Source organism: Pinus tabuliformis, chromosome 4_1 (assembly GCF_031772625.1).
Source record: "Pinus tabuliformis cultivar Carrire ecotype Pingquan chromosome 4_1, CPIR1, whole genome shotgun sequence".
Classification (NCBI taxonomy): Eukaryota; Viridiplantae; Streptophyta; class Pinopsida; order Pinales; family Pinaceae; genus Pinus; species Pinus tabuliformis.
The window spans coordinates 456,231,685-456,303,773 of record NC_142303.1 but is presented as its reverse complement, the minus strand read 5'-3'; the positions used below and the strand labels follow the sequence as shown (position 1 = coordinate 456,303,773).

Sequence of the window (72,089 nt, the reverse complement as noted above, 5' to 3'; positions counted from 1 at the left end):
GATCATTTATTTACTTCTCAGTAATTGAGTTGCAGTGCAATGTTGGGCAGCACGATGCAACATGATGAGAGGAGGTGTAGTGCGGGTGCGGCGCTGGGAGATAGGACCAGCAATAGGAGGAATCAGTGTGGTTGATGCAATCAGAGATCAAAGTGACAAAGGCTAGAGTAGTCAGATACTGAAGGGCACAAAGGTGCAAAGTTTTCAGTCGACGGAGGCAATAGCAGTCAGAGACTTTGATGACAGAGGCATCATTCTGATTCAGGTTGGATATTTTTTGTTTATGAGTTGCTAGAGCAACAACACTTGAGAGAAGTGTTGCATGCAGAACATTCCAAAGGTTTAGGTTCAGGTTCGAGTTGAATGTCTTTCTTCTTGAGAGGGAGTGTTGAAAATAAAAACAAGAAATGCTAAAAATAGCATTTCTATGAATAGCATTTTAGGATATACTCCAACTCTAATGGAAATATCTAAAAATAGAAATGCTATAAATAGCAATTCAGGATAGATTCCAATTTTAATTTGTCCTTGAATTAAAATGGAGAATTAAAATTCGAATTTAATCTCACCGGCTGTTTGAAAAATAATTAATTAATTCATCCTGAGTTAATTAGTTGGAGAAAATCAAACATGAAGTCTTTGTGAAGACATGCAATAGTTATCCATTTGATTGAGGAAGTTATCCCTTAACTAAGGAGATAAGGATGAGTTGTAATTAGTTAGCTCAGTTAACTGAGTTATGTCCAGTTAAATTAGTTCCAAAAAATTGGAGGAACTAATTGTGAGTTCAGTCAGTTAATGCATGCATGCATGCAACTAGTGTTCTCCAAATAACTGAATATTCTCTCATAAATAACTCATGCATGTCAGTTTAGAGAAAGACCCAGTTGAAATTAAAGACAGGGACATTGTATTATCAGTTGGAGGATTTTTCCTATAAAGGAAACTCATCCATGCAGAAGGAATTATCTCCTTCAGGATTGCGCAGTTAGTTCAGAGGTCAGTGTTGTGTGTGAGGTGAGAATCACATAGGTTGCAGCTGGAGGACCCAGGAGAAACTGCGCAAGGAAATAGGAGGCTTGGAGGACTGAAGGAATGCATATGTGTTGTCTATTCTATCTATGAGCAGCAGTGAGGGATTGTACTGAGAGTTGGATAGCTTGTGAGCTAAAGCTTTGTGTAATCCTGAGATATTTCCACTTGTATGATATTACAGAGATCATGGTTTTTCATTGAGGCTTTCCCCAAAGTATTCTTCTGTGTTCATGTGTGATTGCTTTCTCATTCTTAGTTATATATGTTCCATTTGATCATGCTCAAAATCGATTAAGCTTCCGCAAGTTTGTTGTAGAAGTAGATCTAGTATTTTTATTTAGTATATTGCATAATTTGTTGATCTATAGTGAGAAATTCTACACACATGACCGACGATAAAATTTTATTTAGTTCCTTGGAGGAGAAAGACCTCAAGATGCACATAGAGATGGGTGACGACGAAAGGTATAGTGTTTTAGGAGTGGGCACTGTTTCTTTTCAGAGGAAGCATGGAGCTCCTATCACCTTGACAGATGTGAAGTATGTGCCTGGACTAAAGAAGAAATTGGTATCGGTCACGATGTTGGAGAACAAAGGCTACGATGTTTTCTTCAGTAAAGGAAAGGTGTTCCTTAGACACGTCACCACGAGACAGGTGAAACAAATCGGTTCACGAGTTAAGAACCTGTATTCTCTTGAGGTTCAAGATGCAAGCAAAGCCTTGAGGAGCAAGGGCAAATGTTAGAGACTTGGTGGTTGAGAGGGAGAGTAAATTACCTCTCAACATGCAGTCCTAGAAGAAGTCTTAGACAATTGTGGAGGAGCCACAGATGGAAAAGTGGGCAGAGGGATCACATGCAGCCATACCTCCAGGTGTGAGGTGGGGCGATGTGGAGTGATAGTCCCAAGAAGGTTGAAATTGAGTAGGGCCCATTGAGAGGTCTTATCTCATGGATCGTACCTTGCTACTTGAGCCCAAAGTACATAAAATCGGGAGGAATTAGTGGGATTGATGCAATCAGAGATCAAAGTGACATAGGCTAGAGCAGTCAGATACTAAAGAGCTTAGAAAAGGATAGATACCAATGCAGAAAGGCAAAATCAGCAGAAGCGCAAAATTTTTAGTTGACAGAGGCAATAGCAGTTAGAGACTTAGATGATAGATGCATCATATTGATTCAAGTTGGATGTTTTTTGTTTTTGTTTTTGGAGTTGTTGGAGCAACAACACTAGAGAGAAGTGTTGCATGCATAACATTCCAAAGGTTCATGATGAGGATCGAGTTGAATTCCTTTCTTGTTGAGAGGGAGTATTGAAAATAGCAACAAGAAATGATAGAAATAGAATCCAAAATATTCCAATTTTAATTTGTCCTTGCATTAAAATTATGAATTAAAATCGAATTTATCCTCACCAGCTACTTGGAATTAATTAATTAATTCATTATGGATTAATTAGTTGGAGAAATTCAAGTTATAAGTCTTTCCGAAGTCATGCAAGAGTTATCCCTTAAATTAAGGAGATAAGATTGAGTTATATTTGAGTTGTAATTAGTTGACTCAGTTTACTGAGTTAAGTCTAGTTAAATTAGTTCCAAACTGTTTGAGGAACTAATAGAGATTTGACAGTCAGTTGATGCATGCATGCACTCAACAAGTGTACTCTAGTTAACTGAAGATTCCCTCATCAGAAACTCATGCATGTTTATTCTGAGAAAGACCCAGTTGAGATTAAAGACAAGGACAATGTACTATCATTTGCATGTGTTTTCCTATAAAGGAAACTAATGCATGCAGTCAAGGTAAGGTTCCTTGAGGATTGTGCAGTTCATACAAGGTGTGAGATTAGTGTGTGAGATCAGTTTTCCACTTGGTTGGAGAAGATCATCCCAGAGGAACAATGCAAGAAAATAGGAGCTTGGAGGGCAGAGGAGAATGCTTGTGAGAAGCTTTGATTACCTGTGAGCATCCAAGAGGATTACTCTGAGAGCTGGCTAGCTGTGAGAGCTAAGGCTTTGTATAATTCTGATGTATTTCCACCTTGTATGATAATACGGATAGCGGGGTTTTTAGTTGAGGCTTTCCCGTGAGTATTTTCTGTGTTTCATGTGCATTAATTCTTCTTCTTCTGGTTATATGTGTTTAGCTTAAATCTTGCTCAATCTTTAAGCTTCTGCAAAGAAAATTGATAGTAGAAGTAGGTTATAGTATTTTGCTTTGGTATATTGCATTATCGAGTTAATCTACAGTCATATTTTCTACATGGTATCAGAGCGAGATTTGTAGAGAATTTGCAGAATTTCTACATGGTATCAAAGCTAGTTGATCTATAGAGAAATTTCTACAGCCTTTCCCCGAGTGACCTCATCATCCTCGTGGATGGCCTCGCTAGCGTAACATTATGGTAGTGTTGACGCCCCATCTCAAATCCCTAATTAACACTTCCCAAACCGACCAGCTATGCAGTCTCCGACCCCTCACCCCGCGTCCCTCCACCCGACTTACAAATAAGGGAGGGCATACCAGTTCTAGAAACATACACCCCCCTCCAACGAGCAAGAGTTGCAATAGGCTAACACTACCACTGATTCAACATCAAGAAGGATAGGAGTGCAGGTCTCCTCTACCTCCAACAAGTTTCCCTCACCCCTCACCCCGCGTCCCTCCACCCGACTTACAAATAAGGGAGGGCATACCAGTTCTAGAAACATACACCCCCCTCCAATTAGCAGGAGTTGCAATAAGCTAACACTACCATCGATTCAACATCAAGAAGGATAGGAGTGCAGGTCTCCTCTACCTCCAACAAGTTGATAGACGAAAAAGTCATAACGACTAAAAATCGGTGACACAACAAATAAGCGGTATGACTAAAAAAGCTTCCAGGATGTGCACTGCTTAGATAGGTGCTCTTCAACATGACCTAAAGGAAAATTAGACGAAATATAGGAAGCACATATTGGAACAATGGTGTTGCAAGAGCACTCTTACGATCTATAGTACACCCACTCCTCCTCTACGCATTAGACCCAAAAGAGAAGCTCACAGCCCACAGACTTTTCCATTCTTATCGATGCCTCACTTGCTGAACACCAGAATCCCAAATGGAGGTCGCACTTCGAATTCTAAATGAGAATGAAACACTTAATGGAGTTGTAATTAAGGCCAGAGCCTCCCCTTCTAGAGATAGCCTAGAACTGAAGCTAAGGAGACACCCCTCAACCTACGGAAAATAAATTGTGTCTCCAACTTTCATCTTTGATCTCACCACCCTCACCATCTCCATATCTCGTGTTCCTTATACCAATTTCGGCGTCGAGAATGTTTATCAGACCTATTCCCAAGGCCCATTTACTAATTGTCTTGTACATTCCTCTTGCTGTGTGTGTGGGGAGTAATGCCCCTTGTCTTATCATCTACCTCGAAACTCACCCCCAGCGAGGAAGCCTGCTCTTTTTTAATACGAGTTTCTGAATGGCTCAGTAAGGATGGCTCCAATGGCGGCGGCCAGCCTGATACAAGATCATGGGATTCATCCACCGCCCCGGGTTTTCTAACCAATTCGTGATTTTATTTCCTTCCCACTTGGTGTGAGGAGGGATCACATAAAAAAATGAGAGTAGAAGGTCCTTAATGTAGGAGCCTTGAACTTATAGTCGTCAGCTTCTAATAATTTTTTCTATGTGAACACCATGAAGGATCTTTTGAGTCATTTTGATCACCATTTTTTGGTCTCCAGTAATCTGAAATTTTGGGATGTTTTTCATTTTAGCCATCATCAATCTTTTTTCAAGGGTAATCAGTTATGTAACATTGTTCATTGTGTTCCCACATAGCCCTAGGAAAATTCCCATAGGTTGGCCCATCTAGTCCCTTAGCATTGCACCATACCCAGCTGGACCCGAATTTCGTTTCAAGGCCCCGTAAAAATTGATGATTATGAATCCTTCAAGGGGAGGATGAACTTGAATGGGGGAGAGATGTGATCCAGGGGGTGATGAGGACTCTTGGGGGCAGACATGTTCGGGGAAAGATTGATATTTTCCAGGATCAAAGCCTCCTCTTGAATAACTTTCCAATCTTCTTCCGTCCAAGGCTTTAATAAAATGGTCTTCCTTATATTGTCTTTAGTAATCTTCCAGATATGTTGCAGAGGGGTGTCTTAGTCTTTGAAAATTTTTATGTTGTGACTTTTCCATATGTTCCACTGTAGGAAGCCTAGGGAAAGGATCTAGGCCTGATTAATGATAGGGTTCTTAAACAGAGAAATATGCCATTGCTCAATAGTTTCATGTCTAGGATGTTGATCATGTGATTGATTGTTCTAATCAGATGCGGCCTTTGTATCCTTCCTTATTTGTTGGTTGAGCATATGTGTATGTGTGTGTTTCTGGATTGTAAATACTGCAATAAGTTGTGTTATAAAGCTCCATAAGTAGTATGTTTTGTTGGTCATAAATTTCATTAAACACCGAGGATGGTGTTCCCTCAAGGGGGAGGGGTTTGTAACAACCACTGGTTTAGTTTCCATGTAAATAAAATAAAACTAAGGTCATGGGACACGTATTCTAAGTTGAATGGTGTGGAAAACAACACATTGGGGTTACTTGTATTTTATTAAACTACTGAAATTGGCAAAGGTAAAGAGGCAATAAATGACATTTAATTATAATAAATAAAGGAAAATAGCATAAAATGAAGGTGAAGAGACACAAATAAGAATGCAAGTGAAATTAGAGAGAAAATGAAGGAAAATAAAAGAAAAATGAGACATCAATGATAAAAAGGCATTAGAGAAACAATTGATGGTTTTTTGACATTTTTGGCTCAACATTTTTTTGTTCTAGCTCTGCTACACTGTTGCACACCATTCTTGGAGCATTCTAGAATTCACTTCGATTTCGAGAGAAGTAAGGAAAGGATAAGCAAGGAAATAGTGGGCATTGGAAAAGAAGGTTGGATTAGCAACAATAGCAGGACTCCTTTGCAAGTAACAAGTTGCATGTGTGTATTTCTTATTGAGATTTGGATGCATGATACATGCATGTGGTTATTTAGTATATGTTTTCATTGGTATGGAGATTTTCCTAGATTGACAATGGTTTTGGACTTGTCTTTACATTTATTGGATAGCCTTGATGTTGTGGGTTCCCCATTTGGATGTTTTATTGGTTCTCGGGTTCCTTGAGCTTTGTGGGTTGGGATAGAATCTATGGAGCCCTATAACATCTTAAGTTCCTTAGAGGTTGTGGGTTGAGATGAGAGATATTTGGAGCCCTATAATAGCTTGGGTTCCTTGGATGCTGTGGGTTGATATAGAATCCCTGGAGCCCTAGAGAGCTTGGGAAGAGATCAATCTAGTTTGGTATTAGCAATTTCTGGACGGTTAGGTGAAATCATTGCAGTTGAGGGTTGAGGTGGTTTGGCATATGGAATCCTTGGTTGGTTCTATTTTGGTTTAACCCATATGATCCCACATTGATGCTTGGAATATGGCACTGGGGTGATTGATTGAAAGAGAGATTTGGTTTAGCCTAATCTATGGTCGGGTGATATGTGGAAGTCCCTGACTTGGTTGGCTTCTGCATATGTTAATATGAGTTATTTCTTATTGTGATCAATGAGAACATGTACTAGTTATTATATTGATCTTATGGCTATTTTTTATGGATTCCATTATCATGGTTATATGTTGGTTATATGCATGGTTATATGATGTGCTCTTGCTATGGGTCTTGTACATGATTCATAATTTAGTTAATGATTGATGAATGTATGGGCTAACAAGTGTTGTCACAGCTAGCTTGAGAGGGAATAAATCCTTTTTTGATGATTCTTTAATGAAGTTAAGAAGATCATGATAAAATATGCATTCATGACATGTAGCTATTATGTTTACCATATGGTTGACGAAATTTTTATCATGTGTTTGGCATATCATGGTTAAGATCTAGCCCTATAATTGATTGTTTAGACTTTTCATCATCTTAGATTGCATTCTGGAAAATTATAATAAGTTTTGGGTAATGGCCTGTAGGTTGGCCCTGAAAAAGTGGCATAGATCTCGCCGCCACATGTAGGAAGGCTTCTAGGTGTGGTTGAAGCCTTCCAACTGCATGCATAATGTTTTAAGGGTGTGGTTGGGAGGCAAAACTTGTAAAAATAAGTTCCACCTCAGGATCTAATCATAAGAGGTTGTTGGTTAAATTTAGGGTGATTTGGTGTTCCTAAGCGGTATCAATAAGTATCCAATTGTAGGCCCCACTTCCACAATTGGAACTTGGAGGTCGGGTCATTTCATATAACACTCAGCTCATGTTTACCTTCGAGAACTTTTAAAAGCGGGTAAATGTGGTAGGAGTTGTTACAAGGTGTTGGGTGTGGAGCCTGATTATCTTCTTCATTAGGCGGAGATCTGATGGTAGAAATTATGTTTAATTTAGCTTTTTTTGCCCTAGAAGGCAATCCCTCACTATATATGAGGGAATTGTATTAAATCTATGTAGATCTGTAATCTGAGTGAGGAAGAGAGAGGAGATTGAGAGTGAAGAGGGTGTTACAGTGGATCTGTTGTAGGTTGTATCTCTTCAGTTTGCTGCATAATATAATAAAAGAAGGATTGCCTGTTTCTTCGTCGACATAGCCCAAACTGGGTGAACCACATATATCTGTATCTCTATTGTTTTATGCGTTTTCTGTGTTTATATTTTTGCAATATTTTATGTGTTCCATTGATCTGTAAGATATAATTTTCTAACAACTGGTATCAGAGCCGAAGGTCTATTTGGCTGATAAACTCGCAGGAGAGAAGGGTTCCTGGTTCGAGTGGGAGCAATGGCAGAAGATGGTAGGTTTAGGGTCGAAAAATTCAACGGCCAAAACTACCAGCTGTGGAAGATGCAGATGGAAGATTATTTGTATCAGAGAGATCTGTACCTACCATTGAGTGGAAAGACAAAGAAGCCGACGAGTATGACAGACATAGAATGGGATATTCTCGACAGAAAGGCACTTGGAACAATACAGTTGTTCCTAGCGGCGTTGGTAGCGTTTAATATTTCAAAGGAAACGACAACAGAGGATTTAATGTCGGCACTAGCGAAACTATATGAAAAACCCTCGGCCTCAAATAAGGTATTTTTATGAAGCGTTTATTTAATATGAAGATGTCAAAAGGTGGATCTGTTGCTGATCATTTAAATGATTTTAATACAGTTACAAGTCAGTTAAGTTCTGTAGGGGTAAATTTTGATGATGAAGTTAGGGATTTGTTATTTCTGTGCTTATTGCCAGAAACTTGGAATGGTTTAGTTATGGCCATTAGCAACTCTGTCTCTGAATCTAGTACTTTAAAGTTTGATGATGTTGTCGGTGCAATCCTTAGCAAGGAAATGCAACAAAAAAGCTCCAGTGAGACATCAGGTAATGCTTTGACTGCAGAGACTAGGGAAAGAAAAATGGAAAGAGGAAAGAGACCAGGATATCACAGTAAGTCAAGAAAAGGCAGATCCAAGTCCAGATCAGGGATAGTGCGCTGGAAATGCGGGAAGAAAGGACACTTGAAGAAAGATTGCAAGTCTCGGAAGGGAAACGAAGGAGACGCGCAACAAGAAACTAATCATGAAGTGAATGTAACAGGTGATGTGTTGCAAGATGCTTTGATTCTTTCTTTAGAAAATATTATTGATGCCTGGGTGGTAGATTCAGGTGCCTCATTCCATGCCACACCTGATAGGGAACACTTTCATGATTATGTTCAAGGAGATTTTGGACAGGTTTGATTGGGTGATGATAAACCCTGTAAAATCGTCGGAATGGGTACAGTTTTCATAAAACAACAAAATGGAAATCAGTGGCTATTGAAGGAGGTAAGGCATGTTCCAGATCTGAAGAAAAATCTGATTTCAATAGGGCAATTGGGAGGTGAAGGTTGCATAACTACTTTCACAGATAAAACCTGAAAGGTCACTAAAGGATCCCTGGTAATAGGGAAAGGAGGAAAGGTTGGTACATTGTATTTATGAAATGGTATTTCTAATTCTGTTAATGCTTTAACCTATACAGGAGAAGATACGACATTGTGGCATCATAGGCTCGGGCACATGAGTGAGAAGGGGATGTAGATTCTTCACTCAAGAAATTTGTTGCCAGGTTTGAAGCATGTTGATTTAAAATTTTGTGAGAATTGTGTTTATGGAAAACAGAAGACAGTCAGATTCCTTAGAGTTAGGAAATAAAAGAAGAGCGAAAAATTAGAGCTTGTGCATACATATGTATGGGGACCTGCTCAAGTATCATCTCTTGGTGGCTTTCTTTATTATGTTACTTTTATTGATGATGCAACCAGAAAAACCTGGATTTATTGTATTCGAAATAAATCTAATGTATTTGATACTTTCAAGAAATGGAAAGCTTTGGTTGAAAATGAGACAGGAAAAAGGTTAAAGTATCTCAGATCAGACAATGGAGGTGAATATTGTAGCAAAGAGTTTGATAGGTATTGTTCTGAGAATGGAATTCATAGAGATAAGATAGTTCCAGGAACACCACAAGAAAATGGTGTGTCAGAAAGGATGAATAGGACAATCATGGAGCATGCAAGGTGCATGAGATTGCATGCAAGATTGCCTTTACAATTTTGGGCAGATGCTGTAGATACTATTGTTTATCTAATAAACAGAGGCCCTTCAAGTTCCTTGGATGGTGGTATTCTAGAGGAGGCATGGACAGGTAAAAAAGTAAACTACTTTTTTTTAAAGCCTTTTGGTCGTAAAGACTTTGTCCACATTAACAAAGAAAATAGAACAAAGCTTGAGGAAAAATCAAAGAAATGTACCTTTATTGGATATGGTGTTAATGATTTTGGTTATCGCTTATATGATTATGAAAATCACAAAATCATTAGGAGCAGGGATGTAATATTCAATGAAAAAGTTTTGTATAAGGATCAACTGCAGGAAAAGAAACAAGAAAAAGAAAACTGAGAATACACAGTGCATGACGATATCACAGGAAAAGTGATGGTGCCTGAAAATCATAATGATCAACAGCTAGAACAACAACCACAACAGCAACAAGCACTTCAAACACCTAAAAGTGGTGTTAGAATATCTACCAAGATAAGTAGACCCCTGAACGATACTCTTCTTCATTATATTATGTATTGTTGACTGATTCTGGTGAACTAGAATGTTATGAACAAGCAGTGCAGGTAGAAACCAAGAAGAAGTGGGAGCAAGCCATGAAAGAAGAGATGGACTCCTTAGCACATAACCAGACTTGAGACTTAGTCTGGTTGCCTGCAGGTAAAACAACATTGCAGAATAAATGGGTTTACAAGATGAAGGAAGAAGATGGAGGCGGAAAAAGGTATAAAGCTAGACTTGTGGTGAAAGGGTTTGCACAGAAGAAGGGCATAGATTTTGATGAGATATTTTCTCCTGTTGTGAAAATGACTTCAATAAGAACTATTCTAAGTCTAGTAGCAGCTGGAGATTTGCATCTTGAGCAGTTAGATGTAAAGACAACCTTTCTCCATGGGGATTTGGAGGAAGAGATATATATGCAGGAGCCACAAGGACATGAGGTAAAATGGAAGGAGAAACTAGTGTGTAGGTTGAAGAAGAGCTTGTATGGCTTGAAACAGGCTCCAAGGTAGTGGTATCTAAATTTGACAGGTTTATGTCTGAACAAGGTTATACTAGGTGTCACTCTGATCATTGTGTTTATCACAAAAGGAAAAATGATGGCAGCTATATTATATTGTTATTGTATGTAGATGACATGCTTGTTGCATGTTCTAACATGCAGGAAATAAATGTGCTCAAAAATAAATTGGCAAACTCATTTGCAATGACAGATTTGGGTGCTACAAAACAAATCCTTGGTATGAGAATAACTAGAGACAGGAAGAATCACAAATTAACATTGTCTCAAAGTGAGTACATAGAAAAGGTGTTGAAAAGGTTTAATATTCAGAATGCAAAGCCAGTTAGTATACCTTTGGCTAGCCATTTCAAATTAAGTAAGGAGGCGTGTCCCAAGACTCAAGAAGAAATGGGTCATATGTATAAAGTTCCATATGCGTCAGCAGTTGGAAGCTTAATGTATGCAATGGTCTGCACAAGGCCTGATATTGCACATGCAGTGGGAGTTGTAAGCAGGTACATGAACAATCTAGGAAAAGAACATTGGATGGCGGTGAAGTGGATTCTCAAGTATTTGAGAGGTACCACAAATCAAGCATTATGTTTTGGTGGTTCAAACATTGCTCTACAAGGATATGTTCATGCAGATATGGCAGGTGACAGAGATAACAGGAGGAGCACTACAGGATATGTATTTACTGTAGGTGGAACAACTACCAGTTGGGTTTTAAAAATCCAAAGTGTTGTTGCACTTTCAACAACAGAAGTAGAGTATGTTGCTGCTACAGAGGCTAGTAAAGAAATGATTTGGTTACAAAGGTTTCTGGATGAATTGGGTAAGAAGCAGGAGTTGAGCAAGTTCTATAGTGACAGCCAGAGTTCCATACATCTTGCAAAGAACTCTGCATTTCATACGGTCAGCATTGGAAGATGGACAGTTGAAGCTGGAAAAGATACACACTAGCCAGAATCCTGCAGATATGCTAACAAAAGTTGTAACCAGGGAGAAACTGAGAATTTGCTCAGTTTGAATTGGTCTTCAAGTATGATGAAGAAGATGAGAAACAACGAGGTCGAAAGAGGAGTCATTTTCCAGCAAATGAACCAACGGTGGAGTTGCTATAATTAGTCTCCAAGTGGGAGATTGTTGGGTGTGGAGCCTGATTATCTTTTGTATTCAAAGGTATCGCCGCATTGGACCCCAGTTCGAAACCATAAAATATTCGCTACAGGGGGGGTGACTACGACCTTTAAGGAGCCCCCCCTTGGCAGGGGGGTTTTGGGGGCAACGCCCCCGAAGCTAAGAATAGATGCAAAATTGCCTTGTAAAAGTATAGTAATTTCTAGTCAATCTGGGTTGTGCATTAGGCGGAGATCTGATGGTAAAATTCATGTTTAATTTAGGGGTTTTTGCCCTAGAACGCAACCCCTCACTATATATGAGGGAATTGTATTACGTCTATGTATATCTGTATTTTGAGTGAGGAAGAGAGAGGAGATTGAGAGCGAAGAGTGTGTTACAGCGGATCTGTTGTAGGTTGTATCTCTTCAGTTTGTTGTATAATATAATAAAAGAAGGACTGGCCATTTCTCCGTGGACGTAGCCCAAACTGGGTGAACCACGTATATCTGTGTCTCTCTTGTTTTATGTGTTTTCTGTGTTTATATTTCTGCAATATTTTATGTGTTCCGTTGCTCCGTAATATATAATTTTATAACACAAGGTGTATCCTTTTGGTTTGTGCTTGTAAATTGAATGTAATAGTAGGTTGGTTACTACAATAATATTTAGACATAAGTTTTGTTGTCTTCTCTCTTATGGACATCCACGTAAATTTCTGTATATCCTTATCTATGTGTGTATTATTTGATTCATGGTGTTGTTGTGTGGTTTGTTAGGTAATAAAATAAAGATCCTAAAGACTGTTAAAAATTGTTTGTTAGTGGTCCAATTGGTAGCATCATTTTTTCTCTATTTCATCATCATGGGAGTAATATGTTCCACTCTTCTAGGATGTTGGTTTGGTCCATTCCCTTCCAGAAATTCTAGAATCCCATGCAAGGATGTCAGTTAAAGCAACCCATCTCAATATTTTGGGAATCCAATAAATGGAGGTTTCCCTTATTTCAGTCAAGGTAATCAAATTTTTAATATGAACACTCGTTTTTCTCAAAATAATCCATGGAATCCTACTACCAGTCAAAATCCAAGCTTTTCCTTTTCAATTTCTATCCAATTAAGAAATTGGGTTGGAATGTATCCTTCCTTAATGTGAACTTTTAAATTCTAGTCATCCATCACTTATATCAACACCATTTCCACCAGATTTGCCTTGCCGATAAATTTGATAATGGTTACTGGAATACGTTATTTTCAAACATCCCATTTCAAGGATCCTTGGGTGTTTCAGCAAAGCAGTAGGAACGAAATACATCTTGGGAGAACCAATGGAGTCATACAACTTCGTTGGAACATCTTTGTTTTTCTCCAAAAGTCACAATATTTTCTTTTATGCATTCACAAAGGTCAACATTGATGTCAAAAGTTATACAATAAAGTATAAAGTGGGTAATTAAGAGTCACATCTAGCAATTGAAACACAAGAATGTGGGATTTCATGGATCAAACCTTGTAAGGGGTGGGAAAATGGTTCTTTATGCTTGCTTCTTCTCCATGTTAGTTAACCCAATCAAAATTTTGGGCACAAGAATGCTAGCATTTAAATTAATCAATGGCTTCCCATAGAGATAAAAAATCCAACAATGGGACTAACCACACATGCCTAAGAAGCAGCAAAAAATATCAATGGATTTATATCACAGAAGCTTAGAGATGCTTTAGTCCACAAAGATGATGCAAAGGAGGGAATTGAAATTACTATATGTTGTACAAATTTCCTAGCGAGGTTGTTATGCCTACCAAAAGTGACCACAAAAATATGATAGAAGAATCCATAATACCTACTCAACAACACTTTTGTCAACCTCAACACATATTACATAACTAAAACTAAAGGCATTTCAAGTGCTCGATTTATAAAGTTTAACAAATATTGTTGTAAATGGTATATTCAATATGTACCATGTTATTTTGAGCATTGTTGAAACATGAGTTTTATTTGAAACCGTGGGAGATGTTGCAATGGTGCATTAGACAAGATGTTATAATGAAGCATTATATCAAAAAAAAAAAAAAAAAAACATAATTTGGACACAGTTAAAACAATAATAATAATAATAAGTTGATTCAAGTCAATTTTTTATATTGTAATTTTGCTTTTATTAATAGAATTTACAAATAATTTCTCTAGCAAAAAATTCATGATATGCATATTTCATTCAAAAAAAATTAAATAATCATTCATATTTGTAACTATGATACTTTAAAACTTCATTTTTAAATTTATGTAATAAACATATAATTACAAATAATGATATTTCTATATAGATATATGTGAAATATATATGAAATATAAATAATAACTATAAATTAAAATTTATTTTACTATATAAATTAAAAAAATATAAAACTATATTAATAATCATAAGATTTCATAGCATCACATCACAATTTAATTAATATATACAAAAATTTAATAATTACAATAATCTCTTTATACACTATACATCTTATATTAGAAAAAAAATAAACTATAAAAAATATTATAAAACGTGTTAAAAGAATCTCTTTATATACTATGCATATCATATTAAAAAAAAAAAAAATTATAAAAAATATGATATATATTATTATTAGTATTATAATAAAATAAAAATAAAAATAAGAAAAATATGAAGCAATATATAACTATATGTATTATTATTAGTTCCATAACAAAATAAAAATAAAAACGCTAAAATTTAATTTAAAAATAAAATGAACTTTCACAAGATAATTGAAGCTCAAAGCTCCTACTTCGGTTCATGAAATGAATATTATAATATTTTTACAGGGTCATTGAAGTTGTAGCTTTAACCTTTTTTACAGAATCAGAAGTTGTAGTTTTAACTTTTTTTACAAAATCATGTGTTTGTTAAAAATATAGATAGATTGGTCTATCAAGGTTATAATTTGAGTGGTTCGAATTAACAGGCCAAACTTTCACATTCAGATATACTTTAATCTTTTTTAGATTGATATAAAAGGTTGCACTGATAACAATGTGATGTAATCTCTAACGTGTCAAAATGAGATGCTTGAATTAATAAATAAAAACTCACTGGTCAACTCTACGAAATAGAGTATGAACCAGGAGAGTTCAGCTTTGCAGAATGCTCTATATTCTCAATATACTTCAAACATTACATAGTATACATAGCAATAGGGAAGTTAGAACCATACCCTAAGAAATAGAAACTAATTCCTATCCTAAGATCTCGTGAACCAACTCACACTATTTTAGGATTCTCCATTATCTTCAACACTCCCCCTTAATGGAGAAGGGGTTCACAAATATGCCTAACATCTCCCTAAACATTTCAAACTTAATTTTTCCAAGAGGTTTAGTGAAAATTTATGCAACATTATCACACGTTTTACAATATACAAGATGGATTTCTTTTGATTGAACTTTCTCCCTGACAAAGTGGAATTCTGTATCAATGTGTTTATTGTTCTTGTGAAACACCGGATTATTAGCAAGTTTGATTGAACTCTGGTTGTCACATCTGATTGTTGTTGCATCTTTCTTTTCTTCCTCGACATCCTGGAGAAGTCTCCACACCCAAACTGCCTCACATGTTGCTGCACACATAACTTGATACTCTACTTTTGCCGAAGACAAGGAAACTATGCTATGTTTCTTACTACATGTAATCACCCTGGATCCAATGCTGAATGCATGGCCTATTATGGATCTGTGGTCATCTACATTTCCAGCCCAGTAGGAATATGTAAATCTTGTCAATCTAACATTTGAAGAATTAGTATAAATAATACCATAGTCTATAGTTCCTTGTAGGTACCTTAAGACACCTTTTGTTGCATCTAATGACTCTCAGGTGTTTTGGACATGTATTGACTTAGCACACTGACTGCATAAGCCAAATATGGTCTAGTTGTGGTTAGGTAGCTTAAGCTCCCAACCAGCGGTTTATCAAGTGTCGCATCTACCTCTTTAGAGCCATCCTCACTTTGAAGTTTAATGTTCTACCGTAGTGGTACTGCTACAGCGTTACATTGACCCACCCTGAATCTTTCTAGTAGACCTCTCACATAATTACCTTAGGACAAAAAATTTTGTCTCGAATCTATGATACCATGATAAAATCTGATAGTATAAACTATCTTCTCCAAATCTCAAGACCCAAACAGTATCTTAATTCACCAAGGTCTTCCATTTCGTACACCTGTGACATTTTTTGCTTGATTTCTTTTATTAGAGCAATAACATCACCTATAAGATTAGAGCAATAACATCACCTATAATAATTAAATCATCTACATACAAAGAAATCAACACTATGTGCCCCTTTTCATCTTTCATGGTATACAGATTAGGGTCGTTTTTACTTCTGTTGTAACCAAGTTGCAGAAAAAATGAATCAATCTTTTCATACCAGGACCTGGGTGCTTGTTTTAGTCCATATAGAGCTTTCTTTAATCTACAGACTAAATGTTCTTTCCCTTTCTAGACAAACCCCTCAGGTTTCTCTAGATAAACCTCCTCTTTCAATTCCCCATTTAAAAATGCAGATTTTACATCTAGTTGGTGAATCATCCAATGTTTCTTAGTAGCTAAAGCAATCAACATTCTGATAGTATTTAGTTTAGCTACGGGGGCAAAGGTTTCTTCATAGTCAATGCCTTCTTTTTGTGAATACCCCTTTGCTACCAATCTAGCTTTTAATTTATCTATGGTTCCATCTGCATTCATCTTGGGTTTATACAACCATTTACAGCCTATGGTTTATTTCCCTTCAGGAAGTTCAACCAATTCCAAAGTGTTGTTTCTGATTATAGATTCATATTCTTGTTCCATAGTTGTTTTCCATTCACTACATTCATTTGCTTCCTTATAACTAGAAGGTTCGACAACATTCATCATACTAGTTATAAAATCATTTTCCCTATATGTTGTTGGCAACTGAGCTTTCCTACCTTATCTCCTGAGTGGTGGGGTAGCTTCAAACCTTGTCTGATCATCAGTTTCTGGACTTGGCTTGACAACTACATCATCTTTTTTCCCTTCATGTTGTTGTTGTTGCTGCTGAATCTGCTCTTGCTCATTGCTGTGACTTGATTCATCACCTCCTTCTTCCACCAACAAGGGCACGTGCCATTCTTCCTTAGCACTTTCATGGCTTCCATCATTAACCTGCTCATGAAACACTACATCTCTGCTCGCAAACACTTTATGAGTAGAGGGATTAAACAGTTTGTAAGCCTTAAATTCTGTACAATAGCCAACAAAAATACATTTGATGGCCTTTGAGTCAAGTTTCTTTCTATCTTCCTTTGGGATATGAGCAAAGGCTTTGCTGCCAAAAACTCTCAAATGCTTAACTGCAGGCTTATAACCAAATAAAGCTTCAAAAGGAGTTTTAAAATCTAAACTTCTTGTTGGACTCATATTCTTTAGATATACTGCAGTATTAATCGCTTTAGCCCAAAAGTCGTTAGAAAGATTCTTACCTTTCAATATACCACGAGCACACTCCACAAGGGTTCTGTTCTTCCTCTCTGCAACCTCGTTCTATTGAGGTGTGTGGGGTGCTGTAAATTACTATTGTATCCCATTATCTTTGCAGTATTTGAGTACATAAGCTTCTTTGTACTCTCCCCCTTGATTTGAGTAGAGAATCCTAATGCATTTGTCTGCTTATCGACCATACTTCTGAACTCCTTGAAGTATTCAAAAGGATTTCTCTTCTTCTCGAGGAAATACACCCAAGTAAATCTAGTATAGTCATCAATAAACAATAAAAAATAGTATGCACCACCTAAAGATCTTGTCTACATAGGCCGCATAGATCTGTGTGTACTAGCTCGAGTATATCTCTCTTCTTTCTATCAGGATTCACAGGAAATTCATCTCTGTGCAACTTTCCTAGTGCACATGCATCACAATCAATATAAGTAGATTTTAAAACAGGAAGACCTTCGACCATACCTCTTTTCTGGAAAAGCAGAAAAACATTGAAGTTAATATGGCTGAACCTATGGTGCCATAAGTCCATAGTAGTCATGGCAGATGATGTCAATGCCTGATGTGGTGCGCTTTTGATATTTAACTTGTACAATCCTCCAACACAAATACCTGATGCAATAGGATTCATAGAATCCAACAAGTTTTTAATGACACAATATGATTTATAAAATTCTACCTTGAGATTCTGATTAGTCATAGTAGAAACATATATCAGATTCTTTTTTATCCCAGGTACATACATAACATTATGGATATGTCTAATATTTCCATCAGGAAAAACAATAGGAATATTACCATAACCTTTGATTTGGTACCCTCTATCATCGCCAAGATAGATGTTTGCTCCATTGCTGGTCTCTTTGAAGTCTTCAAACCACTGTCTGTTCCCTGTCATGTGGATGGATGCACCTGAGTTGACAAACCAAGTATCTGTTTCATCCTCCTTAACCAAGAGTGTTGAGTTAGGTATGAACAGCCTGATGTTCTGACTGTGTTCCTCATCAACAAAATGACCTGCATGTTGCTTATGTCACTTCCGACCTTCATCAAACTTCTTTTTCATACAATATCTAGCTATATGGTCGATTCTACCACAATAAAAACATTTGGTCGCAGAGTCATTTCTATTGAAAGATGTACCTTGAGGTGAGGGCATCTTTCTCTGTGGGGTTGCGTTGCTCTTCTGTGCTGGATTTGGCTTTCCTCTGAAGGGCTTCTTCTTCGCCATTAAGGCCAGATTTGAACTCTGGGGTTTATGAGTGAGTCGCCTTTCCTCCTCTTGCATGAGGATCCCTATCAATTCTTCAAACACGGGGGCTTTTTCTCTTGCATTCAAGCCAATGATGAACATCTGATACTCATCAGTCATACCATTCATGGTAATCGTGACCAAATCTGTATCTGACATAGCTTCACCGATATCTCCCAGTGTGTTCTTGAGCTCCTTGATCTGCGAAATGGATGCTACAACTGTCTCATTTTCCTCCATCTTGATGGAGAGAATCTTGCTGTTCAAGGACAACAGTCTATGGTTGTTCTTGACCTCATAGAGATCCTTAAGCATCTTCCAGATCTCTGGTGCAGTCTTGCAATCATGGATATGGGGGATAATGCAATCTTTGACTGACAATTTCAGGAGCATTCTCGCCTTAGTCTCTCGCTTGTCCTAGTCTTGGATTGTTATTGATGTTCCTCCTACAACGAGGTTTGGCTTCACCTCATCATTGTTCACAATCGTCCATGCATTGTGGCCCTCAAGCAAGGTTTACATTCTAAATTTCCAACCAAAGTAATTGGATCCATCCAATTTGTTGTTTTCATTGAGATAAGTTTCTACTTGATTATTCATCTTGAATGAATAAAAACTTCAACCTCAATAATTAAAAAACAACCCTAATCTTCTAAAAAAAAATGTTAAATGCCGTATCCACAAAAAAAAACAAGACCAGATCTCCTTTTTTCAATCGCCCCCAAAATGATACAAAGCCCCTCCTTTTCTTTTTAATTAAAGAATAAACCCCTTTCAATTCTTTAATAAAACACTTAAATAAAATAAAATCTTAAATAAAAAAAGCCCTTCCTTTATGAAATAAACAAAACCCCTCTTTTTCTTTAATGGGCAAACTTGAATTCTTTAATTAAAGAATTAAAAAAAAAAAACTTTAAATAAAAAACCCATATTCCTTTTTTAATTAAAAAATAATCGCCCCTTTTAATAGGAGCCCCTTCTTAAAAAAAATCCAATGGAAGGAGCCCCTCGGCTTCCCAGCGCATGCGGATGAGCTTCGATCAACCAGCTCCCACGTGCACCTCTACTAGCGAACCCAGGCACTGATTTAGCGAGACATCGCCTTTAACTGAGATTTCAACTTCAACAGGGAAATCCACACTCATTCATGAACTCCACGCAACGTCTGCACTCTCAGTTGTATCCAAACTCTTCACATCTGCACCGTTAGCCTTTTCGAAAGCAACTCCCTCGTCAAGCACGCACGTGTTGAAACGGTGTCACAGAGCCACGCACCTGTTTCCACTGGGCCACCAACAGCATGACTCTTTTCTCCTCCACACTTCCGCTGCGCAGGTCTCCTCCACCGCAGCAGATGATATCGATCTACAGTTTCATTTGCTTCCTGCGTAGTGTGTGGATTGCCCCTCAACCAAGAGATCTTAGCTCCCTCCATGGATGCTTCATGCAATGTTGGCCTCACACCTGCCAACACGTTGCCTCCTCCACGCAACCATTTACTCTGTCGTTGCAATCATGCCTTCTCAGATGGCAACCCAAAGAAAAAAAAAACAATACACGCATCATGAAAAAAAAAAAAAGCAACCTTTTTTCCCTCACAAGGTTGGCGCGATTTTCCTCCAAGCCCTCGCGCCCGATCTAAAAATAAAAAATCGCATAAGTTTAACAGTGAAATCTGCGCGATTTTCTCACCAAAATTTGCCTTGATTTCGCCTCAGTCGTGTCGGCCTCTCTCCACTCAGGTATAGGCTTCCTCAGCGCTGAAGCTCTAATACCATGTTAAAATGAGATGCTTGAATTAATAAATAAAAATTCAAGCTCTAATATCATGTCAAAATGAGATGCTTGAATTAATAAATAAAATTTACTGGTCAGCTTTATGAAAGAGAGTCTGAACCAGAGAGTCTGGCTCTACAGAACGCTCTACATTCTCAATATACTTCAAACATTATATAGCATACATAGTAATAGGGAAGTTAGAACCATACCCTAAGAAATAGAAACTAATTCCTATTCTAAGGTCTTGTAAACCAACTCACACTATTTTAGGATTCTCCATTATCTCCAACAAAACAATAACAATGTGATGCAATTTTTAGTGATATAAATTATAGTATGTTTTAATTATTAGTGTTTTTTTAATGAATAAAAACTAAAAAGTTAAAGCTAATAATGATGTAATCTCTAATGATGATAATGTGATGCAATTTTTAGTGATATAGATCATAGTGTAGTTCTTTTTAATGAATGGAAGGTAAAAAAATTAAAGCTAATAATGATGTAATCTCTAATGATAACAATGCGATGCAATTTTTAGTGATATAGATCATAGTGTGTTTTAATTACAAGTTTTTTTTTAAAATGAATTTAAGTTAAAAGGAAAAAAATTAAAGCTAATAATTATATTAGCTAAAAAAGTGATTAGTTAAAAATTACTTGTATATTTATGAACTTTCAATGATATGTATAATTTGTCTAAATTTATTATGTGATTTTTTTTTTAAGAAAGGAAAATAGTAAGTTAAGTTGAAATTGTGTGTATATAGATTTTCTTTTCAAATGAATTTTTTTTCTATATTTTAATTTTATAAATTTTGTTAAAAACATTAATATATTTTTATTTTTACAACAACTTGAAAATATATATATATATATATATTGGAATGAGTATATTCCACTTAATGGAATTAGTAATTTATATATATAGCTGTGATTATTTCAAATAAGAGTCATTTTATACTATTTCTCTTAAGATCTGAACCCATTCACCTAGAGACATACAACTAGAGCTAAATTTCTTATTAAATGTAAAATATATTATTGAAAATAAATATTCTTATTAATTTATAGATTATTAATATTAGCTAAAAACACTTTAAAACAAGTTTTATATATTATATTATTTTGAGTAATTTCATTTATATCTTAATTTAATCATTTTAAAAAGAAAGGAGAAAAGAAGAAATGGATTATCAAGATGATTAGCAAAGATAGTTCTTTTGTTATGGCGCGTAGAGTATTTCTTTGAAATTCATCTCTATCATGTTGAAGTAACCATTTTGTTGGAAAAATGTACAATATAATATCTATTTGGGAAGTAACCAATTGTTGCTTAGGTTTGGTTTGTTTATTTATTTATTTTAAGAAAATTGGAGTTAGATATATTATCTCTATCCATAGTCTATCACTTATATGTTTTGAGGGTTTTATGATGTATTATTTGGTTTAGTTTTTTGGTATTTCACTGTGTATTTTTTGGTGCAAAATCTGGTAGAGATTTTAGAATCACAAATTTGAGTTGTGAATTCTTCACTGTTCTAATGTCCTGATGATATTTCAAAGTGTTAAATTCATATATTAAATCAAAAACTGATTTTAAACAACAACATTGGCAAAAAAATATTTAGCCAAATTACAACAAAAATTAATGTTCAAATATACCTAGAAACGAAAACAAAATTTATTTTTTATTATAATTGATAAAAGTAATTTGTTAACCTACAACTCGCAAGTATTCACCATCAGTTGCTGGAATTGCCCTACTTGTGTGTAGATACTTGCTTTTACGTGACAATTGTTGGAACTAGAGATAAGATTGAGCTTTCAAACCACTGTCTCTTGTTTCTATCCCTGTCGCTGGAAAGCTTTACGATTTTGAAACTAGTAGAACACATTCTTCCCTTCAATGTTGTCCTACACCCGTAGTGGACCGGGAAACTGCAAATTTGGTCGGTGTTGGGAGTGTGGATCCTTTCATTGTAAATGGTTTCCAATAAAGCTATTTGTTCTCTACTCGAAATCCATCTAGCATTCGTTGTGGATTGACATTCTTCCATTTCTCTGCTATTCTAGTTGATATGCAAAGGTTCTACTGCAAATTTGTTTACCAGTTTATCATTGTGGATTGACATTCTGCCATTTATTTTCTTTTCTGGTTGACATGCAAAGTTACTACTGCAAATTTGTTTATCATTGTATTTAAACAAGTTATGTGGACTTCTCCATACATGGTCTATCATACAGATTGAAAGCCCTGAAAGAGTCTGCTCTGATACCATGTCAGAGAGAGCAGGGACGCAAACACAGAACAGAAAACATATTCAAACAACTCATAACACAACTTGCATACATTCATTGATCATACAGGCATTTATACAGGATGAAGAAGGTTCTGGATATCAAGTAGGGCGGTGGCTTCCTAAAGAAGCTTGCCCCTTTGTTAACATGTCTAGAAACTGCATTAAAAACTTCTATTGAATTCTAACTGCTCTACGCCGACTAACTCTGATGACTACGCCGACTATCCCTGTCATACAGTCGTTGTGATTAATGGTCTAACACCCCCCCTTAATCACGACGACCTAAAATTTAACTTGCCTACTGGTCTAAGTCTCAGTTAGGCTTACAACAAAACATTTCATTTTTGCCTTCTTATTAAAGGGTCCATGCTTGTGCCTTTTCCTTTGCTAGTGCAGTTTCATTTTTCACCTTTCTTGTCATAAGATAGTGATTGAGTTTCTCCTTTCTTGATTGTAGGGTCACATTCTCTGTATTCAATATTTCTTCATGTTCTTGAGACTTATACTTGTCCTTAATGCTTGCAATTTCCTCTTTTATTGCTTCTTCTTGGCTGTCAATATCTGCACACTTAAAAGCAACGTTAGATTCATAAAAGTAACCATACTGATTCTTGTCATTATGCTCTTTGAAGAGAGCTTTGCTTCCTTCATTTTTCTTTGCTAACATAGTTGGTTGATTCATGTCTTCAACCTCTTTCGCCAATTTTGTTGCTGCAAACATGTTATCCTACATTTGATTTGTTTATGGAGGTAGGTAAATCTTCTCACCAAACAAAAAATCATCAATAAGATGCTTTTCATGCATCATATTTAACCACTCATCATGGGATACATAATTGTCATCAAATTTGACTTCATAATTTTCTGCATCACGGGGTGTTTCCTTAATATCACATACTACTCTATTGTCAGCTAAAGACATACTTTCAGCCTTAATCCCAGCTATGATGCTTTCAACACAATCACTTTTAACAACAACACCTTCATCAACTTCAACTTTCTCACTACCCTCCATATTGTATTTCATTTCAAGAACATTCCAAAATATTTTTGCATTATGCATTTCACCAAATTCGTACAAAATATTAGACAAAATATTTTCATCTAAAGCCGATATGATGAGAAACAATGCTACTGAATTTCTACGCTTATCATTCAAATTCATAGAAGTTTCTTGGACAAATTTCCATAAATCTACTGAACCAAGCAATCCTTCCATTTTAATTGCCCAAAGCTTAAAATTTTTACCTGAGAAAATTCGCAGAACTGGCATTAATCGTTTCAGTATTGCATCAGTGTCTTCAAATTCTTCTATCTGGTTCAGATCTTCATTAGGATTAAATTCTATAACTGGAATCATTTCTTCTGCAACTTCTGCCATTTCATTCTTTCTCTTCAGGTATTTCAATTTTCTCCGTGATTGTTTGAGTCTCTTTTTCTGACCCATCACTCTAATCATAGAACCAAATAAGACTTTTACTCCATACTTCGCTTGGCTTGCGCAGGAACAAGCTACACAACTTAGCAAACACAGGCCTCCTCGCTATGAGCTGCACCACGCTGGCCACATACAAGCTTGGTGTTCCAACAACGATTCTTGCAAACAGAAACAAATAACCGTCAACACTTAAACTGACAACTCGCTGCAAAAAAACAACGTCACCACATGCACTGCTCCCAACTCGATTTCTTGACCCGCTCTGTGACCTCACAACTCACCTTCAACGCTTAGACAGGCAGCGAGCTGAGACTGCTCTACTTAAAATGCATAAAACAGGCTCTCTCGGATGCTCACAAGCCTCAACGGTTCCTACTCACCACTAAATCACACAGGCTCCAATCGCTAGACAGAGCCACTGCTATTCTCGTCCAGGCAGCACACAATCCACCACTTCACACACGGAGACCACGCTGGCTGCAACAAGCTTTTCTTCTCCAGTTTCGAGATGGAGCAGATCTCCTTTCGATGGCCTTCAATGACGAAGATTCACACGCTCGCAGACACACTCCAATATCGATCATCACATATGCAACAACACTATAACACCCAGGCAACGATCCTCGTTTTGTTTTTTAGGCTTCACCGTCTCATGGACAAGTTCAATCTGCATACTCGGCCTCATCCAAGTGCAGGCCTTTCAACCTGATCCACCGAGATCCTTATACGTTGGTTGCTCGCAATGGATCACCAACTAATATGAGCCCAATAACAAGCGTCTTCAACTTCACGGTCTACACTTACACATCAGCAACTTTCACAGCTACCCACAGCTTTTACAGTGGGCTCTCCACAGCTACCCGAGGCACGCCCTTAGCAGCCTCACAGCAGCTCACAACTCCACAGCGCCTTCGAGCCTCACTCTACTTCAATGGCTCCAACGGCCTTCAAACAGCAACACACTCTTGCAGCATTCAACGCTCCTCAACGACAGCGGCACTCAACACTCACAACAAGATGCGCTGACACAACAATGGGCGATTTGGCAATTACGCACCGAGCTCAAACCCTTAGCTCTTCACTTCACTAAGCCCAATCGACTAACACTCACTTCATAGCTCTTTACCAGCCCTGACTCCTGAGCTCTCGGCTTAGTCGCCCTTGCTCACTGCTCACGCCCTTAGCTCTGATACCATGACAGATACTGCCCTGATACCATGTCAGAGAGAGCAGGGACGCAAACACAAAACAGAAAACATATTCAAACAACTCATAACACAGCTTGCATACATTCATTGATCATACAGGTATTTATACAGGATGAAGAAGGTTCTGGATATCAAGTCGGGCGATGGCTTCCTGAAGAAGCTTGCCCCTTTGTCAACATGTCTAGAAACTGCATTAAAAACTTCTGTTGAATTCTAACTGCTCTACGCCGACTAACTATGATGACTACGCCGACTATCCCTGTCATACGGTCGTTGTGATTAATGGTCTAACAAAATTGCAAGCAGTGATCGTGGATTCACTATTGGGCGTATGTACACAAGATCTAGAGAGGTAAACCGTGTATCTACTTGAAAAAATTATAATTTCCAAAAATTGTCGGCTTCCAAGTTATACCATGTCTTTTTAATGCCATTGTTGACTTATGGAAATATATTGAAAGAAAGATTAATCAGAGGAAAGATGTAGCCAAGGCCAAAACTATAATCTTTCAATTTAAATAAAGAAAAAGATATTTGGAGTTTAATGTATTTTGTTCAAGTACCATTTATGGCATTAGTTTCAGCAACTTCAGTACTTTGTTCAAGTGCCATTTATGGCATTAGTTTTAGCAATTTCAGCATTGTATAGCTTGAGAATTTGTTTTTAGCGTAATAAACATCATGTTAACTGCATTTGACATGCTGTATTTTTAATTCAATGGCCAGATGTGTTGACAACCATGGCCTATCAGAATAAGGTATGCATGATTTTTTAATCCATGGTTTAGCCCTATGCTTCAATCTGTGTTTTGTATTATTTTGATCTTAAAAGCCGTACATGCTAGGATGGACTCACATCATACTCAGCATTGCCCCGGTTTATTGGAGAAAGTCCCCACAGCGTGTTGTTCGTCCAATGAATGTGGGCTCGAGGTTCTTTATAGTTTTATGAGATGCCTACCCCGTGGCATATTGCTAGAGGATGTTATGTATTAAAAGGTAAGGTAAATTAAACATTAACCACTAACAGAAAATAGAAGTAATCTCACACATAAGAATATTAAGAATTACTGTGGGAAAATCCAGAAAATAAAAGTAATCACACACTTAGGAACACCAACAATTATTTCCCGGAAAAACCCAGCTTAATAGATTATATTAGATTTGAGTCAAAATCCTGATCAAGTTTCTTGGGAGCTCTTCTCAACCTTTGGTCTTATACACTGATCAGCGAGACCCTCCTCAACCCTTGGCCCCTCACACTCACTGAGGAGACTTTACTCCACCCTTGGCATCTTGGTGCTTGGCCACTTACAATAGAAATAAGTAAGTTTATTTATAAGCTTCATTCCAACCAGATACAACTCATTCTCAACCTTTGGTCTTATACACTGATCAGCGAGACCCTCCTCAACCCTTGGCCCCTCACACTCACTGAGGAGACTTTACTCCACCCTTGGCATCTTGGTGCTTGGCCCACTTACAATAGAAATAAGTAAGTTTATTTATAAGCTTCATTCCAACCAGATACAACTCATATAAAACCAGGGTCACAAAACCATGTACCTGCAACCATGAGTTGTACATTATCATTCCCAAGTCAAGGTTAATCTTAACAGAAATGATATAAAAAGACATTGTTAAACCATTGTGAATCAATGTATCCAAATTTAAATTTGTTTAGATTTGTGAGGCCGAATTCAAAATCTATCTAGTTTGTGTAAGAAATAAAATTCAGCAGTTTCCTTGTTATCATCGCCATCTTCTAACGAGAACTCAAGCACGTTGCTCCATCCGTGTTAATTGTCTTTATATTTATCTTTTAATTTTTTCAAATTTTCGGGTGAGAATTAATATAAAAAAAAATTAAGATGAGAAGAACAAAATAATGGTGGATGCAACTATCAATCTGGGTTCATTGTAATGATCTTGAACTCAAATAGTTTTATATGGATGATATAGGTTTTTAAACCCTCTTGATGTTGTAGTTTGTTTGTTTTGCCGCTACCTACTTTCATGAGGCCTTTCGACATGACCAGAATCATGATATTAATTTTATAATTCACTCGAACGGTAAAAGGTCAAAATCCAAATCAATTCCAAATATTAATTTCATTATTCATTCCTATTTTAAATACCAGTTTCAGATTCATTTCTCTCCTAGTAATGCTAGGTTTGTTGCAAAGATATCCCTGTAGTATTAGTGTATTAAGATAATTGAGAATCTGCTTGAATTCTGCAGACGAGGAGCTGCGGAGAAAATCTTTTGAAGAGAGAATCAGATAATTAATGTATCTCTGTACCCTATTTTAAATACCAGTTTCAGTATTCATTTCTCTCCTAGTAATGCTAGGTTTGTTGCAAGATATTCCTGTAGTATTAGCGTATTAATATAATTGAGAATCTGCTTGAATTCTGCAGATGAGGAGCTGCTAACAAAAGCTTTTGAAGAGAGAATCAGACAATTAATGTATCTCTGATCAATTAATTGAAAGTGTTTTTTCATTTGAAAAAAAAAACAGAGACATCTCCTTAATATCCTTAAATTTGCTCTAATCAATCATGTGAGTTTGGACTATTTTGAAGAGAGAATCAGATAATTAATGTATCTCTGTATCAGTTAATTGAAAGTGTTTTTTTATTCCTAAAAAAACAAAGATATCTCCTTAAGATCCTTAAATTTGCTCTAATCAATCATGTGAGTTTGGACTAATTTAGGGCCATAACCAAGAGATCATACCAATTCAACGCCCCATGGAACTCTGCCGGGGAATGTAACTCAAAATGCATTGTAATTCATCATTTTTTTCCATATTTTTTATTCAAATTTGATTGTGTACAGATAAATACTAATAAATAGTACTAGCTAATGTCCTCAATGTGAGGAGCATTCATCCACCAACGTCATAAATGTCTCGAACAACAATTAAAACTCGGCTCTCTCACCCCAAAGAATTTGAAAATGAATCGCCTTCGCTACAACTTCACCCCATAGTACTCCATAGACTCATCCAACGGCGGGAATTCATTTAAATTCGGAGACTTGCCGCTCTCCAGACATTCAAGAAGTACCCAATCCCAAAATCTCGGGCTTTTTTCCGTCCAAATCTCCTGGCCGTCATTGCTGCATTCCGATTCCGTTTCCGAACAGGAGGATGAAAATGCTGCTTCAGAAGGCAGCTACAATTCTTATACGGCGAATTTGGCGGCAGAGACTTGAATTTGCGGCGGCGATAAAGAAGAGGCGCAGGGGATTTCCGGCGGAGACAGGGGAAAATTGAGTTTGGCTTTTGATCCTCTCAGGCAATACGCCGCAAAATCGTAGGCGCGGGCAGCCTTTTCCGGGGTGTCATAGGAACCGAGCCAAATTCTGCCTGTGCAATTGGGCATTCGTATTTCCGACACCCATTTCCCCCATTTTCTCATTCGAGTTCCCTTAAACTGCCGCGATTTCAGTGAGCGATTTTGGCGTCTGTTTTGGGCGTTCTGGTATTGCGAGGGTTTAGCCATGTCGTGTTGCTGGATGTTGTTGAGTCGAACTCACGAACTATTTAAAACGAGGGAGTTTAAAGGTGAGAGGGTTAAAGGTTAGGGCGGATTAAGGTGCTTCTACTCTGTTGCAAGTGAATATGTGTTCGACTGATGAGTGTTAGCTGCAGGGCAATATATATATCGAGAGAGAAACCGCGTTGAGGTCCCAAGGAATTATGCGTAGTAGTACACGTGGCCTCCTGAAACCGCGTTGAGGATGTATAACTTTATGCGTAGTAGTGGAACACAGCGCTTGAAAGATCGATATAGGCAAAGACATGGGAAAGTGAAAATAATTTGATTGGTGACGTGGTTCCTCAGGGAATATGCGGAACACTTTCGTCCATTTTTTCTAGTGGGTTGAGGAACACAAAATATGTGATTGATAGGTCGTATGCTTATTTGGCGGCTCCACCAGAGATATTTTCTTTTTTGGATTTTATTTATTTTTTAACTAAATTCTAGAACATCGAAAGTGACACTTTATTGAAATGTGTATGTAGATCTGATTCAGTATATTGAGTCAATGTGTACGTGTATTTATATAGACATAGATATGGATATGGAGATTATTTTAAATTATTGGTTACAAAATGTCTGTTCCATCACACTGTAGTCTTTACACTTAAAGATATTTTAGGTAACTTTGCATTTAACCAGTTTTATATTTTTTTCCTCCCCCGAGAAGTATATAATTTCTGTCTTCTAAAAATTTTATCAATAAAAGGAAATTAATAAATCTAAGTTCAAGTTTTTATTTAAACAAGTTTGCTACAGTATTTCGGGCAATGTCTTTATTTATTAAAAAAAATTGATGTCTTTAGTTAAGGGAAAAAAAAGTTTGAGGTTAAGATTCTCAGCTATGTCTTTAAAATAAATAATTTTTTATTTTTTTAGTTGGAAAAAAATATAAATTTGATTTTTTATATAAAATATTTTATTTTTTATTAATTATGTTAATAAGTTTGTTTATTTTGGAATAAGATTTTTGGAATTTTTATTTAATTATGAATTAATATAGTTATATAAGTTAAATGATTAGTACATATTTATAAACATTTAATTCATAAAAAACATAAAACACTTACTTCATGATACATCTAATGTTACTAAAATAAAAATAAAAAACATAAAAACTAATAAAATTATAACTTTTATTATTATTATTATTAATTATAAAAAGAATTAATATGTAAGTTAAACATATATACCTTTATAAAAAAATGGAAATAAATTTTTGAAATTGAGATTCATTTCCACTTTACCATGAAGATTCTTAATTTATAAATAGACCTTGTTATAACATTATGAGCCAATACCATAGATTATGAATACCACATACCCAAAATATCATAATTCACTCCATATGCCACATTTTCATATGACAATTTTGTCAATTAACCAATTTAATTAAAAGTGTAAAAAATAGCATTAATACTTTGGAAATTAATTTTAACCACTAATTTGTGTATACTACTATGATTATTCTAGAATATTTCATGGATGTTAAATCTTTGCCATCCACCTAATAATTATTGTTAATTAAATTAAAATTTTGGAAGCCCTATTCGAAAATAGACAAGCATGTCGGGGTAATAATTATTAGATATATGGTAAGGATTTATTCTCCATAATATATTCTTAGAAATAGTTATATATCAAAGATTGAAATTTATTTCAAAAATAGTCATATCCATTTTGTTCTTTTAAATAAATTGATTAATTCAAAAAATTGTCATATGAACATGAGTTATCGTTTTTTGGGCATGTGATATTATTAAGCCATGGCATTGGCCCATAGTATTATCACAAATCCTATTTACAAATTAACAATCTCTACTGTAAAGTGGGTGAATCTCCATGGTTAAAAATCTTGTTACATATTTTTTTAAATGTATATATGTTTAACTCATATATTAAGTATTTTTATAATTAATAACAATAATAATAACAACATTTTAAAATAAAGCTATAATTTAGTTAATATTTATGATTATTTTTAATCTTGGTAATGTGAGATGTATGGTAAGTTAAATGTTTTGATGTTAGCCATTAAATTTATATGATTGTACTAGTATATATCATCTTTCTAATAGAGGTATTATCTCCTCATGCCTAAATAAAGCACACATTACTGAGTCCTTATGCCAACGCCTAGTGTCCTATTAGAAGTATAAATAGCAATTCATTGTGTCAAAGACTAATGTTCACATTATTTTTAAAAGTAACTTTATTCATGAAGTCTTTATAAATCTTCAAACTAATAGGACATGTATAATAATGGTCTACATTGTTAGTAGCTCATCAAGCATAACATCGTCATCTAGCTCACGCTGCTCAAGGTGCTCTCCATGTTGTTGTAGGTAGTTGTCATCTGAGAACTCCATCTCGGCTCTAGGTGCCTTTGTGCCCATCAGCACCTCACTAATGGATGTGTCTCCCGACACCTCCCTAATCTGTTGTGGGCTGCTATCACCTGAAAATTTGGACACATTCCTTGACACCTCATCTTTGGATGCCTCAACAATGGATGGCCCCTCATCAATGACAAACACCACATCATCAGATGCCTCTATGGATCTATGCTCCAATTTCCTCATTAAGGTGTCAGCTGGTGCTATCAAAGAGGTCTCCAATAATGGTGACTCATGTGGTACACTAAGGATATCGATGTGCCCCTCACCATCCTATGTGTCCTCCTGCTCAACCTCCTCCTTAAGCTTTTGACATCTAAATCCCGATCTCCACCAGCAGAAATGCCTCCTGGTCTCATCCTCTAATTGCCCACCTCTACATGATGATCCGACCCTTGAAATATACTTCTCATTCTCTTGTTCATCTAAGGAATGAGGCATGGTAGGACTGTCATATTGGCCATACGTGTGGGTGTTATACTGCGGGGATGTGTGTGTATGTGCTTATCTTATGTGTTGGTTATGTATCATTCGTTGCATCCCCTTAAGAATTTGTTGGTTCTGCCTCACCAATTGTTGGCTTTGCCTCATCAACTCCTCCATGATCTTGCTAGTCCCTCCCCACAGCTAGCCAAGACCATGCTCTAATACCATTGTAATATTCCTAATCTTAGTTGCGTCAGTAGGGAGAGAGAGCTTGTTCGAGCATTGCTTAAGGACAGGTACTTTTTGGCGAGAAGGACTGTAATGTCCCCAATTTCGATTTTTTCTATTTGAGGAGGTTAATGAGAATTTTGTGGGTGGTGCTAAGCATAACACAATTTTGAAATTCAAGCATTGGAGGCAATTTTGATATGGGATGCATAAAGGACTTAGGAGAATAGGAGAAATTTCAGCCTTGGTGGAATGTGGGGACCACAAAAAGGAGGTAATTCGACCCTTGGAGATAACTCACACTAGTGGAGGAAGAGAGAGAAAGAAAGGAGGTGTGAGTTAGTGGAAAATGGGGTCCACCAAGAGAAAGAGGGCCAAGTTCTATAAATAAGGTAAGGAGGCCTCCATTTGGTATCTTTTGACAATCTAACTTTTGACCACAAATTTTCTTGAGCTCTTTAGCCAAGTAAACCAGTGTTGTTTAGTACAAGGAATTCCCAAGCAGGAATTCCACCTCTACCTTCGATAAACTTTGAGTGTTGTCCTAGGAGAGTATTTCAGAACTTAGTGGGGTGATATTTGCTGGAGTTCGTGGAACACATCAACTCTTGCTTCAGCTAGTTCGAACTTCTAGGAGGATGCAGGGATAGAAATCGAACCACTGAGTTGAGGGAGTTTCAAGGGGAATTCTGGCCAGTGAATTTAGGAGAAATTTCATTGAGGGTGGACCAACATTTGTGGAGAATTTCAGGGCTGGAAGTTGTTGTTGCAAAGAGAGCCAAACTCACCATTTTAGGGCCCACACAAAATTATTGTTGGGCATAATTTGTGGGGCTAGATTCATCTTATTTGTGTCAAGTTTTGGAAGGAATTTCACTCACATGCTCTAGAGGAAATTTGTAGGGCAATCCTATAGCTAATTGAGAGGGAATTGGTGACATATCCAGTAGTTTGAATTATGGAGGAGGTAGAAACTATCAAGGAGGGCATAGCACCAAATTTGGGTAATTCCGGGAGGTTGGAATTAACCCAAATTATTTCTGGGCTTTGCTGGACTAGCCTCAAGGAGTTTGCTCCTAATTTTGCATAATTTTTGGAGGAGTTTTGGCGCCCCTAAACAGAAGGATTCTTTAGCAGTGAGTTAGGAGGGGTGAGCTTAAAAATTGGGTCCTTAGTGGTCGATAGAATCTGCTAAAACCCTTTTTGGGGTTTTCTGGGTTTTTGGGAAGGACCTCAAATCTAATTTTGCAGAATTTTTTGGGCATATTTGAGGGTTCAAGTCAGGGTATCAACACAACGAACAGTGTAGAATTATTGGGCCAATGCAATTTTTTTTATAGATAAACTCCAGTAGTAGTTGGGAATGGGCATATCAATCACTTGAGGCTTGTAGCTTGCCTTGTGCAAGCCCAGGTGTACTCTCTCTATTTCACATTGTACTCCAACCATTTATATCATAAAATTGCCCATTTTTTACGTATTTGGGAGCATTTCTAGGTTGGTATTTATTGAATTTTTTTATACTAGTTGAATAGTTAACAATCATTGACATAAATTCTAAAACTTTTGTATCTATGATATAATGTTGTACTCCCAAACATAGATTTACAAAAAGTAAAAATATTAACATAATTTCACTTCTATAAAAACTTTAATGTAAAAGATACTATTGAAAATATAAAATTTGTCATTAATTTATAAATAAAAATTTTTTAATTAAAAATCTTTTAAACCAACCATATATATTATGTTTTTTTGTTAATTCTTTTTTATATTTTAATTTAATTATCTTAAAAAATGATTCAAATACTTAGTGGAGATAGTTTATTTCTTATGTTTCTTAGCATATATATACGTTGCCATTTAGGCTTTGTCGTCATTGCTATCACATTGCAAGTACACGAATCCATTTGGTTAGAAAAGTGAACAATATATCTATTTGGGAAGTAACCATGAGAGTGTTGCTTAGGCTCAAATTTGTAAATATTTATCGCATATTGGAGTTGCAGTTCGGAAATATTTCCACGAGAGTGTTGCCCATGTTCAAATTTTTATTTCTATTCAACAATATTTCAATACCAAAGGTTCTAATGTCAACAATGTGAAAAATGGGTTCGAACATATCATTTAAACAATATCCAAAGATGAATCTGGGTTCAAAAATATGATTTAAACTATGTTCAAAATGATGGATCCAGGGCAGGTTTTTGGGAAAGTCAGTATTGATTTGGCTCTTCAAATAGTCAAGACTTTACCATAACTCAAACACACTGACATATTTCTCTAAGAAAACCATACATATATCCTTGAAAGATAACTTTCAGGGGCACAGATATTTGAGATAAAGACAAGACCATGACATGAAAAACTTGGTCTAATTATTCAGGTGAGTTTAACACAAGTAATAATGAAAATGTGACTCCTCATTTTCCGTTGGCGGCTCACCTTCTCAATGTGAAGAGGAGCTTTCATCCACCAATGCCACAAATATTTCTCAAATCAAATCAGAAGTAAACTTAACTATTGGTTTTCTCAAAGAATTTAAAAATTAACAGCGTTGCCTTCCATAAGCTACAACTTCAGCCCAAAGTACTCCATGGATTCATCCAAGGGAGGGAATTCATTTAAATTTGGAGACTTGCCGCTCTCCAGACATTCAAGAAGTACCCAATCCCAAAATGCCGGACTCTTCTCCGCCCAAATCTCTTGGCCGTCATTGCAGTGTTCCGCTTTCGAAGCAGAAGATGAAAACGCTGCTTCAGAAGACAGCTGCAATTCCTCTGTGGCGAATTTGGCGGCAGTGGCTTGAATTTGAGGCGGCGAAAGAGCAGAGGCGCAGGGGACTTCCGGCGGGGAAAGGGGAAAATTGAGCTTGGCTTTCGATCCTCTCAGGCAATACGCGGCAAAATCGTAGGCGCGGGCAGCCCTTTCAGGGGTGTCGTAGGAGCCCAGCCAAATTCTGCGAGTAGAATGGGGCATTCGAATTTCCGACACCCATTTCCCCCATTTTCTCATTCGAATTCCCTTGAACTGCCGCGACTTGAGTGAGCGCTTTTCGCGTCCGTTGTGGTGGTTCTGGTATTGCGAGGGTTTAGTCATGTCGTGTTGCTGGATGTTCTTGAGTCGAACTCACGAAATGCTTCGGGCGGATTAAGGTGCTTCTACTCTGTTGCAAGTGAATATGTGTGCGACTGATGACGATGTAGTGTTAGCTGCAGGGCAATATATATAGAGAGAGAGAAACCGCGTTGAGTTCCTAAAGATTTATGCGTAGTAGTACACGTGGCCGCTGGAAACCGCGTTGAGGATGTATAACTTTATGCGTTGTAGTGGAACACAACGCTTGAAAGATCGATATAGGCAAAGACATGGGAAGGTGAGATAATTTGATTGGTGACGTGGTTCCTCAGGGAATATGCGGAACACTTTTGTGAGATATTTAACCAGTTATATATCTTTTTCCTCCCCCGAGAAGTATGTAATTTCTGTCTTCTGAAAATTTTATCAATAAAATGAAATTAATAAATCTAACTTGAATTTTTTATTTTAAAAAGTTGGCTATAGTATTTCGAACAATGTCTGTCAAAAAAAATATTATAAAATAATTTATTTTTTTAAATAGTGGAAAAAAATAAACTAATAATTTAACTTATATAATTAGATTATTTCATAATTAAATAAAAATTCCAAAAAAAATTATTCAAAATAAACAAACATGTTAACATAATTAATAAAAAATTAATATTTTATATAAAATATTTGATTTTTTTATTAATTATGTTAATATGTTGGTTTATTTTGGAAGAGATTTTTTTGGAATTTTTATTTAATTATGAAATAATCTAGTTATATAAGTTAAATTACAAATACATATTTATAAACATTAATTCATAATAAGTATAAAACACTTACTTCATGATATATCTAATGTTACTAAAATTTAAAAAAACAAAAAACACATAAAAACTAATAAAATTATAACTTGTATTATTATTATTATTATTAAAAGAATTAATATGTAAGTTAAACATATATATATTTATAAAAAATGGAATTAAATTTTTGAAATTGAGATTTATTTCCACTTTACCGTGAAGATTCTTAATTTATAAATAGACCTTGTTATAATATTATGAGTCAATACCATAGATTATGAATATCACATACCCAAAATATCATAACTTGTTGAAATGTCGCAACAAGAATATTCCAATTTTTAATTTGTCTTTGAATTAAAATTCCAATTTTAATTTGTCTTTGAATTAAATTTCGAATTTAGTCTCACCAACTGCTTGGAAAATAATTAATTAATTCATCTTGAGTTAATTAGTTGGATAAATTCAAGCTAGAAGTCTTTGTGAAGTCATGCAATAGTTATCCTTTAAATTAAGGAGATTATCCCTTAATTAAGGAGATAAGGATGAGTTGTAATTAGTTAGTTCAGTTAACTGAGTTATCCTTTAAATTAAGGAGATTATCCCTTAATTAAGGAGATAAGGATGAGTTGTAATTAGTTAGCTCAGTTAATTGAGTTAAGTCCAGTTAGATTAGTTCCAAACAGTTTGAGGAATTAATTGTGAGTTCAGTGAGTTAATGCATGCATGCATGCAACTAGTGTGCTTTAGATAACTGAAGATTCTTTCATAAATAACTCATGCATGTCAGTTCAGACAAAGATCCAGTTGAGATTAAAGACAGGGACAATGTACTATCAGTTGCAAGAATTTTCCTATAAGAAAATCTCTTGCATGCAAAAGGAATTCATTCTTTGAGATTTGCACAGTTTTACAGTGTGTTGGAGCAGTGTGTGAGATCAGCGTCACACAAGGTTACAGCAGGAACACATAGGGAAAACTATGTAAGGAAATAGAAGGCTTGGAGGGCAGAGGAGAAGGTTTGTGAGAAGCCTTGTTTGCCTGTGAGCATCCAAGAGGATTGTACTGAGAGCTGGCTAGCTGTGAGAGCTAAAGCTTTGTATTATTCTGATGTATTTCCACTTTGTATGATAATACAGATAGTGGGGTTTTTAGCTGAGGCTTTCCCTTGAGTATTCTTCTGTGTTTCATGTGCATTAATTCTTCTTCTGGTTATATGTGTTCAGATTGATCTTGCTCAAATCTATTAAGCTTCCGCAAGTTTGATTGTAGAAGTAGATTAAGTATTTTGCTTTAGTTATATTGCATAATCAGGTTAATCTACAATGAGAATTTCTATATGGTATCGGAGCAAAGGTGATTGAAGTTGTGAACAGTATACTGAGAAGGGAAATTCAAAGTTTGAAGTTCTTGGTTGCAGGTGCAAAATCGAATTCTTATCATACTTCAAATTTCACCAATGGCGTTCAATGGCTTGAGACTCAAGTATGCTCTGAATGGCAGCTTGAATTACATAGCATGGAAAGATCGCATGGAAGTGGTATTAGAAGACAATAGTTTGAAGGATTTCATTGATCAAAAAATCCCCAAGCTAGTTGCAGCTAATGCACAAGAATTGGCTGAATGGAAGAAGTGTGTGGCGAAGGTGAGACAGATTCTTCTAGAGGGAGTTCGAGACCATATTGTCTCGAGTCTCCATGGGAAAGAGACTCTGTTTTCAATGTGGAAGTCATTGAAGGACCTCTATTAGAATAGTAGCGACCAAAGGAAATTGGCGCTCAAGGATAAGCTTCGGAAAATCAAGATGGAGAAGGGTGATACTATTTCTATATATCTGAACAAGCTCACCACCTACAGAGATGAGCTTGGTAGTGTGGGAATAACTGCGACTGATGATATGATGAGTCTTGCTCTCCTCAGTCTTCCTAAGAGCTGGAATAGCTACCATGACTCTATGAATGGAAGAGAGAAACCGTCGGATTGGGAACGACTGTGGTCGGATCTCATGCAGGAGGAGATCAGGAGAAGCACTCGAGATGGTTCTTCATCAAAGAATGATGATGAAGAAAATCTGGCCTTAGCAAGTAAGGCAAGGAAAGGGAAAGGGAAAGCTTCCCATTCCAAATTGAAGTCTTCTCATGGAGGGAAGAATATTGAAAAATCTAAAGTGAGATGCTTTAATTGTTATGAGGTGGGCCATTGTGCAACTAATTGCCCATTGAAGAAATCCAAGAAGGGATCCTCGAAAGGATCAGAAGATGAGGCATTAGCCTCTCAGTGCAAATTGGATTTTACCCTCATCGCATGCATGGTTTCATCGATGGTGGGTTGTGTTTGGTATCTTGATAGTGGAGCCTCTTTCCACATGATCGACGATAAAAGTTTATTCAGTAACTTGGAGGAGAAATACCTCAAGATGCGCATAGAGATGGGTGACGACGAAAAGTACAGTGTTTCAGGAGTGGGCACGGTTGCTTTTCAGAGGGAGCATGGATCTCCTTTCACCTTGACAGATGTGAAGTATGTGCCTGGACTGAAGAAGAACTTGGTATCGGTCGCGATGTTGGAGGACAAAGGCTACGATGTTGTCTTCAGTAAAGGAAAGGCGTTCCTGAGACACATAGCCACGGGTCAGACCAAGAGGATTGGGATTTGAGTGAAGAATCTCTATAAACTAGAGGTAGATGATTGTGCTGCATTGAGTTTGAAAGCAGAATTGGTGCAAAGCCAAGACATTGGCGAGTTATGGCATAGGCGGTTGGGCCACTTGCATCATGGGGCCTTGAAGATAACGTAATAGATCTCTACCAGACTTCCCAAAGGTAAACTTAAGCAAGTGGACACATGCAAAGGTTGTACCTTGCGAAAGTACGCCAAGTCTTCCTTTCATGATCAAGAGAGTCGAGCTGAAGCAATATTAGAGCGAGTTTATACTGATTTATGTTGACCATTCTCGACAGCATCCACTGCAAAGCAAAGGTATTATGTGATTTTCATTGATGATTTTTCTCGTAAATGCTGGATTTATTTCACGCAAAAGAAGGATCAAACCTTCTCAAAGTTTTGTGAGTTCAAATCTTTGGTTGAGAAAGAGTCATGGAAGAAGATCAAGGCCTTGAGAAGCGACAATGGTGGAGAGTATGTCTCTCAAGAGTTTAAGGACTTCTGTGCAGTGGAAGGAATTAAATGGGAGTTGACAACACCTCATAACCCACAACCTAATTGGGTGGCCGAGAGGAAGAATAGAATGATTGTGGGGGCAACTCGGGCGATGCTGCATGACCAAGGCCTACCACTTCATTTGTGGGCTGAGGCATGCAACACAACAGTCTATTTGCAGAATAGAAGCCTACATCACATACTTGGGATGAAGACACTGGAAGAACCTTTCTCCGGAAAGAGACCATATGTGGGTCACTTCAGGATCTTTGGCTCATCGGTATATTGCCATGTGACCAAGGATGCCCGAAAGAAACTTGAGCCGACAACAGAGTTGGGTATACTTGTGGGGTACACTGATAAACCTCATAACTATCAGGTGTACTTGCCTACCAGTCGGAGGACAGTGGTTCGCAGAGATCTCAAGTTTGATGAGCAGAAGGCCATGCGAGTTTCCCTTGAGAGGGAGCTCCAACTACAGGCTGTGGAGGAACTTTTGGTTCCTAAGGAGGAGGAGCCTCAGTTTGATGTGGAGCAGCCGCATGCAGAGGTTCCAGGAGTGGAGACATCCACTCAAGCAGAGTCTTCCAGAGATAGATGGAAGCGCACAAGAGAAGCTGACATATTGTTGTCGGATGCAAGAGAGAATGTGGGAGAACCATATTCTCAGCGCAGACAGAGGAGGTCACTTAATTGGTACACTGGATACATGGCCCTTGTTGGGGAATGTATTGAGACTGAGCCATCTTCCTTTGAGGAAGCAGTGTAGTAGTCGATTTTGGTTGATGCTATGATGGAGGAGTATGACTCCATAGTTCGGAACAATGTTTGGGATGTGGTTCCAAGACCGGAGAACAAGTCAGTTGTGAGTTCCTGTCGGCTTTACAAGGTAAAGAAAGCTGTTGATGGTAGTGTGGATAAACATAAGACAAGATTTGTTGCCCGTGGTTTCTCACAGGTCGAGGGGATCGACTATGATGAGACTTTTGCTCCTGTCCCAAGGTACTCATTTATCAAATAGATGGCACTGTCAGCACAGATTTGGAAGATCCATCAGATGGATGTGAAGACTACATTCCTCAATGGCAACATTGAGGAAGAGGTGTACATAGAACAATCGGAGGGTTTTGAGACCTTCAATCGTGAGTCGCATGTGTGCCGACTCAAGGTAGCTTTGTATGGGCTGAAGCAAGCACCTCATGCTTGGCACACCAAGATTGAAAACTGCTTCACCAAGTTGTGCTTCACAAAGAGTGAAGCGGATGCGAACCTATATCACATCATTGCGAAAGGTAAGCCATTGGTCATTGTTGATGATCTCCTATTAATAGGTGATGATCAGTTGATCATGTCTTGCAAGGAGGACCTTGCAAGAGAATTCGAGATGAAAGACATGGGTCTCATGCACTACCTCCTTGGCATGGAAGTGTGGCAGAAGGATGGGGAGTTGTTTATGTCTCAGGGCAAGTATGCCAATGAGATACTCAGGAGATTCCACATGCAGAAGTGTAAGCCCATGCAGACTCCTCTAGTAGGTAACTGGATGAAGGAGAATGCTACTTCATGAGAAGTAGTAGAAGCTACTATGTACAGGTAGCTTGTGGGTTCACTGATGTACTTAGTGAACACACGACTAGATTTATGCTATGCGATGAACGAGCTGAGTCAAGCTATGGTTCAACCTACCAAGATGTTTGGGAAGGAAGCTAAGGATGTTTTGAGATACCTCAGAGGCACATCTCAATATGGATTATGGTACAGATGGACATAAGGAGTGAAGCTACAGGGCTTCATTGATGCAGATTAGGCAGGGAGTCCATCAGATTGGAAGAGCACACCAAGAGGAATTTTCAACCTTGGTTCAGCTGCAATTTCTTGTTACAGCAGGAAACAGAGGTTGGTTGCACTCAGCTCAGCAGAGGTTGAATACATGGTTGCAAGTCAGGCAGCATGTGAGGCCATGTGGATGCGGAAAATTATAGTTGGTTTATTTGATCAGAGGATGGATCCAACTGTGATCTATTGTGATAATCAGAGTTGTATCAAACTCTCTGAGAATCCAGTATTTCATGACAGGTCCAAGCACATCAACATTCGGTATCATCATCTCAGAGACTGTGTGGTGAGGAGGATCATTTTGTTGCAGTATATTTTGATCGAGGAGCAAGATGCTGACATTTTGACTAAGGCATTGTCAAAGTGTAAATTCGAGTTCCATAGAGACATGATCGGGGTGGAAGATAATCCCTTTCTTGTTGAGAGGATGTGTTTAAATATGGAAACACGAATATTCCAATTTTAATTTGTCCTTGAATTAAAATTCGAATTTAGTCTCACCAGCTGCTTGGAAAATAATTAATTAGTTCATCTTGAGTTAATTAGTTGGAGAAATTCAAGCTAGAAGTCTTTGTGAAGTCATGCAACAATTATCCCTTAAATTAAGGAGATTATCCCTTAATTAAGGAGATAAGGATGAGTTGTATTTGAGTTGTAATTAGTTAGCTTAGTTAACTAAGTTAAGTCCAGTTAGATTAGTTCCAAAAAGTTTGAGGAACTAATTGTGAGTTCAGTCAGTTAATGCATGCATGCATGCAACTAGTGTACTCTAGATAACTGAAGATTCTCTCATAAATAACTCATGCATGTCAGTTCAGACAAAGACCCAGTTGAGATTAAAGACAAGGACAATGTATTATCAGTTGCAAGAATTTTCCTATAAGAAAATCTCTTGCATGCAGAAGGAATTCATTCCTTGAGATTTGCGCAGTTTTACAGTGTGTTGGAGCAGTGTCTGAGATCAGTGTCAGACAAGGTTACAGTAGGAACACCCTGGGAAAACTGCACAAGGAAATAGGAGGCTTGGAGGGCAGAGGAGAAGGTTTGTGAGAAGCCTTGTTTGCCTGTGAACACCCAGGAGGATTGTACTGAGAGCTGGCTAGCTATGAGAGCTAAAGCTTTGTATTATTATGATGTATTTCCACCTTGTATGATAATACAGATAGTGGGGTTTTTAGCCGAGGCTTTCCCCTGAGTATTCTTCTATGTTTCATGTGCATTGATTCTTCCTCTGGTTATATGTGTTTAGCTTGATCTTGCTCAAATATATTAAGTTTCCGCAAGTTTGATTGTAGAAGTAGATTAAGCATTTTGCTTTAGTTATATTGTATAATCAGGTTAATCTACAATGAGAATTTCTACATAATTCACTCCATATGCCACTTTTTCATATGACAATTTTGTCAATTAACCAATTTAATTAAATGTGTAAAAAATAACATAAATACTTTGGAAATCAATTTTAACCACTGATTTGTGTATACTACTATGAATATTCTAGAATATTTCATGGATGTTAAATCTCTGCCATTCACCTAATAATTATTGTTAATTAAATTAAAATTTTGGAAACCCTATTCCAAAATAGAAAAGCGTGTCGGGGTAATATTTATTAGATGTATGGTAAGGATTTTCTCCATAGAATAATGTAGAATTTTCTTAGTAATAGTTATATATTAAATATTGCATTTTATTTCAAAAATAGTTATACCCATTTTGTTCTTTTAATTAAATTGATTAATTCAAAAAATGCACATGAGTTATGGTTTTTTGGGCAGGTGGTATTTCATAAGAACACAAATCATATCGATACATAGTTTCATTTTGTCAGGGATAAAGTTCAGTCAAATGAAATCCATATTGAGTATTATAATAGTTGTGACAATGTTACTGATATTTTTACCAAACCTCTTGGTAGAACCAAGTTTGAATTGTTTAGGGAAGTGTTACGCATATGTGTGAATCCATTTCCCCATTAAGGGGGAGTATTGAAATTAATGATGAAATGTATTAATGGAGTAACAGTTCAACCGAACCTTAGATTAGGAGTTTGTTCCTGATTTCTAGGGTGTTGTTTCAACTTCCCTAATTGTGTGTAAATTATATATTTATCTTGTAATGATTGTAATTGTAGAGCGTGTTCTGTAGAGGCAGTGTCCAAGTGATGTTCCACACCTGTGAGCTGCTTAGGTTTAATTCAAAAAATTTGGTTCTTCTGTTTTTAATAATAACATGCAGGGTAATGAGGAGAAACATTAAGATAGGTCCTTGTGGGCACTTCTAAAACTAACCAAGACTCTTAAAAAATTAATTTATAATATATCAAAATTTTAATCCTACTTCTCACTAAGATTTTCATGTGATCATTTAAAAAAAACACAACTACGTGTGTCTAAAGTATTAACCCACTACCCATAAAATGTATTAAGGCTCACTTGAAGACATGAATCTTCAAGTGACGGTTTTCAAACATTAGGGAAAAGTCGCACTAGTATATTGTAAATTGTATATTGTAGAAGACTACATATAAACTGATAAAGAAGGAAAAAGATATGATTGTGTTCTTCGTAGTCATCTTGAAAGGGTAAGTGCCAAATATATATCTAGTTCAACTAAAATCGTTTAGAAAGTTGCTCATCCGGGTGTCTACAGAATCATATAAACCTTTCCCTTATGTTTTAGACGAAAATCGGAATGGGATTCAACGCAGGTTTTTTTGTTTTTGTTTTCGAACAATGTAAAGCACGAAATATAATCGTAAATATCATAGAATAACAAAAAACAAGAAAACTACCCCCACCAATACTACAAATATCAAACCAATGAATATTGGTTACCATTCCTCAAAACCAACCCATGTCCCAAATCCAAACAACATAAATGTATAGTAGCAACAAACACTTACTATAGAAATCAGTAATTGATCAGTACTATTCGCCCTCATCCTCGTCGCCCTCGACAGACTCCACTCCAACCTCTTCATAGTCCTTCTCCAGAGCATCCAAGTCCTCACAAGCCTCACAAAACTCTACTTCCTCCATAGCCTCACCCACATACTAGTGCACAAAGGAACTCTTTGCGTACATGAGATCGAACTTGTGATCAATATGAGAGAAGACCTCTGCTACATTGGTCGAGTTGGAAATCATACAGACGACTCTATGGACCTTAGCAAGGTCCCCAACAGCAACCACAGTGGGGCGTTGATAATCAATACTGCACTTGAACCCGGTGGGACACCAATCCATGAACTAAATGGTCCTCTTCATCTTAATGGTAGCCACTGCCGCTTTCACATCCTTGGGCACAACACCCCATCAGTACATGAGACAACAAGCTATGTACTTTCGATGGCATGGATCATATTTAGCCATCATGAACAATGGCTCGAAAGCACTATTGGTGATCTTGGCGACCAACAATTGTTCGTGGTAGGCCTTCTCGACATAGATCACAAGAGAATATGAGGAAAGAATGAAATGAATACGAGGATACAAGACCAATTTTGTCTGGAACTCAGTCACATCAATGTTAAGAGCACCAACAAAACACATAGAGGTAGTCGGGGAAGATATGACCAGAGACACAAGCCTATTAATGTTAGTGTATGTAGGACGCTCGATGTTCAGGGAACAACGAAAAATTTCATAGATGGCCTCATTATCTAACAACACAGCCACATCAGTATGCTCTAACAGCGAGTGGGTTGACAACACGCTGTTATAGGGCTCGACCTCATATGTGGAGACGTGTGGGATCGATACACAGTGAAACCCAACTTGGATGTTTTTCCATAATCAACAGAAAGCATCTCCAACAAAGAGACCCTAAACCAGATCTTTACCGCCTCCCATATCATGGAAGGCTAGGAATCCTTACACGCCTACACAGTTGTCTACCAACTTCCAGATTCGATCCAAGCACAAATGCACAATTTACTTACCAATGGTATAATGCCACGAGAAAATTTTTTGGTGACATCTTCTTTGCCATTGATCAACTGCTTTGGGTGAAAAAGCTACTGATATGTGCCTGTTCGAACATGCTTACCAACACCTGTCTCATTAAAAAATGTGTTGAATGTGTTATCTCCATCGCCAACGATCTTGTCACTCGACACTTGTCCATCAGTTTGGATGTTGTGTTCAAGACAGTAAAGCTCCCAACAGGCATTGTTGACCTGAATACTGTCCTGGCCAATGTGGATCAAAATGCACTCCCTCATTGTCCTTTGTTGAAACCCTTGAAACTTCGAAAAAAAAGCTCAAAAGAATTGAAAGAATCCCGGTTAAGTGCACAAAAAAATCGTAAGGCCGAGATAAAATGACACAAAAATAGGAGAGAGATTCATGAAGATGTATGCAAAGATGTCTGCACAAAAGAGGAGCAAGAAGAAATAAAAACCTAAATCGAAAGGCCGAATTGCACTATGATTCAATGCAACTTACTAGTCTAATGTCGACAGACGAAAACTTTTCCAACGCTTTAAGTAACTGAGGTTATCGTTATTTAAATTAGCAAATATATGTTATTTAATGGGCAAAATAGTGGACAGATATATGTCAAATGTGTCAGGCCAGGGTAACTCCAGAATGAGCGGAAGAAAAACTGATATGTAATTTCATTAGAGAACTATTGATTATATACAAAAAGGAGACGGAACAGTTCATCTTCTTGATGACTGTTCACGTTCCAGTTCACCCATCCGTTGAGGATTAGGTGTCAACATTCCCCCCCTTAATCCGAAGGGATGTTGGTGAGTCCAAGCATCGTTCTGAATATTTCAAGCTTTTCTCTTCCAAGCGCTTTGGTGAAGATGTCTGCAACTTGCTCGTTTGTGGAACAATGACGGAGATGGATTGTTTTGGCCTCAACATGATGTCGGATCAGATGATATTTAGTATTGATGTGCTTAGTACGATCATGGAACTTTGGGTTCTTGGCCAACTTTATTGCAGAGGTGTTATCAATCATGAGTGGAGTTGATTGTATTTGTTTTACCTGCAAATCTTCAAGAATTTTCCTGAGCCACACAATTTCTTTCGTTGCTTCAGCTGCTGCCACGTATTCTGCTTCTGTTGTGGAATCTGCTAGTACTGATTGTTTGCGTGATCTTCAGGAGACAGCTCCTGATCCAAGACTCATAGCATATCCTGAAGTAGATACCCCAGTTTCTTTGTCTCCATCGAAGTCTGAATCAGAGTATCCAATCAAGTTGAAGTCGTCCACCTGTGTATACTTGATTCCAAGGTCTTGAGTTCCCTTCAAGTACCTTAGAACTCTTTTTGCAGCAAACCAATGTCCCTCACAAGGCTTTTGCATAAACCTGGAGAGGATTCCAACAGCAAATGAAATGTCTGGTCTGGTAGTAGTGAGGTAGATGAGACTTCCTACAAGCTGTCTATACTTTGTTGCATCCTCAAATTCCTTTCCTTCAATAGATGTGAGCTTCAAGTTTTGTTCCATTGGAGTAGAAAGAGGATTGCACTCTGTCATGCCAAATCTGTTTAACAAATCTCCAATGTATTTCTTTTGAGAAAGAAATATGGATTTTGGATGTTGGGTTACTTCAATGCCAAGATAGTAATGAACATAGCCCAAATCAGTCATTTCAAAACTTTTTCCTAATTCTTTCTTTATGGATGCAATATAGCTTTCATTGTTCCCTGTCATTAAAAAATCATCTACATATACCACAAGATATACAACTGTTTTGCCAACTTTCTTGACAAATAAAGTTGCATCATCAAGATCAAAATGTTTGAAGTTGAGTTTCATAAGATGCTCAGTTAGTTTTTCATACCAGGCTCGTGGTGCTTATTTGAGGCCATACAAGGACTTCACAAGTTTGCATACTTTGTGTTCATGTCCTTTCACAGCAAATCCTTCAGGCTGGGACATAAAAACATTCTCTTTTAGATCTCCATTCAAGAATGCAATTTTTACATCCATTTGATGGACTTTCCAACCGTTCTGAGCAGCTAGTGCAAAGAGTGTCCGGATGGTGGCCCATTTTGCTGTGGGGGCAAAATTTTCCTCATAATCGACCCCTTCCTTCTGTGCAAAACCTTTTGCCACAAGCCTAGCTTTGTGCTTGTCAAGTGAGCCATCAGCTTTGTACTTGTTCTTGTAGACCCACTTGCAGCCAATTGGTTTGGTTCCAAATGGAGGATCAACCAGCTTCCAAGTGCCATTCTTTATGAGGGCATCATACTCCTTCTGCATCGCTTCTTTCCATTCATCATGAGAAGCAACTTCTTTGAAGGAAGTTGGTTCAAAATCTGTAGACAAGTTCAATTCACAATCATAAGTAACATCCATATCAACACGTGAATTAGAGTTATCTACATCACCTCCATCTTGTCGGTTTGTATTTCTGGTTCCTGTTTTTCCAATTTCATCAGGATGAACACTTTCAAGTGTCTTTGTCAGCCACTTTGGGGGACCTTTCTGAGATGGTCCAGGCTGCTCTGTTGATTGAGTTGGGACTGAATCAAGATTGAGTCTCCCAATTCTATCAATTACATCACTTAAAGGATCATCCGGTGTTGGAGTTTCATGCACGGGAGATTGTTCTTCAGAAGAAGATTCCACATGTTGATCTAGTATAGGAATCCCCCCTTCAAGATGTGGAATCTGATTATCAAACTCTTGAAATGATTTCGTTTTTGTGAATCTATCCAAGTGATCAAGTTGCCGCTCAACAACACTGTCAGATTTGGATGATTCAAGAAAAATGACATCTCTAGATACAACAAACTTTTTATTTACTTCATCATAGAGACGGTATGCTTTAGAGGTGTTTGAATACCCCAGGAAGATACACTTACGACTTCTAGCACCAAGTTTGTTTCTATGTACCTTTGGTATTAAAGCATAATAGGTGGAACCAAAAATCCTGAGATGTTTTACCGAAGGAACATGTACATACCACAATTCATAAGGAGTCTTGTTTCTTATAGCACTAGATGGACATCTATTCTTTATATATGCAGCACATAGAACAGCATCAGCCCAAAACATTATCTTTACATTTTTGAAGAAAAGCATGGATCGTACCATATTCAAGATTGTTCTATTCATTCTTTCTGCTACACCATTCTGTTGGGGATTATAAGGTACAGTTGTTTGATGTTTGATCCCATGTTGGCGAAGATAGTTTTCAAATTCATTTGATGTATATTCTTTTCCATTATCAGTGCGAATAGACCCAATATGAGATTGTGCATCATTTTCAATCCACTTATGAAAATTCTTGAATGTTTGAAAAGCACCAGATTTGTTCTTCAATAAATAAACCCAACACATTCTGGTGTAATCATCAATAAATGTCATGATATATTTATTTCCATTTGCAGAAGGAATAGGCATTGGACCACATAAATCTGAATGAATGAGTTCAAGCTTCCTATGTGCTCTTGAATGTGAATCATGAAAAGACTGTTTGCTATGCTTTCCTAGAATGCAAGCATCACATTGCTTATGTTTTCTAGGAATTGTAGGCAAACCAACAACACCATTTTTCTTTAATAAGCGGAGACTGTCATAGTTTAAATGTCCAAATCTAGCATGCCATAATAAACTTGATGGAAGTGTACCTTCTTCATGATGAGAAATATATGAGAAATGTTGTGCATGAGCAGAAGTTCCTTGCAGTTTAAGAAGTCTTTCTTCTTCTATACCCCTCATGACAAGTGAGTGGTCAGATGCCTTTCTTACCTCAAGCTTGCCATCAAACATATGAATGGAGTGACCTTGCTGGCGGATGTGGACCAGGGACAGCAAGTTTCTCTTGAGCTGTGGGAGATATAGAACATGGTCCAGAAGAAAGTCTGGAAGACCAGGCAGTTTAAGCCTGATTGTGCCAAGCCCTCATGCCTTGATTTTTGACTGATCTGCAAAGTATACTGCTCCATCAACATTGTCAGTGAAATCTTCAAAAAAATCTTTCCTATGAGTCATATGACAGGTTGCTCCTGAATCAAGTAACCAGTCATTTTTCGAAGAAGCAAGTGAAGCATTAAACAAATCTTCATTTACTCCAATGTTACATTGTGCCTCAATATAGTGAGCGGATTCAGGTGCTTTACCTTTGTCTGTGTCATCAGTTTTACCTTTCTGCTGATTTCTTCTCTGCTCAATTTTGTCCCATGGTAGCTTGCATGTAGAAGCATCATGTGATCCATTTCGTTTGTAGCGAATGCAATGCAGATCTGCCTTTTCTGCTTGAGAATGTCTGCCCCCCCTGCCTCTGAAGTATCTTCCTCTTCCTCTTCGTCCACCTCTTCCTCTTATAGAATCTTGAGCAGGATGCTTTTCTCTATGAGCAAGGCAAACAGTCTCTTCAGAAGATTCAGGGACTATTTTCTTTCCAAATGCTTTCTCTCTTTCAGCAAACTTTTTCACAAGAGACTCAAAGGTTATGTCTTTAAGATTTCCATTTGCTTGTGAAGACTCAAGATAATTGGAGTAGGTAGGATAGAGTGCCTTGAGAAAGGCAATAAGAGAGATATCCAGCTCAACCTTAGTGGATTTAATATCATGCATTATAGACTTTATTTCAGATGCAAGAGCAAGGGGATCATTATTTTTCAGTTCAAGAGTGAAGAGTTTAATCATGAGCTGAACAACTTCAAGTGCAGAATGTGAATCATAGAGTTCTTTCAGCTTTTGTAAAGCTTCAAAGGCAGTGGAATAGGATGAAATATGACGACTTACTTCTTCATTTACAGATGCTGCGATCAATGCATAGGCTTTGTTGTTCTTGTTTTCCCAAATGACAAGTTCTTTATCTGATGTAGGCTGCACAAGGTCTTTGTCTTCTTCTCTGACACACACTCCTTTCCATAACTCATTGTAGATGAGGGTGTGTTTTACCATCCGAGACCATTCAGAATAGTTCTCCTTGCCAGTGAGAACAATTCCTACCATAGAAATGATTGAATGCATTCTGTAAAAAAATACTTCTGCTAAAAAAACTTCTACTGATAAGAAATTTCTGCTGATATAAAAAACTTTTACTGATGTACAGTGAAATTTTACTCAAAAGATTTCTGTGGGAAATAACTTTGGTTGTTTAAAAATAATCAGTCATTCACCGCGAGCTCTACAAAGTTGGAGCAGCAACGGTATTAACCGCGATCTCTACAAAGTTGGAGCAGCAACGATATTACAATTTCAAAGTTCACTGAAAAGACTAAAAAATCACCATAAATCCCTTTGATTCTCTAGACCTGAGCCCATAACCAGATTGACTCTCAGCCCTTACAAAAACCCTGCATTATGGAATAATGTCAGATTACACTCATAAATGATGTACTCACCAAAAAAACATTCAATGCAAACCATCCCTGTGGGTGTTAACAACAAGCTCCCAAGAAGCACATAGCAAACTCACATGCCGCAACATAAATGGATTTTAAATCACTAAGTAAATCGATACCAAACACTAATGCAGTCCGTCCAGTTGCTTGTAATGTTCACTTGAACGGACGTCTATATATTACTGCAGAATTCACCACAATGTAGTCAGTTCCAGCAGCTTCGTGTCCACGAATGCATGAAAAAGACCCTCGGGATGGCACTTGGGAAAGGGTACCCCCTATTCCTTGCGAAACACGATTTCTAGACTTTTGTGAGCTCGTTCTGTTTGGACAATGTACTGACCAAATGGACGTGAGGCCGAGACCCTTCAAGGCTGTCTTCATTTATGATTTGTTGTCCAAAGAATGGCGCCGCGGAGCCGACATGCCCACTAGTCGTATCAGGTTCGCTTGTTCGGTTTCTTCTTCGACTGGACTTATCTACGTTGCTGGTGTCCTAGATGAGCATCGCAACACTCTGGCCACTGCGGAAGCTTACGATGTGGAAGAAGACAGGTAGCAAATATTGCCTCCCATGACCCAAAACCGCGAAAGTCCTGTGGGTGTTTACCTAGAGCGGAAATTCATGGTAATAAGTGGAAACAATCACAATTTCTTGCCTAGGGTTTTAAGAAGCGCAGAGGGTTTTGATGAGGAGACGGGCATTTGGAACATGCTGGAAAACATGTGGGGATCAGAGGCGCCTATCAACCTGAAGGCGGTAGATGCTAATGCTATCGATGATTATGCCATAGGGAAGCTCAAGGGAGTACGATACCTGAGAACAACGATTCTGCAAGTCGGCGTCGGTTTCCTTTGAAATCTCCTCAACGGAAGGATTTCAGAGCCGGTGCATCAGGTGTGGACAGAGGCAATCAATGCGCAGAGAATCAATGTCAGACCATGTTAGGCCAGGCAGAGGCAGAGCAGCGCAGTGCTCAGGGCAGAGGCAGGAGTTACAACTAATTTTAGATCCTGGGACCTGTGCTCTGATACCATGTCAGGCCAGGGTAACTCCAGAATGAGCGGAAGAAAAACTGATATGTAATTTCATTAGAGAACTATTGATTATATACAAAAAGGAGACGGAACAGTTCATCTTCTTGATGACTGTTCACGTTCCAGTTCACCCATCCGTTGAGGATTAGGTGTCAACAAAATGGACATGAAAAAGTAGACAATGCGTAGCTTGATCAATTTAAAAAAGGGACACCTTAGATATAAACATAAGTAGAGTTAGCAATATATGGAAGTTAAATTTTGTTAGATATTGGAGCTATACTAGACAATTTACACTACTAGAATATATAACATAGTAGATTTGTTAAGAATATATTACAATACCAAGCTTGTTATATAATTGGTAGTCATTAACTTAAATTCCAAAACTTTTATATTTTTTATATAATGTTATACTCCTAAACACAAGATTTTCCATATAATATAATTTCAATTATAGTTAAACAAAAAAGATAAAAAACATTAGCATATTTTCACTTCTACAAAAACTATAATTTCAATTATAGTTAAACAAATAAATTAATGAAATTATAGTTAAACAAACAACTTTTATATTTTTTAATGTAATGTTATACTTCTAAACACAAGATTTTCCATATAATATAATTTCAATTATAGTTAAACAAATAAATTAATGAAATTATAGTTAAACAAAAAAAATTAAAAACATTAGCATATTTTCACTTTTACAAAAACTATAATTTCAATTATAGTTAAACAAATAAATTAATGAAATTATAGTTAAACAAAAAAAATTAAAAACATTAACATATTTTCACTTCTACAAAAACTATAATTTCAATTATAGCTAAACAAATAAATTAATGAAATTATAGTTAAACAAAAAAAAATAAAAACATTAGCATACTTTCACTTCTACAAAAACTTCAATGTAGAAAATGCTATTAGTAATAATAAAATTATCATTAATTTATAAATCAACAATATTAATTAAAAGTGCGAATGTGCTCTGTTGCTAAAATGTAAATGCACATTGTGCCTAAAGTAAAAGTGCGCACAAGTCGGAACTTTGTGGCTGATCGCGGACTGCTGAGCGATATCGTCGAGCTGCCTCGGCCCTCGCAGGCTGCCTCCCTGCGCGATCTGTATCTCTCAGCGGATTGAGCAGATCCTGGCCATCGGACTTGGAGACCACATCCCTGTGCGCGCGCCCAAACCCTGAGGGCGGATCTCACTGAGCCTGAGGATGAGCTGTTTTATGGAGTTCTGGGTTGGATCCTGTCTAGCTTCTCTATAATACTTGAGATCATGGAGACTCTGGGCTCCCCCCAGGGTTCCCCATTTGCTCCTCTGCCCCTTTCGCCTTCGGAGGCCTTCATGCAGCTTCTGGCAGGGCTCCCTAAGAAGAAAACCCCTGAACCTTCGAAATTTGTGAAAAAGCTGGACGATATCCCAGTGATCTCCCTTCCGCCTGAAACCCCGATGCAAGTTGCTCTGTCGCTGTCTGAATGAGCCCTCATCGGTCAGTTTACGGGGCTTTGGCCGTCACCCAAATCCACGGAGAGTTGGGTCTCTAGAAACTGGGCGCCGCTGATCAGAGAAAACGTCACCTCTTATTTTCTGGGGAGAGGATACTTCCTCTTCGAATTCACTGCAAAGAAAGACAAAGATCCGATCTTCCGAAATGGCCCCCACTTTATGGGTCCTCGGGGCGTGTACCTTAACAAATGGACCCCGGATTTTGATCCAGCAGTCGATGTTCCTAACGCAGTCCCTGTGTGGGTTAGACTCCCGAACCTCCCGGTCCATTGTTGGAATTGGGACTCTCTGCGTCACATTGGAAATGCTCTGGGGAAATTTATTGACCAAGCGAACAATAAGGACCAATACGACTGCGCCCGGATCTGCATAGAAGTAGATCTGGAGGTAGGGCTCACTGAGGCCATTACTATAAATGTCGAAAGCTGGACGCATCTGCAGAAGCTGGACTATGAGCAGCTGCCCTTCAAATGTCGGAAATGCCATGTGTATGGTCACTTCACCAGAGGCTGCCCATCCAACACCGAGGCCACGCAGGGAAAGGAGGACGGATGGAACCAAACCAAGCGCCACAAATCTAGGAAGACGGGAGGACCTAGCGGCAAAGGACAGCCACCTGTTCAACATACTTCTCCATCCTCAGAAAATAGGTTTGATCCTCTCAGTTCACATCAAGAGAAAACTCAGGAGGCAGTGATCCAAAAGGAGTCCGAACCCACAGAGGAGATCGGGAAACAAAACCCATATTCTTCAAGCAAAGGCACTCCTTCAGCCTCCATTAAAGACACAAATGTTGAAAATCCCAAAAGCAAGAATGATGAAGACAATGAAGAAGAACAGATCACAGATGACTCAGAGGAGGAAGGAGAAATAGGAGAGTCCCAAGCCTTGGTAAGAAGATCCACGAGAGGCCACAAAACGGACAAAGAAAAAAGAGAGGAGGAGACGTATAAGGAAAAACTACAAGGCAGCCAGCCCACTCTGGAAAAATTGCTAGCCTCAAAGCCTAGGATGTCGAAAAGCCATCCTCAAGGCTCCAAGGGAGCCCATCAGAAACATAAATGATGAAGATCATCTCCTGGAATTGCAGAGGTATGGGGAGCAAGGTCAAGGAAGAAGCCATGTGAAGTCTAATAAGAACAGAAACCCCAGATATACTTCTCATCCAGGAGACCAAGCTGGAAGACTCAGTCTTCCTGCAAACAACCAAGAAACTTTGGTTCAAAAGTGAAGCAAGAGCAGTGTCCGCTAGGGGAGCCTCGGGAGGTATTGGTACTATTTGGAACGATAACAAATTTGCAGTCATTAGTGAGGCCAGCAGCACTCACTGGTTGCTGCTGAAAATGCAGAATCTGAACACTAAAGAAATTCATTGCATCTTTAATGTCTACTCTCCAGTCAATGCTGGGGAAAAAAAGCATGCTGGGATTCGATAAGACTTCAAGCAGATCTCATGAATCTGGAGAATACTATCATTGCCGGAGATCTCAACCTTACCCTTAGCTCGTCTGAAAAAAGAGGTGGCAGTGTTGTTCGCGATCCGGCAAGAGAATGGGCGGAGGACCTCATGCAAGACTGGGATTTGCTTGACATCAAACCCTCCTCCGGTAAGTACTCTTGGTCCAATAAAAGAATAGGCCCAGGTCATATTGCTGCTAGATTAGATAGATTTTTCATTCAAAGGTCTTATTTGTTACTGGGATTAGAACCAAGAATGCACATTCTCCCTAACAGTATCTCGGATCATAAACCCATAAAGCTAGAATTACTAGCTCACCTTGATCTAGGCCCTATTCCCTTCAGATTCAGCCCAATCTGGATCAAGGAACCAGACTGCATGCAGCTAGTTAAGGAATGCTGGAACCAATCTATTAAAGGATCCCCCTTCTACATATGGGAAGAAAAGCTCAGAAGGGTAAAAAGAGCTCTAAAACATTGGGCCAAAAATATACCCAAACCTGATATAGAAAGAAAAAATATCAAAGCCGCCGTTGTCAATCATCAATCTCATATGGAAGATACTTCAGTCACCAAAGATCTGCTTGACCAAGAAGCCCATCTCCAACAGCACTATAATAAGGCCTGTCTTGTTGAAGAGGAATACTGGAGACTAAAATCTAGAAACCTCTGGCTCAAATCAGGGGACAGAAACACTGCTTTTTTCCATAAACAAGCGCAAAGTAGAAAATGTCATAACACCATTTCCGAGATCAAGGTGGACAGCGAAACTTTCAAGGAGTTTGCAGACATAAAGAAGGCAGCCCACGCCCACTTCCTAAAGCTGTATAGCGAAGAAAAGGTTTAGCATCAAGCTTCAGATCTATTAGACATGATCCCAACTACAATTTCTCCAGGTATGAATGAAATCTTGGAGGCCAAAATAACCAAAGATGAAGTCAAAAAAGCCTTATATGACATGGATCCGGACAAGGCCCCTGGGCCGGATGGTTTCTCTGCCAGATTTCTCCAAACATGCTGGTCCATTATTGAAAAAGATCTGATCAAAATGATCCGAAAATCTCAGAACTCCCAGAAAATAGGCGGAAGCACAAATTCTGCCTTCTTAGCCCTCATTCCCAAGGAAAAAGGTGCCAGCAATTTCAGTAGATTCCGGCCGATCTCTCTATGTAACATTGGGTATAAGCTAATCACAAAAGTCATAGCAAATCGATTGAAGCACATCCTTCCCAAAATAATCCCGGAGAACCAAGGAGGCTTCATCCAAGGGAGGCAGATAGTCGACAACTTCACCCTTGTTCAGGAGGCAATCCACTCAAGTCTTCAATGAAAAGAGAAAGGTATGGTAATTAAACTTGATTTAGAAAATGCATTTGACCGTGTAAATCACACTTTTCTGTTAAAAGTTATGAACAGGTTTGGGTTTGGATCAAACTTCATTAACTGGATCCGGGCTTGCGTTTCGGAGCCATGGATTGCTCCACTTGTAAATGGAAGAGCCACAGACTTCTTTAAAGCATCAAGAGGGCTCAGGCAGGGGTGCCCTCTCTCCCCTCTGCTTTTTGTCATTCAAGCCTCAGCTCTCAGCTTCCTGCTGGACAAAAAAATGCAAGATCAAGATCTTATGGGACTGCGTATAGCAAGAGGAGTCAAGAACATTAATCATGCTCTGTTCGCGGACGACACCCTGCTTCTGGGCGCTGCCTCCCTCTCCTCCGCCTCCAAATTCAAAGCTGCCCTGGAAGAATTCAGCATGGCCTCAGGCAGCGTTGTTAACAAGAATAAGTGTCACATTTACAGTTGGAATACCCCGCCCAGACTTCTCTCTGCTATCTCCAGGTGCCTTGGATTCGCAGCCTCCGCTTCATGGACCTCCTTCAAATATCTGGGCCTCCCGGTTGTCCACAAAAGAATCTCAAGCAAAGATTGGCTACCCCAGCTCGAAAAATTCCAATCAAAAATTCAGGCCTGGGGCTTCACCTGGCTCAACTATGCTGGCAAATCCGTCCTTATCAAATCAGTGCTCACTAGTCTTCCTATTTTTCAATTTGCAGGGATGCTTGCTCCATCAATCATTCTAAAAAAAATGGACGAGCATATCCGGAGATTCTTCTGGAAAGGAGGAAAGCAGAACGAAAGAAAAATTCCCCTCATCAGTTGGGAAGTTATATCTAAGCCTCTGTGGGAGGGAGGACTTAATTTCAAAAATTTAGGCCACCTGAATGTAGCAATGGCTGCAAAGGTCATCTGGAGAGTTGTCGCGCCCAATCCTGGCTAGGCCCAAACAGCTCTCAGAAAAAAATATTTCTGTGGTCCTCGCTCCAGCTACTTAGACCGAGTGATCCGCATGCCTAATTCGCCTTTCCTCAAGCTTTATGATAAGGCCGCCTCCCTGATCAAAGACCACTGTTACTAGATCCTGGGTAACGGCAAGAAAATAAAAATATGGACTGATAAAATCCTGTCCATAGAGCCGATCAGCGACAGAGTGCAAATGGGAGAGCTGCGGGAGTGGATGGAAAGGAATAAGCTTCGAACTCTTTGGGATATCTCCCTCTGGAAAGACAGCGATTGGATAGGCTGGAAGACAGTGGATCTGCCAGAACGCCTGGTCGATGACTGGGACATGATGACAGGCCTCCTCCACGGTCTTGCACCCATGAACAAGAATATTCAAGACGTAATTGGATGGGGGAAGAAAACTAAAGGTTACACTGTCGTCGAGGGCTACGCCAAGCACCGTGAGAGACCGCACGTCCCCTTAAACCCAGCGCCATGGCAAGCGATCTGGCGCTGTCAGGCTTGGCCCAAAATAGATACATTCGCATGGATCCTGTGCCATGGTAGAATCCTCACCTTCGACAGATTACAGAAGCTGGGATATAACGGCCCCTCCATCTGCCTTCTGTGTAGCAATAGTGAAGAATCAACAGCGCATCTATTCTTGGATTGCTGCTACGCCAATCAGATATGGTGCGCCCTGCTTTATTCCTTGGATCCCTCCTTCCAGCTTCCGCGTTCCATGGTTGATCTCTTCTCTAGCTGGGCATCCAAATACCCTGGCCCTCCTCCTCAAAATCGGTTAATCAAATCAGCTTGGGCCATTCTACCAAAGGTCATTTGCTGGCAGCTATGGCTAGAACGCAACAGAAGAACCTTTAGGAACGTCAGACAGCACCATAAGACCATTGAAGTTAAGATCAAGTGCCAAATAAAGGAATGTCTGTCCCAAATAAACGATGATGCTAATCTCACCCATCATGATAACGTTTGGGGCTCCTTCCTGGGATTACAATTTCTCCCAGCAATCAGAAATGCACCACCTCTCAGAGATTGGCAAATAAGGAAAACGGAAGCAGACTTCCAAGACTGGCTCAAATCACAATCAAGGTACTCCCTTTTTTTCGATGGAGCAGCTAAGGGTAATCCGGGCAGAGCAGGTGCTGGAGGTGTCGTCCTAAACTCAACAGGAGAAAAAATTCACTCATTCGCTTGGGGGCTTGGACACATGACCAGCACTCAAGCTGAGGCTTTGGCCCTCCTGCAAGGCCTCAAGACCCTAAAGGAGCTAGACATAAGGGAAGCAACTGTTATAGGAGACTCTCAAATCATCATAAGTACAATGGTCTCTAACTCCCCTGCTGCAGATCTTAAACTAGCCAGGATGATTTTCAGAATCAAGGGCCTTGAAAATGCTTTTCAGAAGCTGAACTACTACCATGTTTTGAGAGCCCACAATAAAGAAGCGGACAGCGAAGCAAATAAAGCAGCCCTCCTCTCCGCCGGGGTCAAGCTGAAAGAAGGAAAAGAATCATGGGAATCCATCCCTTAAGTCGCGGTCCGCCATGTTTTACTGCTTGATCTTAAAAAAATTTGTCTGTATATCCAAGTGGGGGAAAATAGCGGATATAGAATCTATAGATCTTCATGCTATGAAAAAGATCTCAAGCCATAATAACATCCTCACTTCCATAAGTGAGACTTTTCAGGATTTAGACATCCTCATTGTATCTAGACATTTGGCATTTAAGCCAGGAGGAATATAAATACAATATAACCTTTTCTGTAAAAAAAAAAAAAATATTAATTAAAAATCTTTTAACCCAACTATATATAATTAATAATCTTTTAACCCAACTATATATTATGTTATTTTTGTTAATACTTTTTACATTTTAATTTAATTATCTGAAAAAATTTATTTAGATACTTAGTAGAGCTAGTTTATTTCTTAGGGTTATATATATATATACACCTTGCCCTTTCGGTTTCATCGTCATTGCTATCACATTGCAAGTACACGAACCCATTTTGTTAGAAAAATGAACAATATATCTATTTGGGAAGTAACCTTGAGTTCATTTTTTTAATTAGGGTTATATATATATATATACCTTGCCCTTTCGGTTTCATGGTCATTGCTATCACATTGCAAGTACACGAACCCATTTTGTTAGAAAAATGAACAATATATCTATTTGGGAAGTAACCTTGAGTTCATTTTTTCAAATATTTATCTCAGATTGAAGTTGGGTTCGAACATATCATTTAAACAATGTCCAAAGATGGATCTGGGTTCGAAATTATGATTTAACCCACGTTCAAAATGATGGATCCAGTACATAGGGCAAGTTTTTGGAAAAGTCAATATTGATTTGGCTCTTCAAACAGTCAAGACTTTACCCTAACTTATGTCGTTGAAAGAAAACTTATGTCTAAGAAAACCATTCATATGTCGTTGAAAGAGAACTTTCAGGTGCAGAGATATTTGAGGTAAAGACACCACCATGACATGAAAACTTTGGTCTAATTATTCACGTGACTTTGGTACAAATAATAATGAAAATGTGACTCCTCATTTTCTGTTGGCGGCTCACCTTCTCAATGTGAAGAGGAGCTTTCATCCACCAATGCCACAAATATTTCTCAAATCAGGAGTAAACTTAACTATTGGTTTTCTCAAAGAATTTAAAAATTAACAGCGTTGCCTTCCATAAGCTACAACTTCACCCCAAAGTACTCCATGGATTCATCCAAGGGAGGGAATTCATTTAAATTTGGAGACTTGCCGCTCTCCAGACATTCAAGAAGTACCCAATCCCAAAATGCCGGACTCTTCTCCGCCCAAATCTCTTGGCCGTCATTGCAGTGTTCCGCTTTCGAACCAGAAGATGAAAACGCTGCTTCAGAAGACAGCTGCAATTCCTCTGAGGCGAACTTGGCGGCAGTTGCTTGAATTTGAGGGGGCGATAGAGCTGAGGCGCAGGGGATTTCCGGCGGGGAAAGGGGGAAATTGAGCTTGGCTTTCGATCCTCTCAGGCAATACGCGGCAAAATCGTAGGCGCGGGCAGCCTTTTCAGGGGTGTCGTAGGAGCCCAGCCAAATTCTGCGAGTAGAATGGGGCATTCGAATTTCCGACACCCATTTCCCCCATTTTCTCATTCGAATTCCCTTGAACTGCCGTGATTTCAGTGAGCGCTTTTCGCGTCCGTTGTGGTATTGCGAGGGTTTAGCCATGTCGTGTTGCTGGATGTTGTTGAGTCGAACTCACGAACTCTTTAAAACGAGGGAGTTTAAAGGTGAGAGGGTTTGAGGTCAGGGCGGATTAAGGTGCTTCTACTCTGTTGCAAGTGGATATATCTGTTCGACTGATGAGGATAGAGTGTTAGCTGCAGGGCAATATATATACCGAGAGAGAAACCGCGTTGAGTTCCTAAGAAATTATGCGTAGTAGTACACGTGGCCGCTTGGAACCGCGTTGATGACGTATAACTTTATGCGTAGTAGTGAAACACAGCGCTTGAAAGATCGATGTGGGCAAAGACATGGGAAGGTGCAAATAATTTGATTGGTGACGTGGTTCCTCAGGGAATATGCGGAACACTTTTGTCCATTTTTTCTAGTGGGTTGAGGAACACAAAATATGTGATTGATAGGTCGTATGCTTATTTGACGGCTCCACCAGACATTTTTTCTTTTTTAGATTTTTTTTTTTTTAAATAAATTCTAGAACATGCAAAGAGACACTTTATTGAAATGTGTATCTAGATCTGATTCAATATATTGAGTCAATGTGTATTTGTATTTATATGGATATGGAGATTATTTTAAATTATTGGTTACAAAATGTATGACAGTTCCATTCCACTATAGTCTTTACACTTAAAGATATTTTAGCTAACTTTGTATTTAACTAGTTTTATATTTTTTTCCTCCCCGAGAAGTATATAATTTCTGTCTTCTAAACTTTTTATCAATAAAAGGAAATTAATAAATCTAAGTTCAATTTGTTATTTAAAAAAGTTTGCTATAGTATTTCGAACAATGTCTTTATTTAAGAAATATGTTTTGATGTTAAGATTCTCAACCATGTTTTTGAAATAAATAATTTTTATTTTGTTAGGTTAATAAACTTGTTTATTTTGGAATAGGTTTTTAAAATTTTTTATTTAATTATGAATTAATGTAGTTATATAAATTAAAAGATTGCTACATATTTATAAACATTTAATTCATAATAAGTATAAAACACTTATTTTATGATATATCTAATGTTACTAAAATTAAACCAAAAAAACACATAAAAACTAATAAAATTATGACTTCTTCTTATTATTATTATTAATTATAAAAAGAATTAATGTGTAAGTTAAACATATATACATTTATAAAAAAATGGAACTAAATTTTTGAAATTGAGATTTATTTCCACTTTACCATGAAAATTCTTAATTTATAAATAGACCTTGTTATAATATTATGAGCCAATACCATAGATTATGAATACCACATACCCAAAATATCATATTTCACTCCATATGCCACTTTTTCATATGACAATTTTGTCAATTAACCAATTTAATTAAAAGTGTAAAAAATAGCATAAATACTTTGGAAATTAATTTTAACCACTGATTTGTGTATACTACTATGATTATTCTAGAATATTTCATGGATGTTAAATCTCTGCCATCCACCTAATAATTATTTTTAATTAAATTAAAATTTTGGAAGCCCTATTCCAAAATAGAAGCATGTCCGGGTAATAATTATTAGATATATGGTAAGGATTTATTCTCAATAGAATATTGTAGAATATTCTTAGTAATAGTTATATATCAAAAGATTGAAATTTATTTCAAAAATAGTCATATCCATTTTGTTCTTTTAAGTAAATTGATTAATTCAAAAAATTGTCATATGAACATGAGTTATCCTTTCTTGGGCATGTGGTATTAGTAAGCCATGGCATTGGCCCATAGTATTGTCACAAATCCTATTTACAAATTAACAATCTCTATGGTAAAGTGGGTGAATCTCCATGGTTAAAAATCTTGTTACATATTTTTTTAAATGTATATATGTTTAACTAATATATTAAGCCTTTTTATAATTAATAATAATAATAATAACAACATTTTAAAATAAAGCTATAATTTAGTTAAATTTTATGATTATTTTTAATCTTGGTAATGTGAGATGTATGGTAAATTAAATGTTTTGATGCCAGCCATTAAATTTATATGATTGTGCTAGTATATATCATCTTTGTCATAGAGGTAGTATCTCCTCATGCCTAAATAAAGAACACATTACTGAGTCCTTATGCCAACACCTAGTGTCGTATTAGAAGTATAAATAGCAATTCATTGTGTCAAAGACTAATGTTCACATTATTTTTAAAAGTAACTTTATTCATGAAGTCTTTATAAATCTTCAAACTAATAGGACATGTATAATAATGGTCTACATTGTTAATGTGACTTAAATCTATGCATAAAAAGGAACCATGTAACCCACACAAAACCTCGCATGCACTTATTAAGCACAACACAAATGTGCCAACTAATATATTAATCATGTGTAAGTAAATGTGATTTATGAGTGCTAACAAACTTTTCTCTGTGATTGACTTGCCCTTGAGTAAACTCATTAGATGACATAATATTTAGAAGTGACCTCAAATCATCATCCATAACCAACATGCATTGTTTTCTCTAGGTGCTAATTGTTGAATTTGTTTAGGTATGGTTGGACTTCATAACTATGTTTTTGTCATCGTAATGTGAAAAGAATTTGTAGCTTCATGTAATTAAGGTAATTTTGATTATTCGGACCTTGAAAAATTTATTGTAAGACATGTTCTTCATGTCAGATTTAAAAGAGAAAATTTCGAATTTCGAAAATAGAATTTTTGGCTCCAAGATTGTCAAGTCGACCCCAGTGAAGAGACATACCCATTTGCAAAGGAAGAACATCTATATAAAATCATTTGACCTCCTCCACAAGAGCACTATTCGATCTCATCACAAGAAGATATTTTTTGGGCATCCAAGCGAAGGATAAAGGGGAAGAAGAAGGAAAAATAGAAGGATGAATCTCTATCTCTCTTTAGCTCACATCTCTCTCTCTAAAAATCGCACGTGTGACCTTTCTCTAGGCAGCAATTTTTGGGCGGGACAAATTTTTGGACAGTTGTTGGGTAGCATATTCTGGAAAGGCCGAAATTCTAGGAGGCTAATATTTTTTTGGAAATATTCTGGAGAATGAATTTAAGCCAAGGGAAAATCTGATCAGAGTGAGTTGCTAGAGGCTTGCCTTAAGGGTTGTGGACCAGGTTTGACCATAAGCATAGTTTTTTACTAACCACATTAGATGTATCTTTTGTTGAACTGAAATTTAGTGACTAAGAAAAAGGTAGTTAGGTTTTTCCCCCAAGTGGGTTTTCCCAGGGTAAATATTGTGTTCTCTCTTTGTATCGTGATCTCTACTTTCTTTATGGTTTATGGTTGAATTTCAAAAGTGTAATTTTTTAATGATAAACTGGAATTATTAAAATAAGATATATATCATTCGAAGTAATTACCAATAGTTCAAAAATATTATGCTTGTATTAAATTATTGCACATGAAAAATCAACATGGTTTCAAAGATTTGGTAACGAAGAAGAAATTGAGACCACTCTTGGAAAATCTCCCACTCTTTGGTAAGTGATCATTATTGAAACCCTAGATCAATAAGCTATTTTATTATTTATAAATATGGATTCCCACATGAAGGAAGGGAACAAGTTGGAAGAAACCACAAACTTTAGGGTTTGGAAGACTAGGATTGATATTCTCCTTGCAAAAGAAGGTCTCTTGGGCATTGTAAAAGGCAAGGTCACCAAATCAGAGAAAGATGAAGAGAAAGCGAAATGTGAGAAGGATGATATTACATCCATGAGCATCATTATGGACTCTATCAAAGATCACTTGATTCCCTATGTTTCAAATCTTCAATCTTCAAAGTAGATTTATGATGCCCTAAACAACTTATTTACCATCAATAATATTGGAAAATCTGTGTTTGAAGAATGAAATTTGCAACATTAGAATGATGAAGAATGATACTATAGCCTCATATTTCATGAGGATATTTCAACTAAGAGATCAAATACAAGCAATTGATGAAGTTATTTCTAATAAGGAATTAGCAACTACAACACTCAATGGTCTACCTGAATCATGGGATCCTTTCGCAGCTTGAATATGTGCTAGAATGGACGCTCCAAAATTTGTTGAACTATGGGAAAATTGTACTCAAGAAGAATCAAGGCTAGTATCAAGATGAAGGATTCACATATTTGATGAAAGTGATTCTCAAGTATATGTAGCGCTGATCCAAGAGGAAATTGGTGGCCACCGGCCTATTCCACTTGGATCCCCACTGTTGTTTATTTCAGTTTTTTCAGTTTCCTTAATTGTAGCATAGTTTATTATTTTTGGCATTTTTTTAGGTTCTAAACTTTTAAAGCCGTTTTGAGGCCCTAACGACATTTTTTTGGAAAATGAGAAAAATGGGTCAAAAACTCATGTTTGTAGTCGAAAGTTGTAGTCCTCAAATATATCTTTCTAGCGAGATATCATGTGCGTCAAACAAAGATCGTATGCCAAAGTTACGACCCTGGGAAGTTGATGTACCAATTTACCCAAACAGGGCGCACAATTTTGTTGTTTCATCTCCTAGGCTTAGGTTTTTGGATGTTTAGGGTTTTCCATTATTTCTCAATAATAAATAGGTCTTTGAGCTTCATTGTAACACAGTTGAGAGGCATGTAGCCACCACATCTCTTCTCAAAGATAAGCTACCATTGCCCTAGCTAGTTTATTTCCATTTTGTTTATAAGAATATTTCAATTCTTTGATCTTAATGGAATGAAGTGTTATTTCTGTTGCATATCTTTATTTATGGTTATAATTGTATTTTGTTGCGTTCATGTTTAAGTTTAGATCAGTGGTATCATAGTGGTCCTCTCTTTCTCTGTTTTTATTTGCATGTCTCCAACGAGGTCGAGGTATAAGGAGTTAGGGCTCAAACTTGTTGAAACCTTGCAAGACCAGCCTCGTGAACCTTGACGGCCTCACATGGCAAAAGAAAATAAAGATGAGGGAGCATGAGATCCTTTCAAAATATTGCTCGAAGAAGCCCTCAAGTGACAGAGGAATACGATGATGGATAACTTTACCCTGATCCTTTGATGGCTACCCACAGACGACGCATCTTCTTCCAGCAGCCACTCGAAGAGCGCCACTCCCTTTAAGGTACAATTTAACTTTGACATCCCCATATTTGAAGGTCGGATAGATGAGAATGCCATAGATAAATGGTTAAATATGCTAGAAATATATTTCTTGGGTCATGACTTTTCCAACCAGGAAAAGATTATTTTTACACTCCTCAAAGTCGCCCCCCCACGTCAAGGGCTGGCGGGAAACCTACTATGAGAAGAGGGACAAGAGCTAAACCTCACTATTCTCAGCTGCACCCACTTGGAATTCTTTCTGAGACACCATCAAGGAGTAGTATTACCCTGTCAGGAGCTATGAATATAAATACATAAAGTGGACCATGCTGCAACATGGAAGGGACTAAGTTGTGCTAAAGTTCACAAATATTTTTCATACCCTTCGAATGAAGTTGGGTATCAAGGATTATGAGTGGCATTTGGTGCTCATGTTCCAACTTAAATAAAATTTTCACTTACTCGAAATGTCTGCTTTCTGAAACTATAAACTATTTGTAATTGGCTACATTCTTATTATTCCCATTTTCCATCATTCAACATTGTTAATCACTTTGCATTCAAACGTGGTAATAGAAAACAACTACCATTTAAAATTATTTGGGGTTTAACACTCCATAAGTCACAATGATAAAATTTGGAGAAAACCACTACTAATATTGGAGAGAAACAGAGACAAGGTATGATGTTTATTACAGTAGCTCGAGTTAAATATTTGAATGGCATATGATTTCAACTGCCATTTTTCATATGATCGATATGAGAAAATGGAAAAACTAATAGGTGTGACAATAAGAACAATAGAAGAAAATAATTTTAGATTGATCACAATGAAGATTGTTTATAATTGACTATATTCTTATTATTCACATTTTCTATCATTCAACATTGTTACATTGTCACTTTGCACTCAAAAGTTTTATTTCATCATTCAAGTTACTAATAGTCTTTCTCATCTCAATAACCTGAGATAACTAAGCAAATTTAAAATTAAATTGACCAAATTAATCTTAGACATATTTAGCATATTTAAAATTATCAAAATAATTACATGTTCAACAAATTTTGCATGGACACACAATAGATATGGAGAGAGAGAGTGTGTGTGTGTGACGTGTTTAGGGGGCTGATATAGAGAGACAAATAAGGAGAGATGGAGGGAGGTATATATATAGATGGCAGGTGGAGAGAGGAAAGAAGAGAAAGATAGAGAAAGGGAGGGTGAGGCAGAGAGAGTGAAGGAGAGAGATGGGGAGATAGACATTGAATGGAAGGTGGAGAGAGAGGGAAGAAGAAAGAGACACATAGAGACAAATGCAGAAGTTGATTTCTAATCCTATTTGATCACTTGCACTAGATGTGTTGATTTCTACTCCTATTTGAGTGCTTGCACTGGATGCATTGGTTTCAGTGTAGATATTGATTTTCATCATATTTGATTGCTTGCACTAGATGCATTGATTTCAGTGTAGATGTAGATTTCTAATCCTATTTTATACCTTACACTAAATGCATTGATTTCAGTATAGATATTGAATTCTACTCCTATTTGATTGCTTCCACTAGCTGCATTGGTTTCAGTGTAGATATTGATTTCTAGCATTTGTTCTTGAGCGAACATTAGGATCCATTATATCATAGTGAAAAGAACATGCATTAAAAGCAATTTAATATTTCATGTGACATTCATATTGTATGTGACTTATTTTTCATTAAAACAATTTACTTTTTCATGTGACATTCTTTTTTTGTTAAAGTTTCTTCTATTGCTAATCCAAATTATAGTTGTAATTTGAACTAAAGATTCTGGTAACTCTTAATTTTAGAATGGTGCATGGACGTAATAACAAATATTCACAATAGAATATGAAAAATAATTGGGTACTTACTTCAGATGCATTAAAAATTGCTTATACTACTTAATGTGAATTACAAGTCTGATCTTAGTTGGATCTCCAATATATCCTAAAACATATATTCATTTTATTTTTTAGTGCTATTAGATGTTATTATATCCTACCTCATTTTATGGTTAGCATTGTAACAAAACTATGCATTATGTTATAGAATTAATACGAACATGTAATATTGATTTTTTTTTTCTAGAATGCTATAAGTAATGACCGCGGAGATGATGATCCAAACTCCATTGAGCATAGGTCAGATATTGTAGATGACAATGATGAGGATTGTAATAGTTTTGGTGATGATGATGTGGATGAGGCTGATTAGGATGGTTAGGATGATAATCGTGGCAATGATCATGAGGATGATCTTGACTATGATCTTGGTGGTGCTAGCTAGTGATATCTTGATGATCTTGGAGATGCCTATTTTTATATGGATATTGTGAATTCATCTTGGAATAATGATATCTATGAAACACTTTGATTTGGTAATCATACATTGAATTTTAGTTGATTTGATGAACGATGATGATATTATCATTATTATCTTGTTACTTTATGTATATATTGAAAATTGTCAACATTATTTCGATCGAGAATTATTATGTACGATGATATTACTATCTTTGGATGGATGTTGTGGATTTACTTTAGAATAATGATATTCATGATATATTTTGATCTGGTAATCACACATTTGAATTTTAGTTGATTTGATTAAAGATGATGATGATATTATTAATATTATCTTGTTACTTTATATATACGCTGAAAATTGTCAATGTTTTTTTTATGGATAATCATTATGTACGATGACATTACTAATTTTGGATGAACGTTGTGCATTTACCTTGGAATAATGATATACGTGCTAGGTGTTGATTTGGTAGTCATATATGTATATTGAAAATTATCAATGGTTTTTTAATGGAGAACTACTATATATGATGACATTGTTATTTTTTGGATGGATGTTCTCAATTTCCCTTATTGTTTTTTACAAACATTATGTTATCAATTAGAATTGTGATATCTTCTTTAATGATATTTAGAAAGTGTAATATATTTGACTATGTAATTAAAATTAGTAAAATGAACCTATAAAGGGGGTCATAAATGGAAGAAAAAGTACAGTAAACAACAAGCCAAATGCGGATGTAACCATGGATGCAAAATTAGGTGTGGAATTGGATGTTAAACTAAGCATCAAAACAAGATGTAAACAAGGACACAAAAAAGGGTTTTAAAATAAAAGTAAAAAAGGGTGCAACATTAGATGCAAAGAAGGGAACAAAACATGACATACACAAGGATACCAAACTAGGTGCAAATGAGGATGCCAAAATGGACACCAAACTAGATGAAAAAGGGACAGATAAATATAAGTAAAATTGGATACAAAAGGGGTTGCTGAGTTGGATGCTAAAAAGAAGAAAAAAAAATGCAAATTTAGATGTCAAATGGGGAATCACAAAGAATGGTGTAAAATTGAGTGCAAAAAAGGATGTAAGAAGATACACAAAACAAGATGCAAAATGAGGTTAAAACTAAAGATACCATATTATATGCCAAAAATTATGCATAACTAGATGCAAATTATGACTCAAACCTAGTCGCAAAATGATATGCAAATGTGGACACAAAATGAGGTAGAAAAAAATTATGCAAATTTGGATGCCAAAAATGATGCAAAATTAGACACCAAAAAGGATTCACAATTGGAAGCAAAATGGATGTAAAAAATGGTGCAAAATTGAACATAGGTGTAGATACAAAAAATGGTGGAAAAATGGGCATAAAAGTGGCTCAAAATTGGATGCAAATTGAGATGCAATGTTGGATGTAAAATGAGGTGCAAAAAGTGATGCATAACTTAATGCAAGAACTAATGCAAAAGTGGATGTAAAAAATGGCTCAAAATTGAACGTAACATTAGACACAAAATGAGATGCAAATGTGGATACAACACATAGCTCAACATAGGATGCAAATTTGGATGCTCAAAAGGATGAAAAATTGGATGCAAGAAATGGCGGTAAAAACAATGCAAAAGAGGATACAAAAAATGGTGCAAAAATAGGCACAAAACTGACACAAAACCATATGTAAAAATAAGAACAAATTTAGAAGCAAAAACTGGCATAATATTAGATGCAAAATTTGGCATAAGACTAGACACAAAAACTATCACAAACAAGATGCAAAAAGAGGTGCTAAATCAAGTGCAAAAGATGGTGTAAAACTTGATGCATATGATGTTGAAAAACTGGGAGCAAAGAATGACACAAAACATGAAGTAAAAAACGACGAAAAAACAGATGTAAAAAATGGCGCAAAACTAGAAGCAAAATTTGTCCTAAACCTAGATGCAAAATTTGATGCAAAAAAATATGCAAAATATGGCGTGAAAAAGGATGTCAAATCTTGTGCAAAAAAGGATGCTTTAAAAAATGTACGATAGCACCAGATTTAGCTCTAGGTTGCTCATCCCAATTCGAAAAAGAAAAAAAAAGCACTAAAATCTAGCTCTAAATAAGGCACAAAATATTAAAGAGCTTCAAGACACATTGCTTCAAATACAATTAAGAAATGATCATTTGACAATTGGGTTGACTTCAACTGTCGCAATCTTGGTGGATTTGTGAGTACAACTCTAGTAGGAAGAAGGCAAGATAAATTGCCTCCAAGGATAGACAAAGAACATTTAACATCACTTGGCTCAAGTCCCATAGATTTCTTTGTCCAAAGGAAATTTTGTTAGTAATGTTGATTTGGAAGTAGCTTATTTGGATATTGCTGTTACTTCAATGAAACTAGCCCAAATGGAAGAATATCAAAATAAGTAGACTTAGTATTGTATGGAAGTTAAATTTGGTTGGATATTAGAGTTATACTAGACAATTTACGCTACCAGAATCTATAACATAGTATACTTGTTAAAAATATGTTATGATATGTAATATTCCTAATGGAAAAATTTACGGTGATAACAAAGACATGCAAGACAATATAGCATAAATTTTTTTAATAAACACCAACAACCCAGAAATTCTCCCAAACACGCCAAAAATGGGCAATTTTATTATATAAATTGTTGGAGTACAATGTGAAATAGAAAGAGTTCACCTAGGCTTGCACAAGGAAAGCTACATGCCTTAGGTGATCGATATGCCAATTCCCAACTACTACTGGAGTTTATCTATCAGAAAATATGAACTGGCCCAATAATTTGCATTGTTTTCCATGTTGAGACCTTGATTTGACCCCTCAAACGTTCCCATAAAATTTTACAAATCTGAGGTGCTTGCCAAAAACACAAAAAAAAACTAGAAAGGGTTTTCGCAAATTTTACGGACCACAATGGACCCAATTTTTAAGCTCACCCCTCCTAACTCATTTCTAAATAATCATGTTGTTTTGGGGCACCAAACTCTTCCAAAAATTATGCAAAATTAGGAGTGGACTCCTTTACGCTAGTCCAACAAAACCCAGAAATGATTTGGGCTAATTCAAACCTCCCAGAATTACCCAAATTTGGTGCTACGCCCTCCTTGATAGTTTTTGTGTCCCCCACAATTCAAACTGTTGGATATGTCACCAATTCCCTCTCAATTAGATATAGGATTTCCCCACAAAATTATTGTTGAGTATGTGAGTGAAATTCCTTCCAAAACCCGACACAAATAAGATGAATCCATCTCCACAAATTATGCCCAATAATACTTTTGTGCAGGCCCTAAAATGGTGAGTTTGGCTCTTTCAACAGCATCAACTTCTAGCCCCGAAATTCTCCATAAATGATGGTCCACCCTCATTGAAATTTCTCATAAATTTTCTGGCCAGAATTCCCCTTGAAACTTCCTCAACTCAGTGGTTTGATTTTTGTGCCTGCATCCTCTCGGAAGTTCGAACTAGCTGAATAAGCAGTTGATGTGTCCCATGAACTCCGACAAATCTCTCTCCCACTAAGTTCTGAAATACTCTCCTAGGGTGACACTAAAATTTCATCGAAGATAGAGGTGGAATTCCTGCTTGGGAATTCCTTGCGCTAAACAACACTAGTTTACTTGGCTAAACAATTAAAGAAAACTTGTGTTCAAAAGTTAGATTGTCAAAAGATACCAAATGGAGGCCTCCTTGCCTTATTTATAGAAGTTGGCCCTCTTTCTCTTGGTGGACCCCATTTTCCACTAACTCTCACCCCCTTTTGTTTTCTCTCTTCCTCCATAAGTGCGAATTATCTCCAGGGGTCGAATTGCCTCCTTTTTTTGGTCCCCACATTCCACCAAGGCTTAAATTTCTCCTATTCTCCTAAGTCCTTTATGCCTCCCATATCAAAATTGCTTCCTATGCCTGAATTTCAAAATTGTTTTATGATTAGAACCACCAACAAAATCTTCATTGACCTCTTCAAATGGAAAAATTGAAATTGGGGACATTACAATCCTCCCCACCAAAAATTGTTTGTCCTCAAGAAATGTTCGAACAAGTTGTCTCTCCCTGCTGAGCCAACTATCACTGCAAATAATACCAGGGTCCCAATTGTGTCATTGAGTCATCAACGAATCTCTAGGGGACCAAATACTTTGCATAGAACTGAACCCCAATGGAAGATTTGCATGACCTCCCCTTGTAGAAACTAACTCATCCCTAAAGGTGGTTGAACTGCCAAACCTTGTAATATCAAAGTCCCATGCTAATCTCAAAAGGATACCACCATGTCGACACTGCGCCACTCTGACTATGGTCAACTGCCCATAGTACTCATATCGTATCCTCCCTGCCTGGAACTTGATGGCATAGTATCTGTGGGGGCCAAGCACATCCCATTGGTCATAATACCACCCATGTGAAGTGTTATCCCATCTTGGGAAGTCCCTGAGATGTATTATGCCTACTGCCAAACTAAGACCCAACAAAATACATGGATGTCCTACATGGAAAATTTTAGGGGCTAATGTTCGCCCAATGGGCTAATTTTTCATGATTTTCCACAAAAAAGATTCGCCAATTTCCAATTTTTATGAAAGACAATTCGCCCAAATTTTAGAATATAAAATTATTTTACCTTAAAAATCGCCAACATGATATAGAGACTATATATAAAATCATTATAAATTTGAATAATTTTACAAATATATCAATAAACATTTTATATTTTTCATATTAGGGATTGGTGAGATTCGCCAATGTTTTTAAACTTCAAGAAAATTTTCCATCCTTAAAATTTTCCTAGATGTCCTAAGTTCCATGGTGCTAACCCTCTCTCCTAAGTCTGTGACCCAACTGCTCTGCCCTATAGCTCCATGGCCCCATACTAATCTCAAAGTGAGGTCAACATGTAGGCGTTGTGACAGTCTGGGCATGAATACGACCCCCTCATGCTCCCGCATATCCATCTACTCTTGTAATCCTCTATCACAACCTTAATAAAGGACAACTCTATAGCGTTGAAGACAATCTTGCCAGGCCATCTCATCAAAGCCATCATTTACCGATCCTCA

General features: G+C 37.2%; 2 protein-coding genes and 3 pseudogenes across 2 annotated transcripts; 1 reads left to right on the top strand and 4 right to left on the bottom strand.

The window, feature by feature from the left end:
- Nucleotides 1-28,118: 28,118 nt before the first annotated feature.
- LOC149176362 (ethylene-responsive transcription factor ERF018 pseudogene) lies at nucleotides 28,119-28,933 on the bottom strand (annotated as a pseudogene).
- A 5,442-nt stretch (nucleotides 28,934-34,375) lies between these two features.
- LOC149176361 (ethylene-responsive transcription factor ERF016-like) lies at nucleotides 34,376-35,084 on the bottom strand. The gene has a single exon (XM_089423097.1). It carries the CDS (start codon nucleotides 35,001-35,003, stop codon nucleotides 34,476-34,478), a length of 528 nt encoding a protein of 175 aa, XP_089279223.1. The 5' UTR covers nucleotides 35,004-35,084; the 3' UTR covers nucleotides 34,376-34,475.
- An 8,620-nt stretch (nucleotides 35,085-43,704) lies between these two features.
- On the bottom strand, nucleotides 43,705-44,999 carry LOC149176360 (tubulin alpha chain pseudogene; annotated as a pseudogene).
- Nucleotides 45,000-54,109: 9,110 nt separating this feature from the next.
- Nucleotides 54,110-54,961, top strand: LOC149176359 (uncharacterized). The gene has a single exon (XM_089421446.1). It carries the CDS (start codon nucleotides 54,110-54,112, stop codon nucleotides 54,959-54,961), a length of 852 nt encoding a protein of 283 aa, XP_089277572.1.
- Nucleotides 54,962-58,921: 3,960 nt separating this feature from the next.
- Nucleotides 58,922-59,751, bottom strand: LOC149176358 (ethylene-responsive transcription factor ERF018 pseudogene; annotated as a pseudogene).
- Nucleotides 59,752-72,089: the final 12,338 nt, after the last annotated feature.

Coding starts and splice junctions, on each gene's coding strand:
- LOC149176361 (XM_089423097.1), bottom strand. CDS start 35,003: ATGACTAAACCCTCGCAATACCAGAACCACCACAACGGACGCGAAAAG.
- LOC149176359 (XM_089421446.1), top strand. CDS start 54,110: ATGAATCTGGAGAATACTATCATTGCCGGAGATCTCAACCTTACCCTT.